Raw genomic sequence first — 72,089 nt, 5'->3', positions numbered from 1 at the left:
GTGGTTTCAGCACTTTGGTGAATCTTTCTGTGACATCAGTCATACTGCTCATTAAGCAGCATACAATCCAGTTAAAAAGATCAGGGAAGACCAATTTCCACTAACAAGAAAAAAAAAAATGCAACACAACTCCATCAATCATTTTAAGTCTTCATTTGGGCTATTTTAGTGAAATTACGCAAGTCTGCAGAATTGGACAATAGCAAATATTCATCATTTCCAATAACAGAAATAATTTTTCATTTGGGAGATTTGATTTTTTTTTTTAAGTCTCTATGCATATTTAACTGTTAGTAGTTTTTAAACTAATAAACATATGTATTGTACACAATGTTTTCTGTGTAGCTTTACCTTAGGCTTTGTTTTACAGGTGTCTTCGGATTAGATTGCACTGTTTCTATGGCCCTTCAGCAAATCCACCTTTCTAAATAAAAGTTTGAATAAAAGGCCTTTGCCATGGGACTTTTGAAGGTGAAGCAGACTAAGACGACCATCTTTTAGTCTCATGTTTCTCTGACCCCAGATCATGCAATGGTACACGGCAGTTCCCTCTAAGGAGAGGAATTGGAGAAAACAACTCTGGCCACTTGTCACAAGAGTCTCACTCAGTTACTGCTAGGATAGGTCCACTATAACAAAAAAATGGGGGACTGAGAGTTTAGTAGAAACATTTTCATTTTTTTAATCTCTCGGAAGGAATTCTCCACTCCATGTAGTTTTGTCTTTATACCGTGGGAACCATCTGGATCGCTGTGTTTTCATACCATCTGTATGTGATCATCGAAACAAGCACTGAAGTCCCACAGCCCAAACTCTGTGCACTTCTGGAGCCCTCCCGAAAGAATGAACTAATGCTTGAGCTAAAGAAATGGCTGAGACTTAAGATCGCTCCCCACGGTCCGGTCCTGAAGACAGCAAAAACACAACTACAAGAATTTGAGATATAAATAAATGCCAGTTATGTATAAAAAATATTCAGATATTGAGGCTCTTTTCTTAACGGTGTTTACAAAGACACCCAGCAGGATCTGCAATACCACTAAGTGCCACTGGATTTCAGTTGGAAAGGAACAGCCAAAGCAGTATCTTTGTTAACAAGTAACACATCCCCATAGCAATAGATTTACAGGCCAAAAACTTCGATGCTCAAGACCCGACATCCGCACTACGTGAATTTCAGGGCAAGTTTATAATGAGTTAACCCCAGTCTGGCCTTGTGTATTGAAAACCCATTGAAGCTCAACTTCTGGGTGAAGCTCATGGAAAAGTTCAGTCTGCATCCTCTGGGGCTGCTCCTTGATGCAAACCCAAGCACGGCAAGGTGGGCAGGTGATGGATTCACTTCGGAAAGAGTCAGGGCGAAGCAAGCAACTCCAAATGTGGACACACCTAATTTGCTCTGGCACTTCAGTAGCTCCTAGTTGATCACTCCTCTGTGACCACACGAAGACAAATGCCTTTGTGAATTCATCCCTGAATCTCAGTCTAACCTTCCTGAATTCAAAGGAAAAGTAAAATTTTAGGTATCCTCTCAGGTTACTTCCTAGGTAATGCCGGAGTGTGCACATGTTATATAGGTCAGGGCATGAAACATGAAGAAAACAAAGTTTTCATGAACTGCCATGGGGTCAGTCTTGAAAGAAACTGTATAAGCACTTGTTTTAAATCATTCATGTAAAAAAAAAACAAACCACCAAACAAACAAAAAAAAAAAAACCAGCAAAAAAAAACAAACAAAACCCCAAAAATGAAGGAATGTGCATTATTTCAAGAAATATTTTTTAACAAAAACTACCATTTTTCTCATCAGCTTCATGGCTAATTTTGACCATCCTACACATCACAGTCTCAAGCAAACAAAAGCAACAACATGGGGGCAAGCATGCAAAATGCTTTACCTGGAGAAGAGATGAGGATTTGGGTAATATTCAGAGAGAACATTTTTCCCTCATTTTCTCAACTATCTCTTTTTCCAGAAAAGAGAGAGGAGTTGTTTCTAACACACTCAGAAGCAATCTGGCTATCTTAGCAGTCAGGGCTACACTTAAAAATGAGAGTAAATACCTACGGATAGAAAAGAGTGCCTGGAATAAGTCATTTAACTCCTGTGCATGTGAGGAGCCCAACTCAGGAGGCACTTCTGGGGACTTTCCCAGAGTCTTAAACACTCATTTAAGTTATTGGTTAGTTGGATAACGAGTGCTGCCAGTCCGTCTGTTCTGGAGGAAGGGATCTCTGGAAAGAAAACACCTTTTTTGATTGATTTTCCCATTAATCACAGCACTTCAGAACGCACGGGGCCCATCACACACAACTAAAGAGGGACAAGGTCCTCCCCTGGGAGCACACCACCTACTCAGCCCCCCTTCAGTCCTCTGTTTTTACGGGATGTTGGCTCTTCCCAAGAGTTCCCTCTGGACTAAGGCTTCTCTTAAACCAATGCTTATTGAAACAGCCTTCACATTTGCTCTAGGAACTCAATGGGTTTGCCTACATACCTTCAGTGGAAGAAACTTGGCTTTAATATTTTTTTCCCTCTCTCCTTCATTTATCACTCAGAATCTCTGGCTTCTTATAAACAAAGGAGAATATATATAACTGCATTCAATTTATGAGTTGTGTTTGACTATTAATCATTTCGTATATGTCAAAACACATTTTGGAAGCTGGCCAAAACCATATATAAATTTCTGTAATTTTAAAGGGTAACAGCAGCAAACTACTAAACACAGTGCTACAGCAATGTGCTTCTCACATATTTGTTCCTCAAGGTCCTGATTTAAATTCAGGTTTATCAATAAAAAAGCACTACCAAAACAGCTTTGAAATTTTAATTTCCTTTTGAAATAAAGGTCTTTTCTAGATAGAGCTGGTGTTGCTTCCTTCTGAACGCTCCTACTTTCATTATACAGAGTTTTTTCTTACAGCTGCTAAATCCTATTTTCACAAGAGAAAAAATATAAAAAGGCAATTTTGCACCTCTAATCATCAAAGCAGCATAATTTAGGCCTTTATTGTGTCAGTCATGAATTGTCTTTCTTGTGAGCTCACAATGTCATAATATTCTTTTTGATTAATGAGGATCCTACAATTACAGGGTAGGAACCGTCATGCTGTACTGCAGAGCCTGTCTAAAGGCAAAAATTACAGTTAATGCTAATGCATTACCAAAGAGTTAGGGGTGGAATTATTACTGTCAGCGAATCGAAAGGGTCTGCACCCGCAAGACTGATAGCTTTTGTCGTTTCTGGAATGCAATTTTGGGCAGCCAACGAACTTTCACATGGGACTTCGCGAGTTCCCACTCCTGCTTTTTGCACATTTAATGCCATTGCACACTTTATCTGGAATACCTCTGCCCACCTAGCAGGCTGGCAGGTGGGGTCAGAAACATTTGAGCGCGAAACAAAAGGGGCCTAGCAAAAGCTAGCCTGACTAAATGGAAATCTACCACACCAATAATAATAATAATAATCAGTTTTAGGCTTCACAGTACAATCAGCCTCCATTGTGCAGGTTAGCAGCACTGAAGGGCAAGGAACGTGGAGGCAGGCAGAGGACTTCAGCTTACAAAAACAGTATTGAGAGGCAAAACCAAATCAAATCAATAACTACTCAAATCAGTCCTTGTATTGTTACAGGCTATTTGCTTCCTTGTTAGTTGCTAACAATGCATTTTCCCAACTGTAATCACCAAAAAAAGCAATTTAACAAACCAGTATACCTCGTGGTATAGCCAAGATACTTATTTTGTATCCATGTGTCCAGACACTGATCCCTGCTGTAGAACATCAGGATATTTTCTAGAAGTGCCTCTGTGACTTAGATAACTTAATCTCATGACTAAATGAGAGAGGGACCTGAACATTTTACATGCTGCTTAAGTACTTCTCAAGTTTTGCTCTCAGCAATTTTAGAGAGAGTACTCCAAGCTTTCTACTGTTTATTATTTTTCCACATCACTCAGTTGTACAAGTATATATTAAAGATCAAAACCATGGGACTCAAAATCTAAAAACCAATTTTTCCCTTTAGAAAATAAATACTCGGGATGGGAATGATTAAATAACGAGCGGCACAAGTGATGTCAAAACCAAAGTCTCTTTGATGTTGCACATTCAGAACACACTATCATCTTCCTTGAATCCTCCTCTTTTGTCACATCTCCTTATTTAATTTCACTCTGGTAGGATGTATCGTGTTTGAACAACTCAAGTGGGGAGGCTCATTCCAACTTCCAATATGTCAATGCCATTAACTGAACACATATTTTGCAGTGGAAAAGACTGGCTGATGTAGCAGCTCAGTCATTATTCAGCAGACAGACATCCAGCTGAAAGCCATTAACCCAGAGAAAACAAATGACTGCTCTCAGGCTTTGCCCCTCCAAGTTTATGCTGCCTGTAAAAAAAAAAAGTGTTTAGCCCTGCACCAAAGTTCCCCTCCACGTGAAGACCTTTCTTTACAAAAAGAACCCCCTTCAAATTAACAGATTATTTTAAATATTTCTCTTAACTTGGAAAGGCAATACAGATTTAGGGAAATGGTTCTAGAAAGTAGGAGAAACCAGAAGCAAATAGTAGGTTAGAGCACAGGCAAATATTACACTGTCTTCTACCACACAGGGGGCTTCAAGCAGTAGGGAGGGGGAGATGAAACAAAAACATTTTGGCCTATTGCAAGCTTTTGAGGTTCTGATTAAAAGTAACAGTCTGTGATAAGCAGGAGGTCAGGAGACCACGTGATTCAGTAGCATTTAAAAGTTTTATTTTCTATGACACTTTTAATATTAGCCACAATATTTTAAGTACATTTAGTGATCTAATGATAAACTTCATCAAATATCAAGCTTGTTATGTAAATAAAAAATTCAACTTTACAATATGCTGATGTTGCCAACATCAGTAAGTGTTCAGCACCCAACTGAACTGGTCCTAAGATTGTGGTGGACTACTCCATTTTACATGGCAAACTTATCAGAAGAAAAGTTCACACTGAAAACTCCCAACAACTCAATATATTCCATGCAAGAAATGAATCCTATATACAGCGAAATATTAATAGATTGGATTTCTTTTCTCAGGAAAAGTTTCATGCAAACGGCACTTAGATAGCTGAATAATCACCTATATTCCTCTATGTCATCTGGTAATACAGTCTACGGTTTCAAAAATGTAAATCGATATGTTGATTTTTCAAAATTCTTCAAATCTATTTCTTCAAGAACAGAGAAAGTCAGAGAGAAAAAGTTATTTGAAGAGCAGGAACGAACACAGGAGCTTCATAGTGAATGAGGCTTGTAGGCTATCTATGTCAGAGCCCCAGTTCTGATAACCGGTAATGGTGAATGTCTAGAGAAAAGCACAAGAAATGAACATGACTAGTAAGCACCTTTATGCCTGCCTGATCTCTAAATTTCTCTAAACAGCAGGTTAAAAGTTCCTGAGCCAAAAGCTGTATTCAGGGTGCTGGTCAGCAGCTGTGGGTGGATCGAGTCTCCATGAACTTGTCTGTCCTCTTTTTGAATCCATTTTGAGGAAGGATTCATGCAGCAAAACCAATAAGCAATGAGTATACATTTTGGTGCAGACCACCGGGAAATGTCAATCATCACAACTTCACTCAATTCAGTACAGTCCTCCAGTCTCTCACCAGCCAAGCACCCGACTTTTTTTTTTTTTCTTCTTTTTTTCTTTCTCATTCCAGACAGCTTTGAGACAGAAGAGGCAGATGAGGTGTCCCTGCCCTGTCAGTAACAATTCTATGCCAAGACTACCTTTGACAACTTTCACGTCTTTGAAGACACAAACCCACTGGTTTTGGGAAAAAGCGCTAGGTGCCATGACCTTGGGAAATACAGCCTTTCTTCCAGTGTTTAGCTAAAGTGACAACACATACTCCTATTTCCTCTGTTAATCTTAAGCCAGTTGTCATTTGCATCTAGGAGTTAACAGTACAACCGTTAGAAAGGACTCGCAAAATCATCTCTAAGGCACTCTGAGAAGCCACTTCTCAGCTAACAACGGCTTCATCTTTCCACTGATGTGAGCAGAAATTCCTTGTGATTTGCAGCAGAGCAGGTCTGTGGTGGGCAACAGCTCACCTCTGCTTAGTGAGGAGAAGTGGTCCATGTCCACCCCGTTCTTGGCCTCTACATTCATCATCCTCATTCCATAACACAGATGTTCATCCTTATGGTCTGACATCGCATTCCCTCCCATTGCACAAGGACTGAACGCAACAGCATGAACTTTTTTTAATTTCAGCCCCCTGTTGTTGCAGACAATCATCCTGAACAATCCCATGCAGAAGCTTATCAAGTTTCATCTTCAAAAAATTTCGATCATCTTATTCCATTATTCTTCTGAAGGCTGTTCCACAACCTTCTGCAGGCTGCTTGCTATTCCAGATGGTTAGAAACTGTCTTCTAATTATCAGCTTGAATTTATTCATGGGATCCATTTGTTCTTCTGCCAGTATTGTTCTGCAGCAACAGATTTTAGTCACTACTGAGTTGGGTTTGGATCAGCAAGTTGTAACCTTAAGATAAAAGGATCATTGTATTGCATTTCTTTATGAACTAATTCCCTCTATGGTTATTTTAATAGAAAATATGCAGTGAAGTGCTGAGAAATATAAATGAATGTCATTGGCAGTTAAAATGATAGCTTACAAAGTTACATGACAATTAACAGGCTTCCTAAATTATAGTTCATGCTTTAAATGATTAATATCTAATTATCTATATATGTATATCTCTATAAGCTAATTATCTGTAGCTTGTTAAATACGTAAATGTTCTACAAAAGCTTCGGCTATTAATAATAGAGTAATTAAAAATTTATCAATAAAGTGCTTTGAGTTAATTACATAGAAAATATATTTATCGCATATATTAACCCGATGGGCTGATTTGGCTTGTTAGAAGAAGCGTTTGTATTCTGCTGGTGCCTTTTTTAGTACCTGAGCCTTCTGCTGAACTTAACCTTGGTCCTTTCTGGGAGCCGCAGATGCCTGCTCCTACTCTGCACCCAGCACTCACCCGTTCTGATTTTCTGCTGCTGGCCACCTTCTCCTCTCAGGCAGTCCCCGTTCGCCTTCTTCACCTTCCTGTGCTGCTGATGGATGGATTCACGGAAAACAGCTGGACAGGGCCCTCTCCTAACGTACAAAAGGGAATGTCAGGCCATAGAGTAACCACAAATGCTGCCACCCTCCCAAAAGCATCCCCTCCCGCACCCACACGTGCAGTGGAAGTGGAGGTCTGTGCCGGAGGGTGGCAAGGAGAGGCTGCTCAGGAGGCTTAAACTCTGTTTTCTGGCACAAGTAAAGCAGGCAGCTTGCTACCTCCAGCACTGCTGCCGCTTCCAAGAGTCAGAGCTATTTGCTTCTGTTTGATTTTGTCGTGTGTTGCCTTTAAAACAAGTAGGCAAGGTCGAACAGTCATTGAGTAAGGCACAGGGAGCTGGAGCTGGTCAGGAGACGAAACCTGCAGTACTCATCCCAAATAATGACTGTCAGACAAAGATTCCTCCAGTCCTTGGGGCGCAGAAAAAAAAAAAACCAAAACCAATCAGTACCAAACAGATTAAACAGCATGTACTTTTGATCCTCCCACAGCTGCTTAGATACCTGAAGCACAAAAAGTAATGAGTAGTATTGTCCAGCACATGGCTGGAGCATCTGTCAGACCAAGTGTGGTATGAGGGTCCCTCCTGAGGAACTGCTGGCCAATTCCTCTGTTTGCTGATAAACCAAAACAGGAGTCCTGCCTTTCCAACCCAAATTATACTTTGGCTCTGCAAGGCTACTGCACTAGGGTCCTAGTTCTCACTGCAAGTTAATGGGCTACTTGATGTGTCATGAGTATACAGCCTATCCTTAATAATCCTTAATCCTGTTTTTTTTCCCTTACAAAACAGATTTCCATACAACTCTTGCCTCTTTGCTAAAACTATCTCTTTGTCCAAAACTGTCTTTAAAAGGCATGCCTGAATAGTCTACTGCTAATAAATGTATGTGGGCACATAGATACAAAAGCTGCTCCTTCAAATATAGCACCTATTTCTCCACACATGAGCAGAAGGGGAAAGGACAGGCTTGCTTGAAGCTTGAATCCATCATAGTTTAGCGGCTGGAACCATTCCTGTGAAAGAGAAATAAACTCCGCTGTCAGTAATCTTTGTATTTTTTTGCTTTACAGGTTATACAAGATTTTTGCTTCCCCACAAAAAGCTCAAAAAAAAAAAAAAAAAGCAAACAATTCTGCCACAGTTTCCCTGGGATCCTCTCCAATACCTGTTGGAGACAATAAGAATGATTTTGCTTTGCCTTAAATTAAATCAAAACCTCCAAAGACAACAGGGATGGTATTGAATAAAGAGGGTATATACAAGTAGTAGTTCCCTCAACTCTGAACTGCATCAGTAGTGGGCCATTATTTTCTTTCTTTCAAACATTCACACTTGAAATGGGATAATATTCTTAAAGATATATTTGTATATACATAGCTACCTATAATTTTGTCACAGACAAGTAATAAAATAAATAATACTAAGGTAAATAACAGCAGCTCACTGAAGTTAACAGTTTGGTAATTTTTTTGAATATTTTTTACATTTTATTTTGTAATATTTTTTGCCAAGAATATATCACTTAATTCCAACTTCAAGTCCAATGTTTGAGTAAGATTTGCACAGTATCTCACAAAAAATCACACCACCTCTCTATGTTTTAAATTTGCTCTTGCTGGGGACGTCAAGGAGAAAGCGGAGACTGCTGCATGCCCATGAGAAGAAAGGCTGATCCAGAGTTTTTGCATTTCCACTGGGATAAAAGAGAAGCGGCCTCAGTGGTATAGAATTTAGGAAAACAGATGAAATTGCCCTTTTTTTTTTTTTTTTGCTCCCCTCTAGTCAATAAAAAGATTCTGTGTGTGGTTTATTTTGCTCTTTTAAAAAAAAATCTGCTCCCAGTGACAGCCTTGATTGTAAATGCAGTATTTCAACTGGAAGATTAGTTAGCTTTCATGGGAATTAGCAGAAAGTCCCATCATTTACAGCTGACTTGGACAATAAAATCTGGTTTCTGTCATTAATCTGGCACCAACTGGCTGACTGGTCACCTACAGTGAGCTGTGAGAGATGGGAAGTGGGGAACGGTCATGTTTATTCACCAGATAGTACTGTGGAAAACAAACAAAAAATTATCTTGGGAAAACTGTGGGCCACAGAGAAGTTCTTGTCCGTTCAGTGCAGCGTGCAATTTTATTAATGTGATTCCTCAGAGCTCTTCTCTTACCCACAGTTCAGGGAAGGAAGCTATTTCCTTCTTACAGGAAGAAGGAACGAAAAATAAATATACAGAAGATTGATAAAAGTACGAAGACTGACAAGTCTTTGAGGAACTACTTATTCATTAATAATATTTACTTAGCAATAACAGATGTTCGAATGTCAGCTTTTCAGTGTTTTAATACAAAATCTACTTTAATGTCCTTACAGCAAGCCCTCGGCGTAGCTGTAGACCAGATTTCTGGATTTAGAAACATACCTCTACAGGAACTCGTTTTACTCCATGTTGCCTACTAGAGAAGATGCCTACTAATTGGGGAAAGGACTTCAAAACTGGTCTGAATTTAAGTATTGTTGCTCAAGCACAAGCAGTTTTGTCAGTCTGAAATTTCCAGTCCTGAATGCCTCAAGCAAGCTCAGACACAGCTAGCTCAGAAAACACGCTTGCTCTGCAGCACGGCAGTCGTTGTACAATACCCTGGGCAAATCTCAGAAGGCAGGGTTTGGGCGAGGTTGTTAAAGCTGGCTAAAAATGAGTAGAACTAACACCAAGTTTTTTGGGTGGCAAACTGGTGCCAGATTCCACTAGAGCCTGGTCAGCCGAGCTCCACTTGACACCAACTGGTATTCTGGTAGGAAAGTAGAAACATGTGCCAGTTGCTCCATTTACAGATTTCTGATTTTGGAGATGGAAAAAAGCTGCCAAACGAGAAGAAAAAAAAAACAAACCTCTGTACCTGTGGAGCTTGGTCGGTTCTCCAGCCACCTCCATGATTACACAGCTGTGGGTGCTTAGACTCAGCTAAACCTTTCCCAGGACTCCTCCAAATCCATATGGAAAGCAACTGACTGGACGTGCATCTAGACAAAAACAGAATATATGCAACAGAGAGCGTAGTTCTACATCTAATATTTCAGGGCATTCTGCTGTACTGCGTACTCCTCAGCAACATTACCATGGGCTGAAAAAAGGGTCAAGATGTGCTCCGAGCTCAGCAGTAGCCAAGATATTGTGTATTTGCCCTGCAGTACAAAGTGCCACGCAACTCTGGGCAGTTGTGCTTAGCAGGAGCTAAGAGCCTAGAGAAAATCTTCCCTCTGTGCGCATGAGGCACTGCCCACCTTTCTCTCTTTGAGTTGAATGAGTAATTTTTGCCAAAGGTGAGCGAGAAGACCTGCTCACGATGAGCGACGGTGTCTGCCAGCTGAGCCTTGGACATAAAAGAGGCTATGAGTCCCGGACCCTCGGCACTCCCAGACACCAAATACCCTCAGCTGCCTAACAGGAGCTATTTTTCTTCTCTAGCAGGTATCGTCTCCGCGGTTAGTCTATTCCAGGGTCCTCGCAGGAGCAACAGCTCGCACCCGAGCTCCTCAAGGTTTTCTACGGAGCTGGTTTCTCCCACAGAAAGCCCATGACTAACGACTGCTTTTCAAGTTACTGCTCAAGACCTTTGCCTGAATAAAAAAGACTTGAAGTGGTTTCCTGCTAACTAAGTTTAAATAGGAGATGGGTATTAAATGGTGGCATTTATGACTGATTTTGTTCACAGCACCTGTAAGTCATTGCAATAAAGATACTTGCTAACAGTGGGGGTTTTTTCTGTCCAGCTCTGAAAAGAGTTCATTATTAGCATGCACTTGATAGGTTAATTTTTCAGTTCTGCATGATTAATTGCAGAACTCTGAAGTAAACATCCTATACAACAGGAACTCACTCAATGTGTGTGGTGGTGTGTTCAGTCCATTTCTTTCTAAAATATACATACGCACAGGAACATTAGCCCACATTTTTTTGTAAAAACAAACCCATTTAGAAGTTAGAGTGCTCCATTCTAAGCAAATCAAAGTTGAAAACAGGATACAGTGAATATATCACCAAGGTACCAATTAACACAATTTTTTTCCTCTAGGAAATATATTTGTTCTCTTGGAGTCTGAACTTTCACTGAAACAAAATACATTAATGAGAAAACAACCTTGCACTGTGGTCTTTTTGGCACTTACAGACTATATTACAGTAAAGCAAAATTAAGAATTTGAAGCTGGAGAAAACCATTACCTCAGTTTAAAAAAAAAAAAAAGAAAGGAACGAAATGGTACAGAGTATGGAGTTGAAGTAAGCCCTATTCACTGGCTAGGCACAAGGATATATCAAAGGTAGGAAAAGCTCTGGTTTTTGAGACCTGCAATTAGGTACCAAGAATCAAAACAATACTTGGCTTCATAGCAACAGTGTATTATAATAATAATGCTACACTCTCATGCAGTGTTTTTTATCTTTAGATCTCAAGGCTGTTTATAGTAAATGCATGTAAGGGTTGTTCAGTAGCTACAAAATGCACAAAGCTTGCTTATAAAACACTTGAAAAAAGTGCTCCTCACCCTCTTAAACACACTGAGATAAAAAGATGACTCATAAGCCTAATTTGGCTCTTGATTGCTCTGGCACATGGAAGAATGGCCCAAATTAATCCCACTGAGATCCCAAGTGAACCTAAACAACTGAATGGTCCAATCCCATTTAAATATAACATTAAAAGGAAACAGAATTAAAAACCTGGTCCAAGTCCACTGAAATTAATAGAAAACTTTCCTTTTAATTCCCACCCTAGGTAGGAAGGTGAAATACTTACCAAAACTATTGGTATTGGGAATACACAATTGCCCTAAAATGAAAGACTTCTACTGTTGCAGACATTTAGAAGTTAGGAAGACAGATGTGAAAGTAAGGCAAGCAATCAGAACCCTGGCATTAATAAGGCTTCCATGGAAAAAAAAGACCTTGCAACTGCGGGACACGCAGCCAGTGCCAAGAGCTACTGAAATAAATGCACAAAGACATAGGCAAGATGGGAAAGAAACTGAGCACATCTGTGCCAATACAGAGGCAAAGCTGTAAATGCATTAACCAGAAGAAAACACTTCCAAGAGGTATCACAGCAATCTAAATACTGAGAACCAACAGTTCCACTACTAACCTCACATACCTTTGAAGGTCGGTCTATAGTAAGAAGCAGTTTCAGGCCACACATTAAGTTTCTACAAGGTCCTTCAATACATTTGTAAGAGGTGCAAAAAAAAGGAGGCAAAAGACTGCAACTAATCCTATTTTCTACCTCCTTCGGCTGCCACCCTTCAGACAAGGGCATGTGCACAGCGACTAGTGCCTTAGTATGCCACGTGTCTAGCTACGGCGGTGTGCTGTGGCCAGTAACACATTCAAGAAGATCGAGGTAGATTTGCATAATTTAGCTAAGACTAAATTTAGCTAACACTACCACTGGGGAGTTCCCATCTCGGGGATCAACCCTCTGGGGAGAGAAAGACTTTATAATATCTAACAGGGCATCCAAGCAGAAGGAAAGATGTTCCTATCTTTCAGACTGTTCTTTACTATTCTGATAGCATATTTGTGGGCACATTATAAATATTTTTTAGATTTTATTAGACAGAACTTACCATAAAGGCATAAAAAAATTATATGAATAATATCTTCTAGTCAAAACATCCTGATGCCAGCTGGAATCCCACATCTATCCTCTAACTGGTCGAGCCAAAGATGTCTTCTATTACTGATTTCCTGAGCCATTTGCTCCGAGTTTTGATGTCAAGTGGAAGGTAGGTCCACCCAACGTTTGCAGAAGTATTTGGGATTTAGATTAAAGCCTTCCAGCAATTACATAGAAGTTGTTGAGGTTCAAAAGCTTGGCCCATAAGCCAAACAAGTTCTTGGAATTTAATTCTACTGGAAAGCTTTTAATCAGGAAGACTGGAAGACTGATCATCTTTATGAAGGGTCCTGGTAAACTAACCCTACAAAACAAATGGATTTAATGTGAAGTATGTTTCATGCGTGATTAACTATGCAAGCAAATCTATCATTGACTTAATAGGAGAAGGGTGAGCCTATAAACTAGAAAACAAATGAAAAAAGGAATGATTCCTAATAAGTGGATCCTTCTGCTTTGGGAACAATCTCGCTGATTTTTTTTTTTTCTTTCGTTTTACAAAAAAAGCTTGGGGTTGCAACCTAGCAAATTCCTTAATCATACAAGTAACCACACTATCCATTATGTGTAGCGCACTGCATATTTGATCAATAGCACTGTTTTTGTTAATCCTATATCAACTAAATAAGTAGAAAAAAAAATCCTTCACATTTTGTGGGTATTTTCAGTTGCTGAGTCAGAAAACAAAATAAGGTCCAACATCTGCATTTATTTTTGTTCAGTAAAGCTTGCATCTCCCTTCAGGGCTGAGAGCAAGCAAACTGCTGCTAACCATGATAATTACACAGTACTCAGCATGGTGAGTAGAATAACATTGTAATTGTCCAAGGGTTTGAACAATTTGGACTGATTTTGTATAGTGTATAATTTACAGTAAAGATTCAGAATGTGTTTTCTTTGCTCCAAGAACACTTTCATCCTTTAGCTCTGGATCATTATGCAGGGAGACAAGCATCCACAATCAAATTCAATCCAGATGAAGAACATCTGCAAAAATAGAATAATTTATTTTATTGACATTTACATTTACATAATTTTATCTGGGTCTGATTCTGCTTGTGATGGTCAAGGTAATATAAAATAACCAAGACCCCACGGAGTCATTCAGACAAAATAAAAATATGCAAACTCTTGAAATATTACCGCAATCATAACAAATTAGTGACAGTGACTGAACCAGGGTGAAAGGACTCAAGAAAATATTAACGAGCTCTGTGCTTACATATGGTTTATTTTCCTTCATGGGGCCAGGGCAAGACTTGGTCATATGCAGTTACATATTAAGACCCTCATTCTGCGAAAATCTAAGTGCTTATTTTTACACACTGAAGAGTCACTGTGAAGCAACTGGGACTAATAACTATTGAGAAGAGTTATGGATCAGGGCCCATATGATTTCTGAGTATTAGCTGTGGTGGTGCATAGCAAGGGGAACAGTGAATACCAGAGCAATCTTCATTGCTGCTGTGTGTAAGGCAGCAGCATGATCTGAGTGTTTTTACTTTTCTCAGAAAAAAAATGAAGAGTTCAGCACTGTGAATGTACAGTGTCATCCTTTATGAGACACAGACAAAAATCTTTACAAAAATAATCAGAAGTCTTAACAGTGTTCTGGTTTCTATGGCTTTTAAAGACCTATTTTTTGTGAAATTGCTTTAACTGGGGGAGGAAAAGAAGAAATGGAGCAAGGGGGAGGAGGGGGGAGAAGAACAGGAGAGACAATACCTACAAATACGTTTTCATTTACCCAAATCCAAACTTCCAGCAAATTACAACCCATATATTTCCAATATTAATGACCATTTTAAAATTAGTGCAGATTCTATAAAAAATAACAATTAAGGCTTTCTTTTTTTTTTACCCCCAGTTAAGACGTTTCTCATTCAAAAACTATCTTGAACAGTTGTGTTCGTGACTTGAAACATGGGACTTTCCCTCTCAGAGATTCTGCTCCATTCTCATATCAGAGAAAAAAGAGACGCTAAGACCAGTAGGAATTTTTTTTTTTCTTTCTTTAATGTTTTATGGCTGCCATCTATAAAATGGGAATAAGAAATACCTACCTAGCAGGACTCTAATGGGAATTGTATAACCAGCACTTATGGAGCACTTTGAGGAAAGGATTAAAGTAAACATAAATATTCCCAATATTGCTGCAAAGTTATATTTTCTAGTAGAGCATTAGGACTGTTTTCAAATCATCGGATTCTTACCAAAAAGACCTAACTTTATTGAACTCATTGCTATTAAAGAACATAAAGGGGTGATGTCTCTTATCATGCCAGTTGCCAGCTTTTATAATGCCACCTCATTACAGCAGTAGGTTAAAAACTAGATGCAATATTTGCATTCCTGAAAATTAGGTAGCAGAATACATAATAGGTGGTTCAAAAATTTCTACATTAAATGCCTTCCAACATTTCTATGTTTCGGGTAATGTCTTAATTGTGCTACATAAAACTGAGCAAAATTTTTCACTTTTTTTAATTACAATTAATTCTAACAGCTAGAGTAATTGTAAAAGAATTTGCCTTTGTATACTGGATTTTATATATCTGACCTCCAGTTGGATCACACAAAGTCCTTCAATTGTACAATTCACAACATAATTTTTGACAAGCTTCCTATTAAACGGAACTTCATAGCAGTTACTGGACATAACGTATCAATGGCATATGACTGACATTTTATGCTTGGATAGCTTTATGCTGTATGATGAAAAGGGAGTAAAAAAAGGGGGGGGGGTGTATATAAAGCAGTATCTTTCTTCTCAATGTCAACAAACACTAATCAGATCTGGAAAGCAAGCCTGTGAGCTATTGAGGGTAGGTGACCTTAACATTCAGAAACAGATTCGTCAATTAATTCAATATTCATCCTTATGATGTATTTAACACTGTAATGTTGCAAGTCAAAACTTCAGACAAAGCTCAGTTTCCAACAGTTGGTCTAATACACTTAAAAGCAGATGCTGCCAAATTAAGGAACAAATAATAAAAAAAGTAAGAAGATGCAGGAAAATGAGGACTATTGGCTACATGAGGTTTTCTCTGCATTATTATAGTTCTGGGGAAACGGTTCACTTCTTCCACTACTGTCATCATTGCCCACAGCTCTAAAAGGAGGTGATGAAGGACTATAAACAGAAGACAACCATTTGGGTGGCTTTCCAAACTACCCTCAGCCGCTGTGGCGTTGATCTCAGCATTACCTCCTGGAGTGAAAACCCAAAGCACAGATGCAAAACTAAATGGCCCCAAAATTGGCTGCTGCACTCAGCAACATTATTTATCCAACACTCATTAGGTGTAAGACTTCCCGAATTACATCAGACCCGTAGCATTTACTCAGCAGGAGGTTAAAAACTCCTCCCTAAGAAAGGAGAGTGAGATGGAATGAAAGATGGCAATCTGACTGAGGCACAAAACATCTCAGGAGGCCCGCTTCCGATGGGGACATAAGCATTCCACCTTATCTTGTCATAAGCACTAATATTAAGAATGTTGCCATAGGCCACGTTCCCCTCTGCTATTGCTAAGCTATTAGATTTACCTATTTATAGGTATATATCATATATTTGCATATTCAGGCATAATCTGTGTACAATCAGTCTCTACTTTATTGCCCACAGGACTTCACGTTGCCTTGTTGCCTTTGCAATTCTTCGGAAGAACGAAGGCAGGAATGCAACAGGGACACCAAGGTAACCTGAACTTTCCGAGAAGCCTGCCAAAATCTTCGCATAGACTTTGGTACCACGGCTCAGCTCCGTGGGAGCAGCGATGCTGGTCCTGCAGTAGCTCCTGGCCCCGGGTGTATTTTTCGCAGAACTCTGCAGTGGTCCAGGCGGAAGAAGCAGACTGCTTTCAGCCAGAAACATTATCTCAAGAATGAACGTGTTCATAAACAAGTTACCAAACTGGACTCTTTACATCCACGCTTTCTTTGATAAAAGGAGTAATTTTAGTTTACTGAATACACTCTAGCCTGGTGCACCCAGGATGCAAGGCTCTCTCTCTACCCTGGGGGATGCAATGTATTGGGTCTCATAATGAAGGAACATACCACAAGTGTGGAGGGCAGAAACTGAGAGGGAACATCTCCTCCTGCTGAACGGAATTATTTAATCAAGGTGTTTCTGGGCGCAACAGGAAACCAAATTTTAAGTAGCCCAAGGCTTACCTTAATTCAAATCAAATAACTAATGTAAAATAGAGGCTCTTATAAATATCATTTGCCTCCATGGCTGCAGAGGCAACTGAGTAGAATTTAGGGAATTTCTATTCCAGATACCTGAAATCCTATGTTTGATCTTAAAAAAAATGTTTTTAGGTTCCAACTTCAAACATCTAATGATTCTCAGATTTATTCCAGTAAAGAGAATAAGAATCAGAAAACCTGAAAAGTAAATTTCCCAGAGCTCCTCAGGCTCTGTCCACCTCCCACAGGTTTTCTGGCAGGAGGATATGGCTCTATATTTGCCCGGCATTTCCATGCTCTTTAGCAATACTGAAGTTCCTTTTGCTTGAGAAAATTCTAATCACAAATTGAAGACAGTCCACAGGGTTAAAAAAAACCAAACCACTGAGCTCTTGCATCAAAACATACTGAAGTTCAAGAAGGTTGGGATCTGGCCCAGAAAACCTGATGGCAAAGTAAGATTGTATTTATGTCAGCTTTGCAGAAACCAACATCTCAAATTCTGATAGAAGACCTTCATATCTAGGTTGTACATTAAGCAGTCTGTTGTCTGAAAAACGATGCCAGTTAAAAGAAAACTGTTTTCTTAATTATCTCAACCCTTTCTAACCCACACAGTCATTTTTTTAATGAGGCTCAACTTTGAGGTTCAGTGTGAGTGTATTTTCTGAGAAAGGGAGGAGGAGAAAGATTAGGTTTGTTTAATATGTAATGAAAATGATGGATCTTCAAGGGTTTTTTTCAGAAGAGTTTTGGGATACATGCAACAAAGTAGCTCCCAAAGGACAGAAGGAAATTGGTCACAGAGAGAGTTTTCCTGTCAACTTTTTTTCCAGGATACAATTTTTCTGGTAGAGTTAAATAACCCTTTAATGTGGACAGTCAGTACTGGAAAGTTTAACACTTAGCTAGGTCACCACTAAAAGACTATATTGGGTCAGATACTCAGCTGCTGTAAGTCAGCATAACTCCACTGAAAACACTTATTCCAAAAGAACTTCACTGTTTTACTGTAGCTAAAAGCCTGGGTACAAATCTTGCAGAAACAAAACCACCACTTAAAATAACCCTCCTCTTCATTCCTACCAAAGCCTCAATTTATGGGTGCTTTGAATACACCGTAGGAAGTCAACATCTCTTCGCCTTCCGCATCCATGAAACCCCAATATTTTTCATGCAGTTTGCTTTCAGGGAACTGGCTTGAGGCAATTAGCTTTGAAACCAATTTCATAAACAACCTTCTCCTCCATCATCTTCCTGCCGCAGTTATCTTTTTCCTGTTTCATACAACATCGGTAGCAGATGCACTGTGCCAATCCCACCCGTCCACTTACCTAGACACAACCTTCTGAGATTCAGGTATGTGTCTCAGCAGGGAAATTGAAAGTAACACTGACATTAGCTTCTGCAATAGTAGTATAATTTAAAAAAAAAAAAAAAAAGTGTGAAGCAGGCAGAAACTAGTTTTGAAGTATTTTTTTCAAGAAGCTACAAACAGGCTGTTCAACAAGTGACCGGCTGAAGTCACAGAAGTGCTACACATTGATCCCTGGCAGAGGAAAACCTCACTTGCTGTGTTAAAACCCATTTCTTCTTACGTCTCTCCAGAAACCACAAGTGAGCTATTAGAAATAGCACAGCTCTCCATGGCAAGAGCAACGGGTACCACAGGCTGCTCCTCAGCATCTCATTTTCTCCTCTCAGAAGCACTTGCTGCAGAGCTGAAAGCTCCTACCTCAGTTTGGGATGGTCTTTGTTTCAAGAATCTGTCGTATGTTGTATTATTCACTGGTGTGTTTTGTAACGCCAGGCTACTATGCAACGAGGGTATTTCACATTCACATGAAAGCAACAGAAGCTAAACTTTGCCTTTTAAGCTTTTGTTCTATCCCTGCAAAGTCGTGTTTTGAAGTGAATACTCAAATATGAATCAAAGGGGAAACTATGCTGAGCACTGGAGGTAATGAACATGAATCCACAATGCGGTACAACAAAGTGAGAGTTCTGATTTACATACATTTCTTATTACTAGCTGCACTTCCAATGCCACATTCAAGTGCCTCGCATGCCTTAGAGCCATGACTCTTAAAGTATAAGTTAAAATAAATATTTAAAATAAATAAATAAATAAAATCTTTGTTACCTTTCAGCCAGGCACAACTGGTTGCACTCAGCACAGAGCAGGAGAGGCTCCAGCCAAGGTTCTACAGAAAGCTCTTGAGGACAAACAGCAGAAAGCACCAGATGAGTCAATTCTTTTGACAGAAGTAACACATATAAAAAGAGAGTAGCAAAGAGCTTCATCCACAGACCACCAAAAGCAATGGAGCCTTAACTAGCATATGGATTATGCTTTAGGGATTAACATGGATTATTACAAATATAAGGTTTGCATCGACGCACAAATAAACTTGGAAGGTGTTTGTGCCAAATTTTACTATATTGACTTCCTCTTTCAAGAGTGTTTTGGGGAAAAAGAAAAATATTAATTTACCTATTCATTCTCATTGTCAAACATTAAGGTTAAAGCCTTTCAGGGCAACATTTTTCAGTGTTGAACAATTTTATATATTCCAATGACTTTTTAGGAGTGTTGTAATTATCTTTCCATTATAGCTGTCCTCCTTCCTTAAGGTAATGTATATATGTACTTGACTGTAATTGGAAGGGAGACCCGTATGCAGCAGGTTGTGGGTAATCCAACATTTCAGCATTTTCATAATTTGCTGGACACATAGCTCAACTCAACTGCTTTTTCAGTAAGACTGATGTAGTTGAAACTAGGGAGATATTATGAGCCAAACTGCTATACAGCACAAGTGTCCCAATCTGTTTAAACCTTAAGTTTCACTAAGTGAGAAGCAAAGAGGCTAGATTATGCCTACAACATGGTTGCAATATGTACATTACCAGTAAGGAATTTCATCTGGGAGGCCCTTGTCACAAAGTGTATGAGATGCTTTTCACATCAGATAATCTAAGGAAAATATGTGGGGACACAGCAGGGAACATCCTCTTAACTAACAGTGGCAACAGAAGAAAAAGAGATAGTGTTACACCTAATGGTTAAAATATTTGATTTGCCTATAATGGTAGCCTTGCTTTTCCATTTCATTTTAATTTTTATTGATTTTATATGCACAACAACTGTTCTTAGAACCAACCAAGAGCATAAGTACTTAAAGTTAAAACTGTAACTTTAAAAAATTTAACGAATTGAAATTTGCAAATCATATTTTTAGTGCTTTGATCATTTTAAATAATCTTTACACCCATTCTCCAAGAACTCCAGTATATCAGTTTTCTCCTAGAAAAACTTCTGTCAATCTATAGTTAAAGAGTTAATCTATAGTTATGTGGGAGTTCTTATGGCAATTCACTAGGACTATTTCCAGTATTAAATTATTTTCTTTAACTTGACTTCAGTTCTTTTACGATCACAAATACCCAGCTTAGAAGGAAAAATCTGTTTTTATAGCTTCAGTATTTCTAATATCACCCAGGCAAATACTAAAGTTACAGAGTGGTAGACAGGACATCTCCCAGGGGTTCCATCCTGTTGTACTTAACCATGCAGTGGCCAGTGGTATTCTCAGTAAGCATTGGAAATGTGGATAAATACCACTGACGTTACCAATGCACTCTAGATTTATACATACAGCTGAGAATAGAATTAGACAACAAATTCTTTTCTGAGCTTGTTCAACCTTAATTTATCAAAGCCAACATTTTCATTCCCTCTAATCGTCTTGTCTCACTGATGTTTCTCAAGCAGGTAATTTATGCTATTATTCACATGCTTAAGACTTCCAGTGACTCAGTAAATACCTATTTCTTCAGCGATAAAATGTGCTAAGCATGGCAATATCAAAAACAATTCCCAATATCAAGATGTTTCATTAGAAAGAAATTGCTTCATTTATTCTTACAAAATAATCAAGAGAAAACAAAGACAGTAAACATCCTAAGGAATGCAAAATGTAGAACTGACACAGCCTCACATACTTTGGTTAAAAAGTTATGATGGAAATGCAAACTGGAAGAGACATATTCACCGCAAGAAATTCACAGCTGATCAGTGATTGCTCCCTAAAGACTTCAGACAGGTAGAAAGCAAAGGTAGAAGGAGACGTTTACAGAAGGATACATATGATGAAGAGGGAAAGAGAAATAAATTATACAGCAAATAAAGCAGATCTTCTTTGTCCCACATCTAAAGCATCACACTGTGTGAAATTACAGCTAACAGCCATGAAGTCCAGAAAATTAGTTCCATATATAAGAGAGAAGAAAAATATTTGTCAACCTTTACAGAAATTCACATCACAGAATTGGCCACATAAACTTATTAGAAGGAAACTTAATCCATTAAACAGAGTTGCAACAAACAGCATTTAGGAGGAAAAGTATAGTTCCACTCCATTGTTCTCCCGGGCCAGTCTTCAGCACTATAAAACATCATGCCAAGAAAGAAACAACCCATGCGGGGGATCCCACTATCCTCTATCAGGACATAAGGAACTCCCACTGCATGTGCACATTGCAGGGAGAATACTCTTGCTCACTTTTGGACACAGACTTAGGTGGAGTCAGTCCCCAGGTGGACTTCAGTAAATTTTATAGATAGCAGTTGAGCTGAAATCGTTTTGAGGTGGCAAAGGCATGCCCCACTTAGTTAAGATAAATACCCAAAACCTAAAGGTCAGGACCACATCAAACACAGATAGCAAGTATATTCTTGGTTGTTTCTGTCCCTTGGGCATCCAAAGACCCCAAAGCCCCCCAAAGGCTTCTGAGTAGCGGACAAGAAGTGCAGCACCTGTGGAATAGAACAAACTGGAGAGAAACTTCTGCACATCGAATCCCAGATCTGCAAGGTTTCAAAATATCAGCAGTGAAAACATCATCAAAATTAACATGCCAGATTAAATTTTCTGGAGATCAGGAAATGTTAAAATATGCTGTGCTAGAAGCGGTAAATACAAGTAAATAATACAAGCAGTAAATACCAGTAAACTAAAGCCGGTATTTCTCAACTTTCATTTGAAGGACCACCTAAGCTTTTGAAACCACAGACCATCTTAAGTAGTATTGTCATGTTGCTTCTCATTTCTAAGCAAAATTAGGCCCCACTTTGAATGTTCAATTATTACTTTCTCTATTTTTAACTTGTGGTTAAATATGAGCCTATAAATTTCCTGGGAGATTTTTTTCTTGACATCATAGTCAAGTTATAATGCCTTATGGACCACAGCACACAAAGAATACCGCCTTAGACAAAGAAAGGCTGTAAACTTTATAGCAAACTTTGTGTGAGATTGCTATGGATGACAACATCCAGCATTTTTTTTCTTAATAACAGCTTTTAAAAACATCTATATAGATAGAATAAGTTTGGCGTTTATGTAAGCAGTAATAGCAAGACCTAAGCACAACTAGAACAGGGGAAATGCATTATTTTTTACTTCCCACACAAAAGGAATGTCAGAATATCATATACATAAGATGTAGTATATGAATTATACTTTCATTATTTTCAACTGAACCATAAGGCTATGCATGTGTATCTTTTTCCTCCTCAAACCTTAGGACTTTGAGGTTGCCACTGCTGCTGTCATTTGAAATACAAATGCTATTTCAGATCTAGGATCTCAATCCCTTGTTGGAGGAAGTATTTTGGAAGTTTCCGACCCACTTACCTGGCAGGGACATTCTTAATCGAATGAGGCTGACAGATAACAAGCGTGTGGGGAATTGGAAATTCTTTCAGTGCCAAGAAAACTTTACATTTCCCACTTCTGGTTCTGTATTGCAGTTCTCCACGCTAGTGTTGCACCACATCTGAGGAAGGGAAACGATGCTATTTTTGCATAGAAATCTGCATCCATCTAACTTTCAGCTTCACATGTCTCTGAAGAAAGAATGGCTCACATGATTTGATTCTACAGGCAGCTGAGAGTAAAATCTTTTCTGTCATGCTTCATTGTGAATGACAATGCTTATAATATCTCTGTAAGATGTAATTTTTTCATGTCAATAGAAAGTTGATATTCATAATCTAAGCAATAATTATCCTTTGTAAATGCCCTTGGTTTTGGCTGCTACTCTCATTACGGCTGTTTCAATTCACCATCTCCAGTCTGTAGTGAAAAAAAGGCAGCTATTTACTCCAGTGGGGAGGGGAGAAAAGAGATTTTTGTTGTATGGAAAAAAATTTTAAAAGCTGGGGGAGTTAATACTATTAGCCTAGTGCTTGAGGTTTTTCCCCTCTTTGAATTTTTTCCTATTGTTCTGACAAAACCAAAAATGTATTTGCATCAAAGAGGGGGACATTCTAACTCCTCCGTACATAATTTAATTTCTTTGTTGCACTTTTTGCTGTTTAATAGTGGAGGGTGGGCTGTGTAACTTCCTCTTTGAGTAGATTCTGAAACTGAAAATAGTTTACCTGCTTGGAGAAAGGCACTTAACTTTGATTTATAAGCCCTAACTAAAAGGCATGGCAACACATTGTTCTGTATGTGTGTACAAACTCATCCATACAGAATGTGGGGCAGGGGGTGGGAAGGGATTTCCTTTTAACTTCTATCGAACAACTGACCTAAAGCCCGAGGACTCTAACTTGATATTTTTAGCATTATACATACGTGTAGCTTTGTCTTGTCTCCTTACATTGTTACGCTTATCGCTCCAGGGAAAGCATACTCTGCTTATTATCCAGCTGCTTAGATGTACCTGCAGCTACACATTATTTGCAAGCAGGCTTAACTCCTGCTTTTCTATCTATTTTATTTATTGCCATGAGTTATTAGGAAGTAGAATTCTATACCCACTTGGAATACCCGTGCAAACTAAAAGCCATTTCAAGCCAGCAAACGTGATGGGCAAGTGGACTCTGCTGCAAGGAATCGCCTTCTGCTGACCTACAGGAGAAGATCCCACAGTCAGATGTGTCTTCCATACCCCTATCTCTCCCCAGCAGGCAGCTTCCAAGGATGCTGTCACAACGGGTTTGGCAAACCTTCTAATCCTCTATTGTTTGTCCTTTGTTAGAAAAGCAAAAGCTCCAAAAGAATCACAAAATTTGCACAGTGTACACAGAGAGAAAAAAAAAAATCCGGTCTTTCATCTATCATATAGATTGCTGTGCAAAGGTTCACTCAGTATAAACAAAGCATACAAGGCAGGATATCCTGATCAGTCACCTCTCTAAGATGTACATCTCCTGCTGTGCCTCTGATACAAAACCACCATAAACCTTCCTCTTTTCCTGTTACTGTATCTCAAATGGCAGATGTGGGGAAAACTTACCAGAAATACGAGAAAAAGTAAACAGTGTGAATATCATAATTCTTTGATAGGCCATAGTGGTAGCTCCTTACCAAATGGCAGCTACCTCTTCTAGGAGTGCCTACCTGAGCTTAAATGGGTCCCGTTCCAGAGCAGAGTTAACCAGCTATAAAGATGGAGCAATTGTAATAATTAGCAAAACAGTACTTTAGTGAAGGGATAAGGTCAGAACCGAAGTTCATCTTCAATGTAGAAATGCATCATATTTAATTTCTTCATATAATGAATGTCAAAATGTAATATATTATAGGTAATCACAAATTGGATTCAGTATCTTTAGCTGAAAGCACAAGAACCGTGTTTCAAAAAGGTGGTGCTCCTGAGGTTTTCCTCACACCCCAACTTTGTAGGATGAAGGGGAGTGGAGATGTCAGAAATACTCAATTAAAAACACTGCAAACTAATTTCTTCACCAGGGAAGCACCAACACCATACCCAGATTCTGGATCAGCCTGCAAATTTTATTTATTTCTCCTGTGAGAAGCAATTTCCCCTGATCACAACATAGATTCCAGCATCTTTACCCAAACCCTTCCTTTCTTAGCTCTTTCTCTCAGCTGAGCCACCCTCCAGCAAGCAAATAGCTGGTCAGTAATCAGTCTTTTTGGTGGGCTTGCTAGTTGTGAGAAAGGCCATAATGTGGGAGATTTGCCCCGCAAAACATACACCGCAACACTTCCTCTGCCTCGGCTGATTCTGATTTGCACCCGATGCTCCTACTGCTGTTGATTAACTGATCTTTTTTTCTGTATGCAGTCACTTGTTGTTCATTACCATAACTATATGTTTCGGTCTCCTGAGGGAATATAGCTTGACAGCGTGGTGCTGTGTGTTATGGCTCGTCCACATGGCACACTCAGGAAAATTCATCTGAATTATCCTTTCAAGTGGATTAGCTGAACCACATTAAAAGCCTAGAATAAATGCAACCTGAATTTGGTTTAGTTAATTTGTTGCAGAAACAAATTAAGCAAAATTAAATTAGGCCACTTTTTTTTCTTACATATGTGGCTTCACAGGGCTGTAATGTGGTTTACCTAAGGTACTTTAAGTTTACACCTCTGTTAACCTGCACAGGCAAACCTTTACAATCCAAGAATGAGTGCCCAAGACAATTTTCCTATACATGCAAGTTCAGAACCAGGGTGGGTTCCTTGGTGAAACAAATCAGAGCAGCCAAAGTACCATTCTCAATTTTCCACCCACAAGCTGTTCCCTGGACCCTCTGTACAGCTGTACTGGGGACTGAATTCCCAAATTCTACATGACTGTCTTTGACCTCTACCTTCTGAGATGCTCTTCTCCCAGAAAAAAGATCAAAATTAAAACAAACGAGCTTCAGAAAAGAGGGGAGAAAGCTGGCACAAGCTAAAGGAGTGGAATGCAGCCAGAAAGTAGACACAGGTAAAAGAAACACACTGTTATTTCAATGGAAAGCAAAAACAGAGGGATACTCTGTGTGCTATTTTAGTTAGCACTGGACTAACTGGAGGGTAAAACGTGGTAGAGGAAGATGGGGGATAGAGGAGAAACTTTAGTTATCTTCATACGTATTTTTCAAGTTAACAAATATACTCCTCTATGAAAAATATGAGGTGGCCTGGGAAGAGCTCCAATAAGCAGCAGGCAGGGAGCCAGCTTTGGCTTGAGACACTTACCGAAATGAGGGAAAAAAAAAAGCCCTCAGCTGAGATCAGAATCCCTAATGCACTTGAGAGCAATGATGGCCATCCCCAAGTTCATTACAGACAAGAACAAGTCCCCACTGGTGAGAAGGGCTCAGATGCAAAATATCTTTTCTAATGACAAAGTCATCAAAAGCCAAAAAGGTCCTTTCTTGTGACCCCAATGCTTTTTGAAGAAAAGGTGCTGGGCTGCAGGGGGAGCTGTACGCCCATCATTTTGGTGCAGCAGTTGATGAGGGAAGATGTTCCTCCAAATTATAGTGACATCTCAGAGATGCATTCTCTATAGGGGCAGCAATACACTGACTCCATAGGGCTCAGTGGAACCTTCCATATTGCTGGCTGTATTTCTGTCTGCATTTATTCTGTAGGTTTTTCAGCAGCTCTCTGCTTGCTATGTTGAAACTGTGCTCCCTGACACTACAGTTTTGCCTCATGTGCAGGTACTGTTTAATGTGAACTGATGCAGTATTTCCATTCTCATTTAGCACAGAAAATCTGTCCTTCATCCAAGGTGAAGAGCTAAGCACTGAAACAGCAACATGGTTTAAAAAGTTTACTAACCAATGACTACACCTTCTTCCAAATTGCAACAAAATGCCTCTATCAGCACCAAGAATGCCTAGATGAGTATCTGCTTAATTTGTCATTAGTACCAAGGAGATAAGAAGTCCAAAGAATGCTTTATGGCCAATCACTTCAAAAGAAGTTTAATTTTATGGTATTCACATGACCAACATATGACTAGTAAGTAATGTTATGACAGCAGTGCACAAATATTATACATATTTGGAATCTCAAAAGGTTTCACAATGACCTGTAAGTCTGTAGAACATGCAGTGTGCCTGTTAATTTTGTTAATCTAAATTGATGCTTGATTTAAATAAAAATGGAGCACAGAAGCCAGCTTAAAAAAGGCAGCATGTATTCCATTTACTAGATAGTTAAGCAGACTGAATGTATTTGATTTGGTAAATTCTGGTGCAGATATGTTTTTCCTGCAATACACAAGGAACGTAAGGTAGGATGTAAGCTGTAGGAGGAATATAAACTATGAATAGGAAGAGGAAACCACCATTATGGACATTCCTACCTAAATTCATGGTGATTTATGTCTTGGATAAATTCATCCAAAGAAAAAGACTGGCTTGTTAGCAGTGGAGGATATTTCAGGTGGTCAGCACTACAGCCACAATTCTAACATGCAAGTGCTTGCATATGGCACTGATGACAACTAATACAAAAACCTGGTTGCAACGACATTCATGGAAGTGAGCAGTCTTGACAAGCTCTCTGAAATCCTGTGCTTCAGCTGAGAAAAAAAACCAACCTTGCTCTTTCCTGTGTTATGCCAAAGCAGAAAACCAGGAGTTTGACCATACATTTTCAGCCAAATGTTGCTAGACATGAAAGGTAATAGTTTAGCCATTTTCTGACAATCTGCTTTGAGCCAGGCCTAACAGGAGGCTGAAAGCGATTGTGGATTACATCAGGAAAAACACAAGTATATACTCTAGAAAAATTATTAATGGAGTAGAAGAGGCATTACAGCTGAACTGTCTGTGAAAGCTTATTTGTCAAGGTCTCTGCCTTGCCCAGGTGTTCTTTAAAGTCACTCAGCAAGACCCTGTTTTGACCAGAGATTGCAGAAGACTAATTTAGAGACCATTTTTTCCCCTTTCATCTCAAAAGCAATTTTCCAGGTTAGTTTAGTCCCGGTACTGTTAAAATCATTCATTTAGAGAACAGATGATGCAGAACATGTAAAGAAACTGACTATTAAACATAAATATGAATCAACACGAGCAGATCAAACAATTTTAAAAAAGGAATTAGCAGTCCAAACATATGACATACACATTAAGTATGAGAACATGAAGATAAGTTTTTAATATGGTTTACATGTATGTGGTGAAGGGAATGTACAGTGACAAAGAAATATAAATACCCCATCACCTCCATCAAATGGTACCTTCTAGAGGCTGGTGAGTAAAAATCTGTGAGGGCTTCTCAGTCTCAAATTTGGTTGCTTGGTGGAAGTATCACCTCCTCAGCTTGTACGTGCTTGGGCGTATCAGTAGTTGTGGTATGAGCCTGCAGAAACCACAGCTTACTTCTAGTTCAAAGAGAGATGGAGAAACTACTTTGGTTTCTTAACTATTAGCCTTGAAAACACCATCTTGGGGTTCCTTATTATGCCTTGGGTTTGGGGAAGAAGAATACACCACAGCCCCAAAATAAAATTCAGATTTTATATACTCCAATTAACTGAGAGCAAAAGCAACACCAGTTGGTGCTATACTGTGTTTCTTCAAGAGAAAACTAATTGTTTTGAATAAGTCTCCCAATAGTTTGCAGCAATAGAGCATTAAAGTAGCATATGTAGCATATGTGCCCTAGGAATTGATCAATGCTGCTCTGATGAGCAGCAAAGGGCCATATTCTTTACATGGCTCCACCAGAAACTCTCTGAGAAATGAGCAGAAAAAAAAAGTATTGCCTTACCATATGAGAAAGTTCAAAGGCCATTCCTACCTCCCAGGTATTTCGAGAGCCACAGAAAAATAAATCTGTAAGAGAAGAAAAATGTTTTAGTTAGCATGAGTAATGAGACTTTTTGTTGTTGTTTTATAGGTAGACCATGTATTTCTACCAAGAATCCTAAATATTTTCAGGACTAGTTTTTGGTGCAACAGCATAGAAGAAATACACGGGAAAATATTTTAAGGTTGTCCTGTTTGAGGTTGAGAGCGAAGTAATATACTAGTTTGCCTATCAACTTCAATCGGCTTCTGTGTAGGCACACATGTTGTGCTTATCACCAGGGTATCTTGGCAGTTATTTCAGCCATATGTCCATGACGTTCTCACAACTTTGCATACAAATGCTGTAATTTCACGCACACTTTATGAACTTGCATTTAACAGTGTGAGCCAGCAACGCTCTCTTTGATGAAGTGGGATGGAAACACCGCCACAGCTTTTACTTTGTGCATGCATGTGCATCTATCTTCCTTTCACCATTCTTTCGCACTGGGCTGTGAGGATAGCTGGGGACAAAGTGGTTGTCCCCAGCTATACCTCATTTTAGCCAGAAAAATCTCTGGTTACATGCTAGTCCTACTCTCTGTGAGAATTTGGACAGTGGGAGCAGGAGAGAAGGGGGACAAATAGCAATCGACCTAAATGAAGAGAGTTTCTTCCATTTCTCTTCTAAACGTGTTCCATACATTGCTTAATTGTTGGCAGATACATGCTGTCCGAGTAGCCTCCCATTACTTCTCCAAGCCCAGCTCTTTCTACACCAACCGTAGTCTTTAAAGCTGGAGAAACTCCTGTTCTCCCTCGGGCCACATCAACTCACCCTTTGTACAGTAGGAATTGGTTTCAGTTGCCTCAAAAAACACACACGCTGCTAACGAAAGCTTCTAGTCTTCTGCCAGGCCTCCTGACACCTGCAGCAGTGGCTCCTGATCTTCTTTGTCATTGTAAAGCTTCCCAAAGCTGGAGATTTTTCACCTCTCTGCCTGGAAGTGACAAAAACCCAACCAACCACGCACTTATATACGGCTGTGCCAGCCTGCTGAGCAGTCCCTCCTCACTGCAAAACCCAAATCGCGAGTCGACTATCGCGACTGTACCGAGGGGAATCGGGGAAGGTCGCAGACACGTCCTCCCTGTCCCTCTGGTGAGTGACAAACCAGGGAAGGAGGCTCAGAGCCTCGCGGCTAATTTACCACCGAGGAGGTTGAAGTGGCTCCCAGAGACTGCTCTTTTATTAGTATCCCAGCCCTTGCCACGCTGCCATTTAGTGTGGCTTGGCAGGTGCTCTGCAGCTGCTGCTGCTCCACATCAGGAAGCAAATATTCTGCCTTTCGTGCCCCAGATGAAGAAAAGGTAGCCTAGGAGACATAATCAGAGATTCCCTGTGGCCTCTGCAGAAACTAGGAATGCCGTAATGGTACACCGGTTAATACGTGGGGAAAGAAAAAGAGCAATAGAGCACTGAGAAAAAAGAGTCCATGCATCTAATATATTTCTGAAAAACGAGCGCTTTCCCACAAGACGTATGGAAACAACTGCCTTAACTGACTGCGTAATGCCCCTTCACACAGACAAGGCCAATCTGCCTGACGGATGACACTAAGCCCAGAAACGCACGAGCGTTCTCCTTGGGCCACGAAGCAATAACGTCTCCGCGCTAGAGTTACTGCCGCTATTAAGGCTAGGTGCAGGGTATTTATTATATCTGCAGCAGAAACAGAAGTAAAGGCTGTGGCATAGCGGCATAATAGTATTGAGACTGTCATTTCCCAGTCCAAACTCCTCTAATTAAGTCCCAGCTGAGGTCTCCTGTTCAGGTCTATAGTCTTGATTTCAAAGGAGGGGAGGAAATAAATAAATAAATAAAAGCAAACAATTTAATTCCTCTCCAAGTAAGGAAGGCCAGATGTTTGGAGGGATTTGTGGGTATTTTTATTTGAGGAGGTTGGTTGACTGTTTTTATCTAGTAATAGTCCACTGTACTATTTTGAAATTAATTGACAGCATTTGCACAGTAGAACCTAACTGACCCTGAAGTCCACCAGGACTTGGTACCTTTTAAGCTTACTTTGCACATTATAACTCAAGACTTGCTGAAGAATGAGAGCTCAGGAAAAATCCCACCGTGATCTTGCTCTACATCTCCATATACTGATGATATCTAATATTCAACAACTTATTATTATACCCCAGTCCTGACACTAGGACTTGGTATCATGGCACCTTATGTGGCCATTTACACTTCCAGTGCCCAGAGTGGCATACGTAAATTTCATGAACAATTCTGCACATCTTTTGTTGGTTTCCTTTCTTTTTTCTTTTTTAATGGTACAAGTGACCTACAAATTTCTGCTACTTGATAATTTTAATGAAACTTTATTCCCTCTATAAAAGAAAAAAAGAGGCTCCAAAGGCAAATTTGGGAAAACTTAAAATTTAAATTTTTTAAATCTACATACTCAATGAAATTTCAGACTAAAAGTTTTAAACCTGCTTCTGTTTACTTTGCTTCAAGGGCAAGACATTAGCAAATCCACTCTTCTTTATTCTTCCATTTGCCAATAGACTACTTGCAAACAAAAAAATGAAGATGAAATTATAAAGGTGAGCATAACTGAAAAAGAAGAAATCACAATGTTTGGGGGGAGGTGACACTCCTTTTTCTTTCTAATATTTTCATTTTACTTCTAATTTCCTGATTATACAGTCCATTCATGAGTCTACCTTGCTGTTTGCTTCCTTTTTTAATTTAAACTAGTTTTCTTATAGGTTTATATATTTAATTCTTTTGGGGTGGGGTTGCTGAAGAAATCATTCGTCAATGGTTTATACAATTGTAATTTCATTTTCCCAGGTTATTAAAAACTAATAGCATGCCATTTAATTAGACTAGACGATAAGAATCCACTTAAAAGTTAGAAATAGACTTACAAACTGCCTATCTTCTTTCTCACCACCAAGCAAGACTTTATAATAAATCATTATTCCTTATAACTGAATTTAGTAATTACAAAGGACCTCATACTTCATTATATTCACCATAGCTATACCTATTTCCATAAGTTATCTCATTTATTTGTATCAAGAGTACTATTAAATATAGCATTAATTTATCAGAGCAGGGTATGGAAAGAAGCCCTTGGAGGATATTATTGGTAATGGTCTGAAACAAAGCTTTTTGCTTATCCAGAGAATGAGCCTCTGCAAGAGCCCACAGTATTAAAAGTCTCGCACCACATCATGGCAACGCTCTAGAGCCCTGAGAAGGGGACAGGGTGTACGAGGCAAAAGGGCCGTTCAGTGGCCACGTCCTTTCCAAGCGCAGTTCCTGGGCTGAGTCTTGAACTTGGATGACAATTACTGTCAGCTGGAACATAGACCTCTTTCCCTAAGGAAATGAACTGAGACCTCCAATTTATTTCACATAGCCTATTTAAGAGCCATTGGATAATAACAGCCTTCAGTCACTGCCAACCCACGGTGAATTTAAAATAGTGACTTAGAGGGGAAAGGCTCTATGTCATAACCCCCCAGGCACACGATCCCCTCTATCATGCCATTTATTAGGCAGTTTGGCCTTGGCACCACATTTATTTATACCATAATATTTCATGCTACATAGTCCGAGGTTAATAAAGCCTCATTAACAGCTGCTGGTAGACCCTATAAAGCTCTCCAAGATTTCATTTTACAATAATGGTAAAGAACCTCACAATTTATTTTTCCCCATCCAATCTCAAAGGCCCTACAGCAAAGGCTAAAATAGGGGAGAGAAGGTGGGGGCAGGGGGCGAAGCACTATCTGTTAAGGAAAAGTCAAAAGTGGCACTGGTCTCCAGGCCACTGTTAGCTATGGAACCATTTGTCGTGCATAAAAAGTTGGCTAAATGTGTCTGTCTTCTCTTACTCACTCAGAGATAACAGTGTACGGAGAAGAAAGAGTATAACCCTTCCAAAACCATAACAGGAAAAAAGTTAGCTGTATAGCCTAACTCTTCATTTAAGAAATTTATATTTTTCCATAAAAGCATTGAGAAAACACTTTTCTGCAGAAATAGAGTAATGGATGGTACAATGAGGAGAGGGAAGAGTATGTCTATGTAATAGGCAAATATGTTTTCCCCATGCATCAGACCATACTTTCTGTTGGTATGTCTAACACATCTTCAAGGAAAAAATCTGGCTAAGGATGACAGTGATTTTTAATTGTTGCATCTTTGTTGCAAAATTCCCATCGACTTGACTTGAACCAGAATTTCACCTCAGACCCTAAGCAGGGTGCTGTTTTCTGGAGTCCTCTGAACTTCTGAAAACTGAGCAGCCTTTCTCTCAAGGTCGTCTTTGATACAATCACAAGGGCCTCTGTGCCTTGGTGCTTTTATATTTGAATTCTGAATATCACTAAAAATTGCTGAAATAAGTATATTTTCCAAAAGAATAAGATTCTCAAGGCATTGGGGGTTGGTTTGTTTTCTCTTGTAAAAAATATGAGCTTCTTACAGGACTCTTCTGTATTGGGAATTCAGTAGAAGCTTGTAATTCCTTTCTTAACCTGTTTAATGGCAGAACAGCTCTGGAACATTCAGAAAAGAAAATAAGCTAATATATCAGCTGAAGAGACTACTTAAAATGTGGGTGTTAAAGAAACACATTGGAGCTTTTAAAGGGAATAAAACAGACACAGCTGAAGGAGTATGCCAACAGGTCATGGCAGAAATAAGATGTATTTACTTTTTACATATATGAAGGAGAACAGTACACCCAGCAGTCACCTTTCATACAGGGAAAACTTTGCCTCTGTATGCATATACAATTCTGAAATAAATATGCAACATCTCTTCTCTTCAGCAAAGAATTCACAATCTATATGAAGGAAACAGAAGAGTGGAAGGCAAGAGAAGGGCTGAACAGCAAAACGATTTGTCCGAGATCACAACCCTGGCAGGCAGAGGAGGAACTTGAAACCTAACCAAACCTAGAGGAGAAAGGGTCAGGTCCAGTCTGATTTTTTTCCATATAGCCATTCCTCCCTGCTTCTCCCCCTGCCCCTAAAATTAGTGTTCACATGAAGATGGAATTTGAGGGTTTTGGAGCAAACACAGGTAAACATTACACTGTTCAAAAAACGGCAGCGTCTATCAGTCAGTGCTTTCTGTAATACTAGAGTGGGATTAAAGAATTATGAAATGCCTATCTCCCTCAGTTTTATACTTATATATGGCCAAGCACAATTTATGCTTTATATCCTAAAAATTGAAAAGTTTTCACTGAAAAGTGAGTTGCAACAAGTAGAAAGACTCCATATTACTACAGAAAGAAGGGGGAGGAACTTGACAAAGAAAACAGGGTCACAAGTGAGGAAGGACATATGGATGTCGAAGCCTGTGAATGCCATATATTCTGATATAAAGCCCGTATTCAAGATTTCTACTGTATTCAGGTATTTACAAAGCCAGAGCTTGCAAACGGTGCAGAGTACATAGGATTATAAATATTAAAAAGAAAGATAAAAACAATTGTTTCTCAAATAACATCAATATTACTCAATGAAATTCCAACACGTGCACAATTTTTCAAATGGTACATCAATGGGATCACACACTAGAATTTAAACATTTGCTTAAAAGCTTTCTCAAAAAGAGATGGGATTACGCATATATGAAGCTGAAAATTCACACTTTACTGCAGTCTCTCATCCAGATTGTCTCTGGAGATGGGAATTTCAACATTCCACTTGGAAGTTTTTGCCACAGGTCAAAAGATCTCCCCTTTGAGTTTTATGTTTGTAAATTTTATACTAATAAAATAGACCACTGTATATTGATGCTGATCTCTATCAAGAGATTTTTCAAGAGCAAAGAAATCAAGACAAGACCATCCTCCTTGCAAGCATAGCGTCTGGATGACTGTCTACTGAACTCCATCCCACATTCCTTCTACTGAGTATCTTATTTGCCAAATCCCAGTGATGGGATGACAGTTTATGCCAGCTGAGAGCTTCAGTCTTTATGTTTATTGGGTTTTGTTGTTTGGTTTTTTTTTTTTAAATCATATTCAAATTCATCCAGATGGAAAGTAACTTTATATTTTGTTCTGTGAATGAAAAGAATAGGTATGAACCAGGCACATTGAACTATCTCACTTTGAAGAAGAATACTTGCAAAAGTTTTAGTCATGATTGTGACCTTGTATTTTCCGCTTTTTTAAGATGATCTTCCCTCTCTTGCATATCTTCCACACTTTCAATAACTGCTTCAAAACAGAGTTTATATAGGAACTGTCCATCTCCTATGTGCAATAACATGTTGTATAACTCAGCTGTGGTCAGACAAATTTCATTTCTAGCTGACTGAAAGCGGAGGCTCAAATTATGAGGCATAAGACTGATGTAGGACCATTGCCCAGGCCAGGGGAAGAAAGACCTTTAAAACAGGTATGCTTAACAATACTGTTCAAAGAATAGAGAAGATAGGGCAACATGTTAGAACTGCATTTCCATAATGCAAGGACTTCTATGTTATATCCCTCATGAGCCTGTACTTGATTTAGCATTCAGCTCTGCCTGTAACTGCATCTAAGTATTGATCTTCACAGTTAAAATAAATCAGGTTAACAACATTAAGCTTTGACTTTCACTTAATAGTAACAAGCCCTTGCATTATGTTTGCAATCAGAGCTGAAGGGTCCAGAAGCAAACCCAAGATTTTTAAAAATTAATTATCTAATGGTCTAATGGTCTCTATCAACCTGTAGTACCTCACATCACAAGCAAATAAAATTTAATTTATCTTCACACACCTGTTCTGCATTATTCAGGACAAGCACATCCAAAAATCAAATGCTCACTAGGATCTTAAAGATGATTTTGTAGTAACAACTCTTTCATCTTGTTTTTATTATTCATTAGAGGCTTAGACTTCCTGAGCAGCTCAAACATACTCATATTGGTAGCACACAGGCTAACACAGTATGAGAAAGAGAGAAAAAGCCCTCCCACAAACAAACTCAACACACAAACAGGCAAACCTCAATTGCCAAGTCTATTGTGTTAACGTGTCTGTAAAAAAACAGAAAGAACTAGGAAGACAAGGAAGGTGGCTTTTGTATGCTCTAATTCCAATCACTGTTTGAGCAAAAAAGGCTGTGGGTAGGTAGAGGTAAAAAGACAAAGGAAAGGGTAAAAGAAAAAGGACTCTAAACCAAAGTGGTAAAGAGGAACATGAGAAACTGATAGGCAACAGAAGCCAAGACACCTTCAAGACAAGGACAAGGACTACATGTCAAAAACTGTAAAGAGTACAAACATGGTAGGAAAAGAAAACTGGCAGTGCCCTGTGGTCATCTTAGGATCTCAAGAATCACTTTCAGCAGTCTAAAGAGAGGAAAAGCAGAGACAAAGTGTGTCTACGAAGAAGTCGAAAGAGTGTTGCCATTTATTTCAACAAAAGCAAGATTTGTAAAATATTGAATTTATAACCATTTTAGAGTCAACAAAAATTACAAAAAACTAAAGACGTGTCCATAGCTCTGGCACATAAGTGTAGGTAGTGGGAAGTCCTGTAACTAGAAAATTAAACATATGAAATCACATATGCAGGTGAAAACCAAAAAACCTTAGTATCCATTTTCCAGCTGAATTCAAACTATACAAAAGGTACAAAAATTGAACTTACATTTGAAACCTGCTCCCCATTTGAATTTATGCAGCACAATTAACATTACACGTATTTTACACACTTCATTCTTGTTTATTCAGAATTTACTGGTATGTGAATTTTCAAGGGTATTAAGATAGGAAATCTGCTTCAAAGAGAAAAACTTCAGGAACTTTGATCAGATTATTATTAATCATAATTATTCATAACTTTCTCCCTTCTAAAGTAGTTCCAGACAGCTCCACCTGTAAATGATTAATTGAAAAGTCTTAACTGTGAGATGCAAGGAAAAAAAGGAAAGATTAAAAAATGCCCATCCATTAGATACAACAGCTTTAAAGAAGAAAAGAGGTAGCATGGACTTCACGCTGAAGCCAAGGGAGAGCTGTAGCAGCAAAGGCAGAAAGGTCTACTTGTATAACTGCGTTTCTAGCATTTCTACGCTGAAATCAAAAGGATCTGCAAATGTTAGTCACGATGAGGCGTCAGTACAGAATCGCATACAAGGGGTTGGACCTCCAGTAATGTCCACTTATTGTCACTCTTCCGTCAGATGAGATACACACCTAAAGAACAAGTGTGATGAGGGAGAAGTCACAAGTGCGCATGTAGACACATGAGATCCTGGGATACCCGAATGTGTCTGCAGGTCCCACATAAGAAATCCACTTTCAGGCGGTGACCCAGTGAAGACCTGAGTGTTCACAGAGCTGATAAGGACTCTAATTTTTATTATTTTTGTTTGTTTCAAAATTTTGTTTTGTGGAGAAGGGACACTTCCTTTGGAGAATTAAAAAAGGGGGGGGCAGGGGGAGAAGCAAACAGCAAATTAATTTTACAATGTTTGGCAACCCAAGGTGTAACATAAAAAAAAATATTGTTTTGAATTCTGAATTGACTTTTTTCAGACTCAAAACAGTGGGGAAAGCACATGTTCTTGGTACTAGTATATCACACTGCTCCACTCCTCCATTCACTTTGCTCTCTCAGCACAAAACTTTTCCACATTCCCAGCCTGAATAAACAAGAAAGTGGGTTTCCCATCCTCATTACTCAACGGTAAAGAAGAGCAGGAAAAGGGAGGAAGAATTAAAAGCTACGTGTGTGCAGTTAAGCGAAGACATACTTGAACACACTCTGCCCATGCTTTGAAATGCTTAGGAGCAAGGCAACTCAAATCAGAGCCGTGCTCATATGTACTGCCCTTCAATGCATTCACATTTCTCTTGCACTGCTTATTCTTACTCCAATCTTTGGAAAGGGATTATCCCAGGTAGTTACTTGCAATAACAGGGGTTTAGACTCAGTGACCCAGAGGGTCCTCTGAGGAGTCTAACTCCCTCCCCAGCTACAGTCCATAAGCTGCAGCTTTCCAAGTAATAGCACGCTTAACCTTTTCCTTACATACAACAACATCTTTTATTGAAAGCAGAAATATTTGTCTGTATCCTAGCACTAAGTTGTACCACAGTGGCTGGGCAAAATAGCGTTCTGTTTGCACACCATAGAAAAGAGGTAACACTGGCATCTGAAGAAAGAGTTTTATCTATAAAATCTTTTATTTTAGACTATTAGGCCTAGCTCTAAGTTACATTTTAACCATAAACATAGGAGAAGCTGTCCCAGATGGTGAATGTAAAACGTGCTGTAAATTTTAATGAAGCAAATAAGTCACTAATAACCATAATGCCAACACTGCTGTGTTTTTGGTAGATGTTAATAAAGCAAAATTAAAAAAGAGCATGCAGCATTCAAATAAGTGCCTAAGAAGCCTAATATAATTTGCTAATTCAGCTATTCACACTTTGATTGCACAGCCCCTGGTCATCTGCTCAAGTACAGCTGCTTCATGTAAAAACAAATAAAAAAAAAGTTTTATTGTCCACCAGATGTCCCAGCTTGTAATACTTGCTGCTATATTTCAGGTCACCCAAGGTTCAGACACATTTAGAAATCAATTGTTCCTGGATGGCCAACCTTGTGACAGTGGTCGAGGCACTTGGGCCCTGGGTTTCATCCTGCTGGGAGCTGGGGGAGCTCTTCTGTAGTGAAAGCAATGCGCTTTCACGTTAGGAATATCACAGGCACCCCAAACAGATAATTACTACTACAGCTCAGGGGAAGAGCTGGAAAGAGCCAGAGTGGGAAGAATTCAAGCAGCATACGCCCTGCCTCATCAGGCCACGGAAAACCCATTAACAGGGCCCTACCAGGTTTGGTTTCTTTCCCAAAACCGAATTTATTAGTATTAAAGAACAGGTATCAAAGCACAAAGCACAACAGCCACTGCTGTTCTGCACCAGCGCTCTCACTGCTCTTGATAGGGAGCTAGACCACATATGCAGTGCAGCCAGTGCTTCTCCCCAAATCACATGTTAAAATCAATGGAGCAGAATTATCAGCTGGAGCTAAAACATCTTGCATCAAGGGTGCCTGCTGGTGTGCTGTGTGTAGCAGGTTTGAACTCAGCAGGCAATGTTTTGTTTATGGATTTTACAGTGCTGACGACTAAGGAAAGGATGGACTGGAGGGAAGGAGAGCTTGTTTCTGCAAACACCTCCTCCTCCAGAGAAGGAAAAGGGCAACAGTGAATGGAAGGAATCTGAGCAGAGCCAGGGACCCCTGCCAGACCCACACTGAAGGCACAGCTGCAGCACACAGACCCTAGCACCAGATTCCCATTAGGATGAACTGAGAAAGGTGATGATTTTATGCAAGGGGGCACCACACCCAAAATACTATGTCTTTACTACAGAAGGTACAAAGCAACCTGAAACTTCCCAAACGTGTCAAGATGTTTCAGAGCAACTTTTTCTTAAGTGGGACCTGCGCAGCTTGTCTTAGCAACACAAGCATCTGTTTCTCACCTTCTCTGATGATTTACGAGGAGCAATATCTTGACAGGAATATTTTGCCAGGAATAATGTTGCGCTGCTATACATAATTTACACAGTGCGGCAGAAGACGAAAAGTTACACGTTTGTCAGGTGTCTACCTCTCAGTGTACGGTTCTTCTCAGAGCACTGAATTTTTGCAACTGTATGCAGCCAGCACTACCCCCGGCGCTTCAACTTGCATTGCAATTAATAGACCAGTGACTTGATTAAAGTCTTTTCCTCTTGAGCTTTACTACTACTAGCCCCAAAATAGAGAACAACAGAAGCAGCAGAGGATTAGTCAGCTACTTACTGATTCCACATAAAAATGAAAGTCCCTTCTGTCCTACCAAGGACCGAATTTTGGAAGGGTTGTTAATGTCCCTGCGGGGACTTTACATCTGAGCTTGGACAGCTTTAAACCATCAGTCTAGTTGTTCTCCAAAGCCTGCATTTCTCACGTTTGTTCCCACAGTCTGTCAAGCTCCTCCTCGCCCATTTTTCCCCTCTCAGCATTTACTTGCTCCTCATCCCCACAGTCGACTGGCCACGACACCCACGCAATCCAGTTTATCAGAGTCCCCTCTACTCAACTTCTCATTTTATCACCAAGTCTCAGCTGCTAACAACAACCATGTCCTTGAGTGCCCTGCAAAATCTCAGTCCTCCTTATATTTGTGCCTGCTTTCCAGCTGACACTGACAAAGAAATGCCACTATATCTTTTATCTTTCTCCATCTCTGTTCTGAAAGTTTATTCCCATCTACCTCAGTAGCCAAGCCGTGTTTCTGCACTCTGCTTCTTGGTGGGGCACTAAACAGCCAAAAAACAGTCTGAAGGAGATGGAGCAAGAGCTGGCTCGGTTGACTAGGCTCTACTAAAGCCAAGGACGCACAGGTAGAGGAGCTACCCGAGGAGCCCCGCATCTGCAGGACCCTCTGCAATCCCGTACAGCAGCAACAGGAGAAGAGCAATATGGCTAAGGACAAACCGGGTGCTAGCCTCAGGCTTGCCGTGACTTTGGGTCAGCCGTCGCAGTCCGTTTCTGACACATCAAAGCAGCAGAAATACTGTTCAGGAATGCAGTGAGCGTACGATCATCTAAAAGAGTGTGGAAAAGACTCAGGGAGAGCGAAATGCAACAGCTTCAAACAGTTAAAGGGATTAGGTCTGAAGAAGTTGGATCAAATTTTAATCGTGTCAGGAGAAATCCACCTATACGCCCAGGGAGCAAAAGACCTAGCCCAGGACTTGCAAACAGATTATCGTTGCAAATGAGCATCCCTGCGTTGTCCACAGAGCTCACGTGGGACGTGGTGTGTGCGTGCACACACGCTTCTCGGCCGCCGGCCCAGTGCTCACGCAACGGCTCCTGGTTAATTACCCGTAGCCTGTCCTGTGCCCCGTTTTGCTACAATTGGAAAGCTGTCTTTTCATTCCCCTTTATCACAAGTTGCCAAAAGCTGGGACAAGTGTTGGAAGGATTAAATCAAATTTAAAAGGAAACAATAAAAAAAAAAAAACAAACAAAGGTGGGAGGGAACAGAGAGGTGAGAGGAGATACCAGTCCTCAGCGGAGCCGGGGTACGAGAGGAGGGAGCGGGTGTGGGAAAAGACATCACACCTCCCACCCATTTATTCCGCCACCGCGTTCCGTGGAGGTCCCAGTACCAGGCTTTTCACCCGGGAATGACACCGGCAGCGTGCAGCCCCCCGTGAAGACAAAGACGAGCCCAATCTGGTCCATGCCAGATTGGAAACCCGCCCCGGCCGCGATCGCTCTGCCTTCGTCGGCAGGCACCGAGTGCCGCTCCTGGCTGTCGTACCGGCTCATACAGACTCGATCCTCTCGGAGGTTATCCTAATGAATTAGCAGCTAGATGGGAGACAGGCTGCAGCTGAAAGCTAACCAAAATTTCCCCTCCGTTTCTAAGCATCAATTTTAGTTTCCAGCTCTCAAAAGTTGTTTTTTTTTTCCCTTTTTAATCATCTGCTCTGTTGAAGTCCCATTGATTTGAATGACAGTTCTGTTTGGCAAACTATAAAATTTGATTCTATCTTTTTAAGATTCAGTGTCACTTTTAGGTTATTGCTAGCTCTCACGGTTTCATTGTCACGCAGACAATAAGAGGTATACTTCAAGCTGCAAGGGTCCCGCGATTATATGACTGAGAAAACAATATGTGACCCAAATCTACTGGCTCAGAAGGCAAATGTAAGGAAACCGTGATTATTTGTCAAGTCTCATTTTTAAGCCAATTTCAGGAGGTTTCGAACATTGAGGGTTGAACACTTTGTATCATTGCCAATTCCTTAAAACCAAATTTGTCCCCTCTGGTGTTTCAATTATGCAAACTGCACTGTATCCACAGACAGACAATGTTTACGCTTTCAATAACAGATCTTAATATCTAAGCAGACATGCAAGCAACTGTTATCTCACTGTGGTTTCTTTGAGCATTTATCATAAAAGGTTATTATTTTCTTGGGACTGTGCAATTAGAATTCACCCTTTATTGGCCTCTGTCATACTTTGAATTATCCATTATCTAGGTTGTTACTAAACAGCTACTTTTGGTTCTCATTTCATTTGCGGTTTTCAGAGAAGGGTTAATTCACCTGATTCAATGGAGTTAGGTCTTGCACCAGCAATAAATAAGAATTAGGACTTCCATTTTCCAGCCCTCTCAAGCAGGTAGAGGTCTGATCTTCTCTGAAGTCCACGGAAGTCAGTCATCCACAGGTACCTTCAGAAAAAGGTAACCTGAGCCAGGTTCTCAGCTGTCTGACATCTGGTGAAATCACTAAATCAAAACTGGTACTTTCAGTTAGGCAACATCTGAGCATCTCACCCAATGAGCAAGAGAAAGCAATAGGACAGGAGGAATACGAGAAAGCCTTAGGGAGCCAACAGAATACATGGCATTATACATGGAATACATGAATACTGCCAAGGGCTTTTTTTCTTCCTGTCCCCCTTTTGTTCCTAAATGATACTCCAACTGAGCTTTTTCGTCTAGATTTCACAGTTCTCAGTCACCTGTGTAACTGTAGCTGATGATACTTTTTCTTCAACTAACAATAATCCCCTAGCACATTATTGATTTAAGACTCTCAGCCCAAGGACAGACATAGGGCTTGGCGTTCAAAGTACTATGAATATATTAGCACGCGTTTTAAACTCTAGGGAGTTTTATTCGGGGGATGTTTTGCAATCTGAAGCCAAATTTGGATTTGAATTCTGGTAACACCATCACTGATTGCGATTGGACCTAAATGGTCCCAGATTTGGTGTATTTTGGAGATACAGGCCTATATTTTTCTTGTAAATACATATGTGAAAAGGAGGTAATAGATGAAATATTCCAGTCTAAAAAAAAAACATCCACAAATACTAAAGAGAAAGCCCACCTAGAAGAAACACAGGCAAATTACTATACAAGAGAGCTACTGACAGGTAAGTTCAAAGCGCTGCTTCAGATTTTCACTTAAAAACTTCAGCACAGGGAATCTCTGATGATAGCTAAGTACACTTACCTCTGTACAGCACAGTGTACTTTGTAATGCAATGTAATGCTTCTCTTTCTTCCCCTGATTCTCACTCTGTCCACATCCCTAGCAACATGCACGGTATAGCATAAATGCTTCAAATAAATTGAGGGCACAGGGTCTATGGAATAGCACAGAAAGAAACAAGTGCCTCCACAGGCAATGGTTTAGAAATCAGGGCAGCACAGGTGAATTTGCTTTTGCAGCTACTGCAGAGGTTTCTATATATGAACGTTACCAGCCAGAGGTCCATTGCCATGTCCCGTGATACCACATGTACCCAATGATGTGCTACCTCAGTACCCGTGTGGCTTCTGTGTTTTAGTCTAGATCACACATTCCAGTTAATTTATCTTCAGGGCGCACTAGGAAGATACAGATGTACCACCATCTTCTCAGGGATATGAAATGAAGCAAACAAAATCTAGGGCCTCCATCAGGCTATATTTAATAAATAATTAAAACGCAATAAATATTAAAAAAGCAAAAAGAAAAACCAAAAACATACCAGAGGTACAAAAGCAGGATTCGCCGAGATACAGACTGTTTAAATGAATTCAAGTTTGACTGAAGATCCAGGTTTATTTTCCTTGATGTCACTTTTATCAGCTCTACAATAATTGATTTTTACATTTTAATGCCAATAAGGCATACTACCCTTTACATTAGAGACTATCTGTTTCCCCCTCAAGAACACTTAATCATCTAAACCTAGAGGGATTCTGAAAACTTCACATTAAGTGTGAATCTGCAGTATAAAAACCAAAATGGCCCACTAGGAAAAACAAGCTTATGAATACTACATGTAACTTCAGTCTATCTGTAACTAGTGTGTTTAAAGGTTGGCTAACGAAACCCATTTCATTTAAGTAAGATGGTCTCCTTTCGCATTATATTTCTGCTTACTATTCATGGCCTGCCTGGGCAATACTCTGTTAAAATCCCATTTTAAAATCCCTGCTTGTGAGATGACATTTTAATGTGCCCATCTCCAGAGTTTTTCCTACGAAAGAACCGTGTCTGTTCTGCGGAGATAAAGCAAGAACACACACAGACTCAAAACCCCTCGCGAGGGGGCAGAAGTTCAATGCTAATGTTTTTGTTCTCTGCGCTTCTTCATTAAGTAGTTTGTTAATTAAAAGCCTTTTTTTGGTTTTTGTTTGACAGAAGCAAAACATTTGATCTGCTAAACCCTTTATACCTGGTCAGATGCTCATCCCTCTCATCCTCCATCACCACAGGACTACCTGCAATCCTCCTCAAACACTGGTTCTGCTTTGGAGCCCACAGGGATTTTGCACCGCCTGAATTTATATGAGCTCATACAGCACATTTACCCCCCCCCCGCATTGTCAAAAGATGTCTGTTGACTTGCATTGACGAGGTTACGAACAACCCTGGGGAAACTTTTTCCTGGGCCTGTCCGTGCAAGGTGGCACTTGCCATCTCCTGACGTGGTCAGTCCCACAGTCTAAGCACAGCTGGGCAAACCGCTGCCCAAACACGAATACTCATGATAGATGAGTTTATTTAAAGGCTGTATCAGGTACTGATGACTGGCTTAAAACACCTGCTTCACCAGCACCTCAAGAAAGCCACCAAAGCAGTGAAACACCAACCATCACCATGAGCAAGCGTTGATATTTGGCTAATAGTTAACTTTCTGACCTATTATTCTGCTCTTTCTGTTTATGTACCAAGCCATGAAAGATGAAGGTTCACACATATAAGTCACCTGATGGCAAACATATGCCAATATTTACTTGTACTTTTTGATGCTGTTTTCACTCCCTTTGAACTCAAACAGTTGCATGGAGAATAAAAGAAAACCAGAGCTAACTGGCAGGCTGCCTTTGCTACGTACTTCTGCAGACACAGCCTTCTTCGCAAGAATCAACCTACAAAACTTAATTCATTCAGCAGCTAAACACCTAGCGTTATACATTGGTGCTGACTGTGCATCAGGCTGGCATGTCAAAAGGCGATTCATTCCTCTTATTTTAGCATGGGTCTAGAAGTGCCTCTCTCTCTCTCTCTGTACTTAATATAGAAGCACCTGAGTCAGCAAACTTGTGGATGGCTAAAGATAGCAAGGCTGAATCCTTCCCTCAGCTCTGCAGCGTAGACCAGCCGGAGATAGAAACCACCTGTGTCAAAACCAATGTGGATCACCTGGAAATACGGGAGACCTTGGCTCTCGCAGTCAAAACCATCTTGCTCTCACCTTTTACTAAGGGAAAGCCAAGAGGAAAATTAAAGGAGCAATGGTGCGAGGCAGCAGCACGAGCGCAGCAACCAAAACACGAGCAACTCTAAGAGGAATGACACGTACGGCTTGGGGACAGGCTGAACGACCAACAAACCACCACCCGCACGGTCTGCATGGCAAACACTCTCGTGTACCTGTTCGTTACAGAGATGACGGATGCTTCTCACCTATGGAGCAGGATTCAACTCTGTCCCTTCAACGTTGCGTCCCAGATGCACAAAATGAATTAGAATTAGGTCATGTTGCAAGACATCAGCCATTCTCTAGCAGGGTTTTGTTTTTCATAATTTCCTGCTGCTATCTACTTGGTTCAATTTTCTAGAAACTTCAAGCAATCTCTGAAATGATTGCCTCCCACTTTTAGAGAAGAAAGATTTCCAGTGACTTCAAAGACATGAAAAAGAAAGAGTTTCTGTTGAGTTTTTCCTCTCAAAAAGAGGAAAATCTGGGTAAAAAGAAAGCAGTAGCAGTCATTTATTAAAATGAGTCCATGAAAGAAAAAAAACCAAAGCGCACAGCTTCATTAGCATGCAGTGTATACCGTAGGTAAGTTTAGAATGTAAATAAGTACATAGTTCTTATTTTTAACTCTGAGAAATATGCAAGACATTGCAATGCTGCAGAGGAAAGGCCCAAGTACGGATTTTGCCTCTAGACATATCTCTAAAATAGGTATGAAATTAAAGCATTGAAAATGGACAGCAGCTGTATTGTTAATTTATCAGCTAAAAGGAAGACCTATCCACAGTCACATAGCCAGATTCCAAACGCTGATACTGATACAGAAAAAACTTGCAGTTTCAGAGTCAAAGTCTGGGAAAAAGGATTGTGCCTTTATATGTACTCATTATAATGCACAAAATTAAAAGCGACAGTGAATTTGCCCATGGCATATAGAAATTGTGAATGCTTATGCCTTCTGAAAGAAATTTAAAATATGGAGTAATTCTAGAAAGCATTTTACATTTATGAAGTAATATTTTAAAAATTGTTCTAAAAATTATTTCACTATTATTCTGAGAAGAACCATGTCACGAAGAAGGATTTTTTTGTCTTTTTTTGGTCCATTATCTCCAGATACTTTCTAAAGGTGTTTGGGGGAGATCTGGACCTCTGTTCTCTACCTCACATTCCTTCTCTACTTTTCTCCACATTTAAAAAAAGATGCTTTAACACACATACTATTTATTGAGGAAATGAAAAGGGGTTTGATATATTAGAATGAAAAAAACCCTCAGTATTACCTGGAACAATTGTTTTTGTCCTGTCCACAAGGCATTTTAGCCTCCTCTCATACACCAAATTTTTCAATTTTTGATTGATGTCAACCGGGAATTTTTTCTCTGTTATTAGTTTGAAAACTGCAGAATTCATCATTTTACCAGTGTAAAAAGCCATCTCTCCTGATTTCATATTATAAATAGTTCATTCTTTCCCCTGAAATTCTTTTTTTACAGTCTAATTCATTCTTGAGACCCCAATTTTTTTCCATGATTTCTATTCTAAATATCAACTATGATTCAATACAGAAATTTCAATATCTGTGTGTATTTTTAAGCACCAAACCATTTTTTTTAGCCTACTAATTTCAAAATTAAAACTAGATGGCTCTCTCTTTTAGGTCTCTCCACCTCCTTTTAGGTCCCTCTAATAATCCCAGCCTCTCCTTATGAATCTTCATGACTGACAACAGGAATATCTAAACAGCATATCTATGATCTAGCTTAAGATTTATCAGATGAATTCTTAAAGGGCACAACTTGTACATTTATGCAAGAACAGCAGTAAAAACCAACAGGATAGAGTTAAAACCTTGAAAACAAACAAAATAGTTTCAGTAAGAAAACTTCAGAATTAGGCAATCCTGGTGACTGATGACTGTCTGCTTACATGTTATATGCATCACCACCAATATATTTCCGTTGTAGTTCCTAGCTCATGGTGTATTGCTCATATCAGCAAAGCTCCGGCAGATTAGGGAGCAGCACTGACAAGCTCTGAGAGGTGAGAGTTGCTATTTTTTTTTGCTCCCAGATTTTAAAATGCATACAAGTGAGTGTAATTCCAAGTTTTCAAAAGCAAAGTCTTTTACACACATTTCAGTCTTGGACACGTTTATTTGCAGTATTCTATGAAATGTCCAATTGTTAGTAACAGGTTTCTTTTTCCACGGAAAAATCTACACTGTGCATGACCAGTATCCATGTATAATAATTTAGCCAAGGAAAACCTGGGACCTACTTGTAATGAAGCCAAGAAGAGAAAGGTGACTGAATTCAACAGTGCAAGATTCAATCCACAAAACTCTAAATCATATAACCTAGATATAAACTTAACTTCTGCCCTGAATCAGGAATGTCAGTTCCTGGGGAGTATTGGCCTTACTCATTTAATAACTTATTTATGAAATACGATTTTTATTTCAATGGTAGTTATGCAACTGAATATATCAGTTATGCAATTTGAGAGTCAATGCCTTGAAAAGTTATTCTATTTATCTCAATCTGTGTATAGCTGGCCACCTTTATGCTAAGCAGCAAATAATGGTAGTTTAATTAAATTCAGGAAAAAAAATGTCTATAAAGTCTATGAAACTGAAAATGTTATGATCCAACAGTCCTAAGACACCATTCCATATGTCACAAACCTTATGTTTCCTTTAAAAATACACAATTTGGGCTAAATCCAAGCAAACCTTCCCTATTTTTCATTGTGGTTATTAAATGTAGTTTGTTTTATCACATACTCACCCTAAACATCAAAATTTTCAAAGAATGGATCAGCAGGTTGAAACTGCTTCATGAATGAGCTAAATAAACATATTCCATCTTGAATTATTCTTTATCAGTCACTGACTGTTCTCCTTCCTCTCCTCTGTTTATTCAATATTAATAATTTAATCAGAAAGACAAGCTATTTATAGGAAACGGAAGAGACATTCTGTGTTTCCACAGTGTCTAATTAAAAAAATTAAATACTTAATTTTCTGGAAATTTTCTGCAACATTTGCAATGAAATTGGCTCTTTTGCTAAACATTTCTGACATTTTTGATTATAAATCAGTTGCAAACACTTTCTCAAACTCAATTCATCTAAGACATGGAATGAATATTCATGAATACTGCTATTTCTAGTGCTGCTTTCATTCTCTTGATGAATGTGGCTAAACATCTAAGGAATTTCAGAACCGACCTCAAATCTCCAAATCTTGAGTTTGTGAAAGCAACTCTTGTGTAGAACTTGGATTCTTTGGGCCTAAAAGAATAGAAGGAGCACAAAATAAAATAAAAGGGAAAACCTATCAAATTTTACAGTTTCAAAAATATTTTGGAAGAAGGTATATTGCAGTGAGCCATAAAGACAAAACAGCTTCTATTTTGTGCAAACTGTTTTACTCATCGTTACTGGTACCTCTCAAAATACATATTTAAAGAAAGAGCTTCTAATATCTGTTTGCTTTGTACAACACCAAAGCTATAGAGAACTGCTAATAAAGGATATGAGACCTCAGAATTAACCTAGTCAAAGAAAGACTGGAAAATATCTTAGCGCATTACAAAAATCCCAAGTGACAATGTTGGAGGACATTTATTAAAATTATGCTCAATAGAAAAGCAAAAGCATATCATAAACAGTAGGAGACTTTTAAACTAATTCTCGTTTAAAGAACAGTGCATTTCTGTAGTATGTTTAACCAACTGGGACAGTCCTAATACTGCAATCAAAATAAATATAATTGATCAGAATGCAAACGACTAAGAATTCCTTCACTTCTTTAGAGAGAGGAAAGAGAAGGGGGGAAGTGAGAGGTCGTTCCCTGTAGCATCAAGAATAGATGAGTGTGATACATATGAGTAGGACTGTTTTATTAAGTACAGGAGAAATAATAAAGTCTAAAATCAACACTGGAGAAAATTTACATCTGTATCAGAATTAAGACTGCAAAGAGACTTCAAGTCTCCAATATGGTCAGAACCAAGACACTACTATTATTTCTAGCCACATTTTCATCTTCAGTATTTCTAGGTCTGAAAAGTCCTGGTCTGATTTGGGATTTTAATTTGTTCAGCTCCACTGCCAATTAAAAACTTCTGCAGCTTTCAAAAATTATTTAGAAGTGAGATGAGGAGACAACATGACTAGCATATATTTTACTTTTAGATCCACAGCCATCCACAGCTGTCAAAAAAAATCTCAGAAGACAAGAACATGGATAAACTGTGGTGTGGTGTCACACTAGTAGCTGGTAACAGTGCCAACTTGAGCATTAGTTTGTTCCCATGGATTGGCCAACCAACTCAAATTAAAAGTAATGCCCAGACACAGGTTAAGAGATGATTGATGCAGGGGCGGGAGTTAGAAAGGATTTAGATGTATTCAGGAAGGATCTGAGAGAGGGCCAGGAGCAGTCAAGTCAGAATTCAGTTAAATACCATATCCAAGGAGTGTGGGTGCTTTGAAGTTATCCTAGCAGGTCACTAAAGATTACTTTGTTCGCAGAAGACCCACCTGTGAATCAGCATCAGCTTTTCATTTGCAGATGCAGCTTTTTTTTTTTTTTTTTTCTCATTTTTTGTTTTCTTTGTCTGCCTGGTTAGACTGGGGAAATGAGAAGGACTTATTAAAGGCACCATCAGTGTTGACACGATGCAGCAGCATGTTCTGGGGTCCCTGCCCCCCCATTTTCCAGATGGGAGATCTGGTCAAAAAAATCCCTCACCTTTCTTCCAGGCTGTGCTCCCAAATTTCCTTGCACAGAAAGCACGAGTACATCACACCTGGAGGGTGGGGAACGTGTGCCCGGCAGCCTGGTGCAAGTTGAGATGTGGCCACAGAGCAGCACACGACCTGACAGCTCAGGAGTTCCTATGGGTCTGCTACCTGAGGTGCAGTCGAAGTGATCCGACCAAAAGTAGTCTAAGAGCAGAGCCTGACAAAGACAGGAGCCCAGCGTCTGGCAAGTTAGGAGCAGAGACCAAGTGCAATGGGAGTTTTCTCCTCCTCCAACCAGTGCAGACAAGTGAATGTCAGCAGCATGTGTGGCAGTCGCCTGCAGCTCTTGCATTCAACTCCATTGTACTAAAATGTCAAACAGGATCTTTGCCACTGGCATAAACATTTCAGAGAAGCTTCAGGGAATATACTTCACTGCTTACATCTCTGCTAGTTCTTGTCTTGCAACACAGGAAAGATCCCTCAGAAACAAACACCGGCTGTGACTTGTAGTGAAGACTAGGATTTCAGCTGTGAACAGATGAGGTTTTGGAAGGAGGGGAGGAAAGGAGTCAAGATTTGAGAAGTTACAGAAAGGTCAGACGCTTCCCTTACACACGCAGCTCTTTCAAAACAAACCAATGCCACATGGTGCTCTTAAAAATATAAATAACATTGTTCCTGCAGCATTTATCATCTCATACCCAAAGTTCTCAAGCAGCAGCAGAAGCCAGTTACACAGAGAAGAGCGTGACACCAAGGTCCAACTCAGTGTAAAAAAAAAAAAAAAAAAAAAGCTTCTCTTAGGCTCTCTCTGTGCCTACCAGGGTGGTGATCACATTAAATGGGAGAAGGCAACAAAGAGGCACTCCAAGCATGTCGCATATCGTAGCTGCGTGGCCTATGGGAGATACTGTTCTTCAGGAAGGCATTCTCTAAAGAATCAGTATTCCTCCTCCTAGTCAAGGCTAGTAACTTTTGAGACATTGCGTGATGCCTCTTGAAACATTTGCAGAAGATACGTGTTCCCACAAGTGCAAACAATTGATATTGGAAAGGATCAAAGGAATAAAAGATCATAAAATGTTCATAACCAACTAAGAACTCAGCAAAAGGAAAATACTGTGGTAATGATTCGTATCATTCCCCACAAGGTTAGGTAGTCTTTGATTTTAAAAGATTAAGATGCACAGCTTTATATAGAGACTCTATTCCCATTCCAGCTCTTTTCTTAGACAGGCATTACCAAGAGGACAACGAATTACAAACACGCACATGCACATATACTAGGGAGTGTGATATGCTGAAAAGATAGCCAGCCTTGTTATTTTTTCATCCACTGTGCAGAACGTACATGACTGCGGTAGGATTGCTGAGAGTTACGAGTTATAGGGGGCTATATATAAACCTAATACAAGTTGTGCTCTCACTTAGAATTTGAATTAAGTAGAGCAGAGTACACAATGTGGCTAATTACATATATTCTTCCCTTTATGCTCACATACAATTTCCTTTCATCTTAAGAGCTGTGTTGGAACAATGAAAAGGCTATGCTAGTTTGTATTTTGTTAGCATTTATTTTATGAACTGTGTTCTCATACTACACATTACTGCTGTCAAGAACCATAAAACTTTAGAGAGAAGCTCCGCTGACTTTTTTTCCTTATTTTATGCTATTGTGGCACTGTCACAAAAAATATTAAAGTGGACAAACATTGCTTCTCCATTTATGGCTTCATACAATTGTTGCAGAGTGAATGATACCCAAATAAATTCTTTTTTCCCCCCTTAATTCTGGCAGATATAACAGATTGAGACATTGCTAGACAACTACTAGACTGAAGTAATTAAACAGTGTAATGTGCAAACAGCATTTTAGAGTCAGCAATTAGATCACTCAAATTAGATGTTTTATTTGCCCAAACATGTCTGTAAATCTCATGGAACAAAAGGCTTCATTTACAAACAATACGGCATCAGACTTTTAAAGCCTGTAGTCAGTGCCCAATATACCCACTTGCCTGTTCCTCCTCCTACCTGCAGCCCTCTACAGCAGCAGGGATCCATCACACCGATGCACTGAGACATGCCTCAAACCATATGTACGGGCTGCACCTTTGACTGACTCCGGATTTCTGAACAGAGGAAAATATAATCCCTCAGCAGTACGGGATGATCTGATCCAGTGTGTTTATTCATCTTTTGAAACACATTTGAATTTTATATTACTCTAGTGTTTCTGAAACATTCCTGTTGACAGCCTTGAAAATTGAAGTCTTTGAGCCCAGTCAGATGCAACATGAATAAAAGCAATGACCACAATGTGTTTTCTTAATTTTGTTATTGTCATTGTGATATGTTTGAGAGAAGAGCATTGTAATAAAAATATAATATCCCACTGCCTGCTCAGCTTTAGACCTGCTTGCACTGTACTGCAAAGAGGAAACCTGATATTCTAGCGAGTTTTCTCTGTAGTCCAGGTCCATTTATTATCTAGAAAATGTGTAAGCCAATCCACTGCATAGACACAAACCTTAAAAAAACCTGCCACATGACAGACTGAGATTATCGTTCATTATTTAACACTGAAAAATTCACACAATTAATTTGTCTATATAGCAGCAAAGGAGACACCTCTTTTATATTTCACCTGTCTTAAAAGACCAATGACCACTGTTTCTCTTTCTCTCCCCTCACGTTACTGCTTAAGGGGTATATTTTCATCATTACGTTGTCTGTGGACAAGAGGCCACTTTCAAGAGAGAGTCAACAAAATTATCTGAGAGATCACGTGCGATCTCCCAATCCACTTTTTGACAATGCAATAGAAGCAATGCACACTCTGTATCTTAGGTAAGAAACCTCTCCCTTAATTAAGTGTGATTAAAATCCATCCAGAAACCTTGTAAGTAGTTTACACTAACATTGACATTAACGACCCAACATGTTGTCCACTTAAAACAAGCTGAACCTGTCTACAGGTTTAAACACATGTACCCAGCCAAACAAAAGAGCACAACCTGTTCAGGGACAGAATACTGCAGTCCATCACAAAAACAATAGGAAAAAGTAAATTCTATGTTGGCCACAAATTTCTTATGAAACATTATCAGAGCATTGTTAAGTCATGATTGTAATATCCTGCTATTTACAAATTAACTCCACTCTCTACTGAAGCCCCCAAACTGAATATGGTCCACACGTCCATAACTTTAGATAGCTGAGAAAGGCACTAAGTACCTAAATCACATGCATTCTCAGGTAAGTGTGGATTTAAGATGCAAATGTCCAGTCTGAGTCCCATTCAAATCACTAGCAACTTTTACACTGATTTCAGTGGGGTTGGAACCAGATGTTAAACTAATTCTCTTTAAATTTAAGGTTATTTTGAATGATCTATTCCTCCAGCTACCACAGCAATAAAAACAGCAGGAATAATCAATGGGACCATTTATAAATAACAGTGCTGGAACTGGAAAAGAAGTCTCTCTTTATTTCTTCTTTCCTGGGACAGGTGAATAGCTCTTGCCAAAGCAAAGCTACAAAGAACATCCTGGAGCATAGCAGGACTTCTATGTCTCACAGGGTTAGTGGGTTTTGGAGTAGGCATGTCACCTGGCATGAACACTTTTCAGTCCTCAATACCCTTTTATACCAACATGAAGTTTAAAGGGGGAGAAAAAGGATTTGCCCTTAGTTTCCACCTCTCAAAAGTGCCGTGTCACATTTTCAGCCAGCAATTGGGGTGCAAATGCAGAATATGATTATTGCCAGGGTTGGTTCACAGCTTTTCAGCAATATATGTAAAGCCAACAGTTTGTGACTGCAGAAATAAGGAGCTGAGGTCTACCTTCTCCTATCACAGAAAGGGCAGAAGAGCCGAGGCAGCTCTTGTTGCTCAGAGGAGCACTACTCCTAGTATCTCACCTGCTTGGAAGGGGCCATCCCTCTCTAAGGAATAATTCATTCACTCCATATCTCAATGCCTCTTTCTGTACCATCAGTCGGTGCTTTGCCACAGGAAAAAAAAGGTACAGTTGTGTCACACCCACAAACGAGATCAAGTGCTGTAACAACCTTGCCTATACCTAGTACAGTCCCAGATTATTGTGATATACAGGTTACTCCGTGTTCATAATTGTTCTTATATTTCCCAATGGCTTCACAACGGGAGCAATCTTTTCCATCACAAAGAAGTGGGAAAAGGCCAATTCCCTTCCCTCAAGGAAAAGCAACCCACCCACTGAAATCATCAGAGAATTCACAAAAGATGGGCAGAAAGGAGAAGTTAAGCTGAAGACAACTGAGCAAAACCAAAGGAGAAGTCAAGGACTCACCCAGGTCCCAGGGGTGGTCTGGAGCCCCCGAACCCCAGCAGGATCCGTATGCCCTCCGAGGTGCTCGCTGGCAAAGGGTACGTGCTGCCTTTTCTGCGACAGACAGATTTGCCAACGGCTCTGGCACCAAAACACAGCTGAGCTTAGCTGGGGTTTACGTCTCCTGCTGCAGAGCGTTTGCTCTGGTGGTGAGTACAGCTGGCCTCTCCAGGATGAGAATCAAGACAAGACAACTCTGAAAAACGTAACACGTGCTCCCAGTTACCACCTTCTCCGGGGTAGTGTAAGAATGTCAATATAATCTCAGCTATATGGGAGGTCAGACTGCAGAGTCCATGAGCATCGTCTTGCAGCCCTTAATCTCTAGACTCTTCTATCTCACTCCTTGAGCACGTACAGGGAGCCCAGCATTAATCTAGCATTTATCATTTCAGCAATAAGAAAGCTCAGCAAAATATAAAGATCTTTCCCTTTTTTGTATACATGTGCTCTTTGTTTACTTTTGCTCTCATGTGAATGTCATTAGAGTGGGGGGAGGAGGTGATTAAAAAGGGGAATGAAGGCATTATTACATATTATTATCACTTGCTCTATATTACCTTGCCACTGAAGCTTCCATTTCTGATTTAAATAAAGCAAGCCAAAAGGATCAGAAGCAGCTGATAAAAACAAACCAAAGCTACTGGAGTGTGATGAAAGCAAAGGAAGATTATTAATGTGTTGCAGGTACAGGAGAGAGATGCAATTATAAGATTCAAGGGAAATAAGGCAGAAAAAAAATCTGCAGAGAAAGTCTAATCCTTTGAAATGAATTAATTTACTAAATACTCCTATCATTTGACATTTAAGATTCACAGCAAATATCTTTGCTTGTCAGAAAAGCTTTGACAGAACACAATTTGAAACACTCATCATCCAACTCCAAGGATAAAGTAAGGATTAGAAATAATGTGTTTTCTTTTCCTTTTTTTTTTTTTTTTTTTTTCTTTTTTTTTTTTTTTTTAAGGTAGCTATATCCACTAAGACCACTATTACCCTTTCTGAGGGCACATTTCAAGGAAATTAAAAAGAAATGTGAGGTTACTTAATTTTGTTTCTTTTTTTTTCTTCCTGTTTAGAAAAATGTTCTATGATCCTGACTACTAAAGTGCACTGAGCTGTTCGCACTGCATAAGACTTGTGCGCTGGGTTTCCTTCTAATCATACACAGATCAAACAGCCCTGAAAGAGATTCAGAAAAATCAACAACGTCTGCAAGAAATATCTGACATGGAAAAATAAGCAGGTGTGCCAAAAGATGGGAAGGTAAAGAGTAAGGAGGGCAGATCATCCAGGACCTGCCTACAAACTCCTGTCTAACATGTGGAATCCCCATCACTGGAGAGCTTTATGAACTGGTTAGTGAGGGATGGGCTAGACGAGTGCCTGAAACACATCCAGTCCGGCTTGTCTGTGATAAATCTCTCTCATTTGCATTACAGTGGACTGAGCCATGGACCAGGAACCCCTGCTCCAGCCACTGCATACAAGGGCCTTTATTCCTACAAGTTTGGAAAGGCTGGAGACCACTCACGTCATTCACACAATCTATTTTAAATGCTAAGATTCCTTGAACCTCTGCAGCAAGGCTTAATCACCATTCAGCATGCTTCTAGGTCTTTCCTCCTCCATGGCTGATAAAGCAGGACCTGCGTAATTTAACCTAAGTGCCACGAAACAGGAGGGCAGCAAGCAGGAGATGGGTCAGCGTGGAGAGTCCCAGCTGCCACGGGACACGGGGAGCAGCAGCCCCTCAGCCTCACCTAATGCCTGGCAAGCTTCTGTAAGGTGCTACAACCTCCTGACCATGAATTTAAAAGCTGTTTTCTAGCATCAGCAGGTCCCTACGCAGTATGCTTCAGCAGGGCTAGTCCCTGCATGAAAAAAAGTTTGCCTATTTGCTATACAAGCCTCTGAACCGGGTATCACGCCTCAGCCTTCACACAGGGTTTTATCCGCTTTGTAGCAGCAGCAAGAATGAAGTCTGAACAGAAGTGTTTACCCTCGTCACCCCTCTAAAACAGACCCCAGAACTCCCTTGGACAGGGAGCCATTTGAGATAACGTCCCTTTTAAAATCACGGAGAACCTAAGAGAGAAAAGGCGATTTCCCCAGAGCAAGCTTCTGAAACTACACTCTGCATAGACATTGCAACATTGATATTTGCAGGTGACCCTACCGAGGTGACAAACCCAATGTGTTACCAAACCACAGTCCCAGCGTTTTGACTGGGATACAAGCTGCTATTCAAGGGGCGAAGGCACTGCACGCGCATCCCCCCACCGTACCAAATACAGTTCACCAAAACCCAGCTCCCGGTCGTGCACACCCCACCCCCCAGCCATCCTAAAACAGGCTAGATCAAATCAAAGGAGCCTGTCAGCAGGGAAGCAAGGAGCTGCAAAAACTTCTTGTCAGACGGGTAAGGAGGACAAGATGGTGACAAGCGTACCATCTGGCAATTTACTCTTCTCCCCAGGCTGCAGCACACAGCCCAGATTAAAACGCTTGCAAGAAACGTTTCCTAGCCCCCATTGCCTCTTGGCTTCTGTGTTACCCTCCTCCTCACGCGACTTCAACACGAATTGGGCAACGTGTTGCTCTGGCAATGTAGAGAGACCACTAAGTGGTCCGCAGTGGCTGGTACCACCGAAGCATCCACAAAATTCCCTGCCCCTGTCCCCTTTCAGGAGCATCCCAGGCTCCGGAGCTTGAGGAAGGCAGGTGGTGAACATGCAAGCTGCACAAAAAGTAACTCACCAAGGGTTTGATCCCACCGGTTTCACGCTTTCCAAAACTTGCTTTGTTCTGCATATAATCACCCTAGAAATCAGGGGAGCCACCGCTATAGGTAAGGCACACCTCAACATAAGTAAAAGGAGAGAGAACCAGGCTCCATTCATGAGCTGGAGACTAGGACGACGAACATTACATCTCAGTTTAAAGTTGAAGCAGTAACCTGTAAACAGTTTAAATCAACCTTTTCCAATTCAGCCTGGCACAATCCACACCTAGAGTCTTAATGAACTCGAGTTTCTAAGCTCCATCTACTTAAAAAATTTACTTACTAGAAAGCCAAGGGAATTGTTTCTATTTGTGAAAGGAATAGATAAATATACAAAGCATATAAAAATATACATTACAAGTCAAGTTAAAGGGGAAGTTCCTGGTACAGAACATGTTAGGTTTATTTAAGAAATGGTTAAAAATACAGTACCAGGTAAGGAAGCCAGCAATCCAGAACGAAACAGTTAATGAATAGTATATGATAACTCTCACTAGATCTTTATTCTGCAAAATTTTCCAAGCATTTTACATTTTAAAAAAAAAAATTCAGTGGCCACTAAGACTTGATACTAACTGGCTGCAGTATTCAGTCAGGAATATTATGCAAACATAGAGAGGGCTTACTGTTTCACAGCAGAACCCAAATATACTAAAAAATCATTTGCAGTGAAGCTTCCCCACTCCCCTGCTTTTGTCAAAAATAACTAACTATCCCTTTCATTAAGGCATCATTGCACTGATATCAGCTTCTCTTTTAAAATACTAGGAGAGAGAGGAGGTGCACCAACCCTGTGGGTTACCCAGCTACAGCTCTGGTAGATAAACCCAGTCCAGCAATGCAATCTTATGCTTGGATATGCAGATTGGAAACATTAAATCTATTATGGCTTCCCTCCCCTGTCCTGGTTCATCTAGCAGGACAAATTTTGATGTATTACACAATGGTGCAAGTTGTACAGGACTCCGATGATACACACATCAAGACATCAAGCCCAATTCTTTTCTCCTAGTTACATCAGATTAAATACAGAGACTTGTTAGATTTCAGTGAAGTTTCTGCTGGTGTAAACATTAAAAAAAAAAAAAAAAAAGAGGAGACATAGTCCTGGAATGAGAATATTTTTTAAAACCAGCTTCCTTTCAAGGAAAAGTAGTTGGTGATAATAGCACTCGGAAAACCTAGCTGATTGCTTAACAAACAATTTTATTTACAGGACAATAAATGCATTCAACCATCTATCAAATAATGGCACTTTTTGATGGGCTTTAAGCTGTCTTTATAAAAACCTTCATTAGACTACTAAGGTCCTTCCACATTATCTTCAACTAGAAGAGCAGCAGTAAATCAGTTCATTGTTCCTGACCCTGCTCTGACCCTTGACAACTGAAATTCCCATATATAGTCTAATTTTTTTTAAAAAATACATAAATACTGATTCAAATACAAGCTTTTTCAGCCATGGAATTATCTCACAGAGAATTAAGCTAATTTGGAATAAGGCCATTCTTTTAGCAAATTATTAAATAACATGGAATAAATTCAAACTACAGGTTATTCTGAACTCACCTCCCTGTATAGAAAATGCATAGCTCTATTTACATCCCAATCCAAATAAATCAACATAAGGGGGACACATTTACTTCAGTTTAACAATATCATATGCTAATCTTTTTGCAGTAGATTTTTGACAGACTTCACTAAGATGGATGTGTTTCACTGAAAAGAGACACAAACTTTCTGCACAAACTTCCATAGAGCTTCTCTTGTATTTTGCTTTTGGGATTATCTTCAATAAATACAGGTACATTCATCCATACAGCCTTTTGCACACTGTATATATATAAATATAGACTAGATTTATTCTGTGCCAGGTACACATTGGCTCCAATACAAAAGCCACATTTCTATGTTAGCGCAGTACTGTTCTCCCGCTATGTCCCTCCAGTTCTTCGCACCGTGTTAATCATATTTTGATTTGTTTTCTTTCCTTCTTTCTTTCACTGCCACTTTCTGCAGCCTCATGTGCCTCTTCTAGAGTCACTGAAATGGAAGGGCACTCTTCTGGCTTCCTACTTCACTACCGAATCACTTGAAGAACACTAAACCTACAGGCACCATGTTCACCATGTTGGACAGACCATACATTCTTTTCCTGTTTTGGGTTTTTTTGTTTTCTTCTAGAGCCCTTAGACCATCCTCAGTAGCACTAAGACTGAGTTGGTATCCTCCCTTACAGTATTAATGTCTTCAGTTTTTGAAGAGTCAGAGAATTTATCTTCCCCACACCATTATCAGTGGACCTTTCTGTCCTAGAGTTTACCTTGGTTTATTTATTCATAGAAGTATTTTCCCTATTCTTCTCTCTAGTTCTCACTGTACGCTGCCTTAGAAGTACAAAGGGTTTTTTTGTTACTCTTATTTAAAAGAACCTTTGAGTAATATCTTTTTTTTGTTCAGCATCCTTCTCTGCATGTAGTAACTAGTTTCCCTGGTTTTGCTTGATTGTTCTTAACAACTCCCCGACTCCTCTTTTCAGCTTGCTGTCATGTACTATTTGATTTTCAATCTTCAGATCCTCCTTTTCTGTGATACCATTCCCTATCCCAGATGGCCAAAAATATGTTCATCTACAATAACTTTGTTGCTTTCTTCTTTCTTACCTTCACAAACTTTTTAGCACTGCTCTCCTTGTCCAGGAAAACAAATGTTCAGAAATAATATTCTTACCTAATTTTCAAGGTCTTGTTAAGATTTCCTTCTACACAAAGATCACAAATCTTCTCAGACAAGCAAAATACAGTAATTTAACTTTTCTGAGGTCTTGTTTAAAGAATGTGTCATGATCAGATTTTCCTACCTTCCTCCCCCTCTACAGAGGTTTCATTTTTGCCTCTCCTCTTTGTCATTTATAAACCAAATATTAGTTTAAGGTACAGCTTGAGAGGCTCTGCAGGAGCCACCAGGAACTACTTGCAGTATGCAAGAGGGATTCTGGAGGACATCCGAGAAGGTGACTGTGTCCCAGCTTTTGCTGTAACGCAAGCAGCTAACCAGTCATTTTAAGTTTTAAAAGGGGTCATGGCACACATGGGTAATGGACATCTGATCTCCAGTCAGTCACAGCACATATGAACTGCAAACTGGGGATTTTGATATGATAAAGGGGAACAGATCTAAACAGAGGAAGCATTATCTTCATTTACTGGATGGAATCCCATGGTGGTATCTCAGTAATTAATTGCTGCACATGTTAAAAGGAAAACTTAAAACTGATAACATTTTAAAAGTAGAACCCTAAAAGGCAGGCCTAGATAAGAAAAACTAAACGCTACCATAATAAATGTGCATAAAACCTAGGGGGGCACATACAAATTAGTCTAAAAGAGGCCCCCAAGAAGTGGTCCTGTGGGACATGAAGGATCTGTACTAAATTAAGAGACAACACCTTACCTCACTTGCTTCAGGTCTTGCCATGAAGCGTTGTGCAAATACCAGACATAGTCGTTTGTAGCTTCCCTTAGTCCTGGTTGGTGGCAGAAGGAGAGTTCACCTGTACGGATAAGAAATGGACTTACTGTGCCCCTTTCAGGAAAAGAGGGCAAAGCCTAAACTGCCTTGTCTACTAGCATAGCGTAGCCTGTAATAACACTCTTGACAAGGAAGCGATTACTTCCTCAGCCTGTTCTAAAATCGTCAATGATTTTGGTCCCCCGCATTGCCTTACAATGGTAGATGATGCAAGAAAACTTGGGATCACTGACTGGAAACAATTACAAGACATTGGCTCCATGCACACAAGCTATTCTTTCTTCTTCTCTTCTGCTTGCTGGTCACATCAGAAAGCCTTATACCAAAACCACTCTCACTCTCGGTGTGGGCAATTTTTGAAACCCTTGCCCAACAGAAGAGATGAAGGGAGCAGGACAAATACTGGAAAATAAACATTTTCCTGAATCCAGACTTCCATTTTGATTCTGTTTTTTTGTTCCCTTTTCCACACCCATTCACATGTATGAGTTTGTATTTGCATAAATGCTGAGAATAAGGGCCTATACAAATACTCATTCGTATGCAAACAAGGGTATTCACTCTTGTTCCAGAAGTGTTTGCCCTCTGTTTACAAGCCTCCAGTAGCAAAATCACACAGCAGAAAAATATCATGAATTCCAGCTGGTCAATGATACCACTTCAATAATGCTCACCAGCCTAAAGAAAGTCAAAGCAAGCAGACAAACACACTGGTGTTCACCATGTCTTGATACAACTAGGTACTGCGAATAAATATACACAAATTAGACTCTGCACACATCATGCTTAAAAAATAATATTGCATTTGCTGATAAGCTAGCTGTTTGATAAAGAGAGTCACGTCTGCCACAGTGGACACACTAGCTCTACTTTTTGCTGCCACACGGGCAGGCAGATTTCTGCTTCAGTGTTTTGCCATTTGTTTCATTCTAATGCACAGAAACCCAGAAAGAAAGGAGAAACTCCCTAAGGGATGGTTGGGATGCTCACTTGGGAATGGAAGCAGCAGCATTCAAGTCGCTGGCACTGACTTCTATAAAACAAGTACTCAAACTCGCTTTTCTATATTCCTGATAAATTAGACCATTGATCTCTTCTATGGCTGATAACTCTCTGTCACACTCAGCTACTGGAACCATTAAACTTCACACTTCCCTTCCCCTTCTCCATTTGGCCAGCAAGCGTCTGATGAGTTGGGAGCATTTACCCTGTGTACACAAGGTTCAGACTCAAGCTCCTTTTCCAAACTGGAGCTTTTCTCAGCTTTCCGATGCATGGCGAGCATTGCTCTTCGTTTCTGAAGCAAGCACTTACAAACACGAGGCTATGCGGTACATGGGAACCTCAGTCCTTCTTCCTCTCTCGCCCAGAACCCCCACCCTGCGGTGTATTGCTTTGGGGATGTATCAGCATTTTTCTGACAGCAGTTTTGGTTGAAAAAATTCCCAGCTGTATCTTACCACCCTCATTTTTCAAGAGCAAGAAAGACCAAATGTGAAGTATGAGATATTCACCTCCCCACAACAAAATGGGAAGCTTTGCATACAAAATACATTAGTTGTTACGGATTTTACTCAAAGACTGTGAAGGCAAAGTGTTGTTCTGGGACTTTTTCCCAGTTAATCCTTTGCTAGGAATAACTCTGTCACTGATTTTGGATATGCCCTTCCTGCCTTCACTTTCATCCTCAAGGAATGTTCTAGGAAGAGAAAAGTCATTTTATTAGATAACAGGTAGTTTTTGATCCATCTTAAATAAACTCCTTTTCAAAGGAACTAAGAAATGCTGGATCACATCTTGGTGTCAGTTATGACAGTGCAAACATATTGACACAGATTTTACAACCAAAATTTATCTTTTGCATCTGTTGTCTACCAAAAAAAAAAAAAAAAAGAAAGAAAATCACAATATGATCAATATTCATTCCATGAAACTTCCCCAGCTCTAAATTACAGTTAAGTTTTTGAAAACCTCTTCGCAAGAAAGACTCCATTTTGTAGGAACCCAGAGTCTGTACCTCGGACCAGAGGGACACCTGGCCGGCGGCACAGCAGCAAGCGTGCTGCAGAAGCCCGAATGACCCGTTTATGGTGCTTCACCTCCCAGGAGCTCAGCCCTAAAACGATGTAGCTGCCTGGCAGAGTCAAGATCCTGCTCCTCCACCGGCGTCAGGGTGCCAGGAGCAGTTTGTAAGACATCTGAAAATAGCCCAGGCAACGATGGCAGTTTACAACAAAAATAATACCACACGCATTCTCACACATGCAAGCAACCAGTCAATCAAACCGAGAAGGGGGAATTAAAGTAACGAGCATTCAGAACACGGTTGCAAAGGAAAACCATTTTGGTAACACGTCTCAAAATGAACTGTGGGTTTCCTTCGTAAAGTTGAGTTCCTTTGATTAAATCAGTAGTTTTCAATTTCCTAAAATTTACTATTTTTTTTTCTTCCACCCCCCACAAGACTTTCTGTTTACTGGTTGAGGCACACCATTTTCTCCCATGTTGTTTTCTCATTTTCAACAGATTTGCGTGGGACTAGGCTGCAGCAATGGGCAGGAGACATACAAGTCTTGTATTCTGATATGTATTTTGATAGAGATTTATTTTGCATTGCCTTAACTTATAGTTTGTATTTGTATTGAGCATAAGCTGTGCGAGGAAAGCAATTGATTTACAAAACAGACTACATGCAGTACATACAAACTGATTCCTCTTACCAAGTAGGAAAGACTTTCTCAATGCAACAGCTTGGTGCAGAAGAGCATGCTGAGCTGAAAAGCAAATACAGCTATCTGATTAATTGATTCTGACCTCATAAATATTATACTTTGGGGGCTCTAATGGAACTTCCTGAGGGTAAATTGCATGGTTCACCTCATTCATTTATATCTCTGGCTGACAGATGTACATTATGAAATGTCACTGAATATGCTGGCAATAAATGAGGTATAACATTAGCATCTTGGTTCTGTTTTCCTGAAGGAACACTTTTGTTAAATGAATCCCACACCAGTAAAAATATTATTCTCTACCATGTATACTTCTTTCTATTTTAATCAGTCTCCCAGAAATACATACTGGCCTTCCAAAAACACAAAGCCCTAGTAAATTAATAAAACAAGCTGCTCTTTTGTTGTGCGTGTTTCCATTGTGAAGCTATATTGTTGGAGAATATTAGGCTGTGACAAGTATTTGATAGTGTAGTAGTTGCACTAATGTTATGGTTATTATCTTTACTACCATGCAGTGAAACACAGTTAATTAAAATACAGTGAAGAAATTGCTCCCTTCCCCTACCCGCACATAAATGAGACGATAAATTTGTTGTTGTAGTCAGCATATAGGGTCCCTTGACCCCTCTGCATGTATTTAGATATTATTCCATTTTATTTTATTTTTTATTTCATTGCCATTTGAGACTGATAAAACTGCATATAGAGGTCTGGGGAATAACAGCAAATAACCATGACATGTGCAGTTTAATGAAATTATATACTGTGGTGCATTGCAGTAAAATTCATAAGAATATATGCCACACTCCTGTAAGGTGTGCAAATTCCAATAAACCATTAATCCTTGCCATGAGCAGGCCGTGACTGCAAAGGTAACTTTGCCGAGGGATGGGGTGAGGGGAAAGAGAGGAGCGGAGGGAGGGAGGCTGAGGGAAGAACAGAGCTACTGGCAAGCGCGGTCGTTAGAGGAAACGAACCATCCCTTTGGGATTAAAACCTACTTTTAACTATCCCCTTTCCTCCCACTGTTAAGACATAATTGTTATAAAGGACAGCACTGGAAAAACATGTAATTTATCTCTCACTAGTCACCGACAGCTATTGCAGGCTTAGGAGTCCAAGTGAGGCTAAAAGATATTTCATCATATACTGTTACGTCTAGGACAGCTTCTGGAGAGCTGCACAGTGGCTGGCTGAGCACCTCGGCACGAAGAGCAGCGTGAGGAGTAGCCTACACTTGTAGCTGCTTCCCAGACACCGGCCACAGCCACGTTCCCCTCTAACAAACCTTTCTCAGCAAGCCCCAAGCCCCTCTTTTCCTTTTTCACAAGGGGAGCGAAGGAGGGAGGCCAATAGAGTTGGGAAAATCAGCCATTACGGGATTTTGCCAAGGCTGCAAACAGCGGTTGAAAGGAAGTCACAGGATTTGTGCCTGCTACTACATCTGTGCATTTATTGATTTACTCTCAGGCACCGACTACAGCTGTGCTGTAAAGGGACTGCACAGCCCTCTCTGCCTTTGCACAGAAGCGCACAGGTCAGCTGTCACTTCAGTCCTCATACTTTGACTGAGTTTACGCTTCCAAAAAGGCTAGAAAAGCATGTGCTAGATGCAGAGAGCACCATCTAGCAATGACAGCAGCAACACAAGGCATTGCTGTTGTAGCATCACCTCTGCTGCACGCTGCGAATGCTTTTGGGAGCTGCCAGGATCTGGAATTGGGCTCAAGGTTGCTGCAAGGGGAGAGCAGTGTCCTTGGCAGACAAGGCTACCTGGACTCCAGGGACGGGGATGCTACGAGAAAAGCTCCTCCCTGCTCCGGTGTCATTTACTTTGCTTGGTCAAAGTCATGAGTCAGGCCCTATAAAAATCATCAGGTTTTTTCGATTTTATTTGGTTTGGGGTCTTGGGGTTGGGTTATTTTTAAAAAGCAGTGGAGCTTAGGGGAAGCAAGCTGTAAATTCCATGACATTGCCTTCCTGTTCAGGCTTTCTATTTCTTGTCTTTATTCTGCTAACAATGATGTGACTCCTAGTTGCAATGTCTGCATGTTAGGACGTTTGCTAGCATAACTGTCTGTTAAAACAGGAGCGGAGGTATGTTCAAGATCAGTACATAGTGTTTCTATCCTGGAAAACCTTTAGAAGGTATGTATGCTTAGATGTAGACAATTAAGCATACATATGTAAAAAGCAGAGAGACAAGTGAGCAGTAGAGGTATGGTGATATTGAGTAAGTTTCTTGCTTACTTTTTTCTACCTTTAAGATTACGTGCCTCTTCTGCTTAGATGTTGCACAGACCTGAGAAAAACAAAACACAGAGAGAACAGGCGTAAATAAAACAAATGCAAGTGCTTTACCAGTCTCTGCCTAAAACACCATCACACCCATACCTTGGCCGATAATTAATTTGGCTAAAACAACGGAGCTACGCCACACTGCCTCGTAACAGGAGACATCATCACATGCATGACCCTGGCTAATAAAGCAGGGTCACAATTATACAGTACCCAGTGCCATAAACCCGAACCCGCCGAGACGTTACACCAGTCAGCGTGCTCTGAGGCTGCTCAGTACTTCCCACTCACGCTGGGCACAGACCCAGTTTTGCCCTGCTCCGAAGCCCTGTACACCGTCAATCAAAGGTGGATCCATTAGTCACGGGCTGTAAATATGATGTCAAGTTCGGCAATTCTAATCCTATCCAGCAGGGAGCAGTCAGGGGAACGAGGATGTGCCAGTTACCCCGTCTAGATCATGGGGTGGAGAGAAAGTCTAACAACAGAGGAGTCTGCTTCAAAAATGTTAATCATATCACACTTGTACTTAATGTACAATGTCTAGACAGTATTGACTGTATGTACAGACCATCCTTTCAGGGTAAGGCATTAGCTATCTCGGAGACCTGAAGCTATGTTGCTATAATCAAAGTCTACAGTCTTTTTTTTCTTTTTTTTTTTGGAGGTCACTTGCTTTTGCGCTTAAAGTTTCCCTGTGTGTCCTTGCAAGTGATGCAGCTGTATACGCCTCCCTAACACAATAGGTGGAAGGGGAGAAGAAGGGAAGGGGTCTTTAACAAACTGTGAGCAAATTTACCTGCTTTATAAGGTATTGCTGCTGATTGATAGGAATGATGATCTATTTATCTATAGAGAGCACAATTTATTTTTCTTTTAAAAATGTCCGGTATACTAGCTTTTAATTTTGATCAGTAAATATCAACAGCAACCTGTAAGACAAGAATGTATCAGTATCTTTTTTTTTCCTCCTCACAGACTAGGAGACTACACAGACAACAGCAGATGTCTAACTCCACAGTTTTACATTTCTTACAGCTATTTCGGTGTTTTAGTTTCACCACAAACCACACTTCTACAAATGGCCCAGCCAAAACATCATTAATTTTCCCTCCAGTGGCCCGCCACTCTCTAAGGGCACAACAGTAAAGGACACATTAAGCTGCCTTAATGCCCGAGATTTGTCAGCTTCCCTTTGCTTTCCTCAGAAATCAGCTGCCCGGTCTCTCAGAAGGCAAGACAAGCCCTGCAATAGCCAGTGCCTACGGGGGCACAGGAGCACCCTCACACGTGGATTTATTTGGCCAGCAGTGCTTAAGGAGCTGAGGGCCACCAGCAGTGTCACCCAGCTCCCTGCCGTGGTCTTAAGCAGCACAACAGACACATCATTCAAAGGCTTCTCTGTTTGCAAGTGACATTTCTATCCAAAAATAAACAATCCTGGGCTGTTCTTTACTTTTCAAAGGCCTGGAATGCATTGCAGTCTCCATCCTTTTAAAGCTGGTACCCGTACCATTACGTTACTAGTTTCTTTTTTCACCCTAATGATCAAGTAAGAGGCACAGTGTTGAGGGTATTTGCAGCAGGCTCGCTCTCTCTGGTATTTGTGATTCAATAGCTGCCCAGATAAGGTCAGGAGGAGAATAACTTCTGGCCAGTTCCCCATGCGTTATCTTTGGAGAGAAGGCAAAGGAGAGCCGAACAGAAATGAGACTGAATACACGTCAGAGGGTGAAGGAAGAAAATAAAAGGAGCTTGAGAAACTAAGTTGACAGTCTTGAATGCTCAGCAATAACGCTAGCAATGCTCTCCACACCAGACGGAATAGCATAACCTGGAAACCAGCAATATGTGCAGAGCTTTCTGAAAATTAAGGTAGGTATCCATAATGAAGAAACAGAGCATTTCTGAGATGATGAAGGAGGGAATGCTTGGCAGACACCTATCAGTTGTGTACACTTGTGGTATCAGAGATCAGTTAGGGAAAGCTAACTTACAGGAACACAGAAAAATTAATAAAATCAAATTTAAATGTTGCAAGGAAGCACAACTTATGTCCCCCTCTCTGACTTTCCAATTCCCCTTGAAGAACTAAACAGTGTCATTCCTCCAAACCAATAACCTTTCCCAAATGAAACCACATTGTCTAACACCAAATATTTTCAAGCATAGGAAGGCCACAGTGAGGGGTAGGGGGGAGACAAAACAAGAAAATAGCAAAACAACAAGCCTTAAAACAGTCTAAGAGCTTTTTTCTGTAATAGTGAAACAGACCATGGGCTCCAGCTCTCCAAAAAGAAGCAAGAGAGTTTTGCTCAAGCATCTGTGAACGAGTTAGCTTGGCTCTAAGCTACAGAAGATCACATATTCTGAAATACTTATCCCTAATTAGCCACAGCCATTTCCACCTCATGCCATGGCCAGCAGAGCTGATCTGACAGAACGTTGCCTTTTTTCCCCTGCTGAGCTAGACCAAATTACATCTTCCCAACTACAGGAAGATGCAAAGAAAATAATAAATAATAATAAAAACATAATAATATCTCCAAAGCGTGAGACTTTGCTAACTCCTTCTGAGGCTACTTATTTTCTCATTGTCTAGGTCAGTGTACATGGTCTGTTGTTTTCTGTTATACATCTGTATCTATATATCTAGATATATACACACGCACACATCCCCTTATCAAATCAGTTCAAATCATTAACTGACAATGGTAGGTTATATATATTTCTTTCCATAAATCTTCAGTGGAATATGACACCGTAGAATTTATGACAACCTATTTTGCCGATCCTTTGTTAAGCTTACTAGCTTGAGCTGTCTCCTATTTTGTACGCTGTCTTCCAACACGCAACCTGATGGGGACCTTACAGAAAAGCTAGACACAGCTGCGCAGCAGCAGTTGGGTCAGCCTTGGAAGGGAAACCAGGAGCTGACCACGGAGGAACTGTTGCCATAGACCACCTCCTGTGGACCCTAGGTCAGGGGTTTAAGTCCTCTTAGGTAATAGCCTGCAATATATCCAAGGGGATGCTGGAAGCAGGACATGTTGGAGGTGTTTGCTCCCAAAGGGCAGCGAGAAAGAAGAGGGCCGTGGTGTCCTCTGTACGTGCCAAGAGCGGGAGAGAAGGTGTCGCATCATTCACAAGGTAAACCCAATAGCTGATGCAAATGAACTAAGTTGCTTGTGTTAAAGTTCATGCATGTAAGCGCCTGGGCAAACCACAAGGCAAGCAAGTCAACTTCCTTTCTGAAGCATAAGCCAAAACAGCCAAAAAAGTATTGGCTATAACGGTAAAGAAAGAGAATGGAGAAAACCCATGAACACTGCTCATCATCTCAGAGACAGGAGCCAGCTTCCAATTTTAGAATAGATCCCCTAATTAGAAAAGTGCTGAAAAAAATAAAGTCAGCCCCTGCCTTTGATTTCCTCATTTCAATTTACGTATCCTATCTGCAAGGGAATTAAAAGAGAGGCGAATACTGCAAAGGAGATTTGCATAAGTTACACTGAAGCAAAGATGCATGCTGGTCTTCAAAGTGGCAACCTCCAACATGGTTTCTTCTGCCTTCCCTGCTCACTTTTTTTTTTAAACCGTTTTTTCCCTTAATGATCATCTCCCCTGCCTCTCTGCAGAATTGCATGGGAAAATGCTGCCATCCAGTGGCATTCCCAGTGCCAGTGTGACTGGGAGCTGGGGGGGTCCAGAGAGCAGAGAGGGGCAAGCCAAGGGGATTCAGGAGCTGGAGTTTAAAGACCTGCTGGCACCCAGCCTTTCACTGCCAGACACGGTTTTCTCAAATCAAGGATACAGTGGCTCCAAGCATCGTGCAAAGCACACTGATTATTCATTAGCTGAATCCAGTTTAATCACAGGCAAACAGACCCTCTGTAACTTATACATTTGAAAAGTCCTGATTTTTTTTTTCCCACCAAGTACTATCTAAACAGAACTATATAAAAATTGACTAAAACCCCAAACAGCTAATTTTTAAAAAAAGTAATCAGAAAGATGAAAGTATGAAAACATCTGTAATTTTGAATGAAAAATACATCAAGTTTTTCCTTAATTAGAGTTCTTTCCCCAGTGCCCAAAAAATCCCAGTTTCTCAGACTGAAAGAAATGTAGTCTCCTTCCATGTTATAGCAGAGCCAGTTTTTTTTCCTAAGAGCATTTACCATTATTCAGTAACTTATTAAAGGAGAAACATCCACAATCTTTAAGTTACAGTTTGAAGTCATTCATCTGAATTTTCAGAATCCATTAAGGCTTTGGGGACCTTTCCATCACTTTGGTGAAAGCTTGAAAATATTTGTTCCATGTCGAGAAACTGTGCATGTAAACAAGTAGTAACACAGCTAATGCTGCCGTCTCTGAAAAGAAAAGACAGGAAGGACTAGAGCAAAAACAGTCCCCTTAAACAAGCACATACACTCACAGGGAAGTTCAGCAATGGCCAAAATTAAGAAAATTTGAAAAAGAAAATCCACCTGATGGTAAAGGGATCTTGCATAACACCATCACTTAAAAATGCAGATGTGCAAAACTAATCCACGGGTTGTTTCAGAAAAATCAGCATGAGTTTGTGGACCTTTGCTTTGACTGTGCCTTTAGCAGTACATGCCAATACACCGCATTCAGGTTGTGCCTTCAGCTTGAGTTTACGCTGCCTTCTTGCTCCATGAATCTCCTTGACAAGAACTGCCAAGCTTGGCACAGACTTGGCTCTGTTATTCAGTCATGAGAGTTTTAAACTTCATCATCTGCTCCCAGAGATAGGCACAGAGCTCCCTCCATGCCCTCTGCACCCAGGGGGTGAATTTTGAACCCTTTCCACAGTGCTCGCTCACGGGTGCCAGCCGCAGAGGCCAGCACTCACCAATGCCCAGAACCCACCGTCCTGCCCTGGGTCCTCTTCTGTGGAAGAGAGGACCCTCTCTTCTCTCTCTCCTTCAGGACACAGCAACCTGGCAGGAATAAACCAGTCCCTCATCTTGGATACAATCAATTATTTATACCCATTTTCCCCAATTTACAAAATCTACCCACACTTTCAACTTCTCAGTCACTTTACAGACAGAGCACGTAATTGCCTATTGCACAGCCTCAGTCCTACACTAACGAACAACCGCCTCACCAAAGGAGGCAAAAGGGCTGCCTGGATCATCCACACAATTCACCAGTGTGAGTGGATGGAGTCAGACTGGGAGCTGGCTGGGTGTCTCTCGGACTGTCACTTGGGGGGAAAAACACCAAGTCTGTAGATTTCCAGGCCACGGCTAGATTCCACCTTCCATACATTACCAAAGTCCAAATGCAGCAAGTACGACGTAAGAAAGACATCTACCTCCATGTGCACCCATGAAAAAAGTTAATGGATCAGAAAACTCCTTGTCTCAGTATAAATATGCAACTTGGTCGCAGTGTCATGTTCTTCATTCCCAGTATAAACCATTTTCAGTAATCCCACTAATTTATGGCAATCTTTTCATATGTATTGAAGTAATAGCTCTTTGAAGCCATAAACTGCAGGTCTGCATGTAAATTCAAGAAAGCCTATTTATATTTCTGAAGGTTAAGTGTTCGATCCATGCAAAGCCTATATAAATAGCTCAATTTCAAATCAACCAAATCATCAATCAAAAGGCTCACCCTTGTAGGCAAGGTCAATACATCCAGGTACAGGACCTACAGAGACATGCCCACAATATGTGGTAAAGGAATGTATACTCCACGCAGTGAGGGCTACAGCCCTCATTAGCCTTGGTTAAATCTACTGCTGCCCATTCACTATACCTGTTTATTCAATAGTCTCTCTGCTATTTTCCCCTCACAATATGTTTTCTCTCCTTGTCAACAATTGGCTCCACTGGCTAGATATTTTGCAGAATCCTTTATCACTCCTGTTAACTGTGTGTCTACTCTATGACTAGACATGACTTTACACTTCCCAGGGGTGGTGTTGTGGTATGTTTTAAAAGGATGAAGAATGATCAAAATATGAGAAGACTCTTCTTCGGGCCTTTCCAAAGCCATTAAAATCCAGCAAAGTTCAACAAAAGACAGATTCACATTCCACAAGAAACCTTTTTTCCCCTCTATTTTCTACATGTCCCTTTACTCATGCTAGCTGCATGAGTCGGTTTCTGCTAATTTTGCAAGAGTCAAAAGACCCAGACTATTAGAGTAAGCAGAATAGTTTATCTGGCCTGCAAAGGGTCATCTCTTCGGATGGTTGTCATTAAGCTCATTACTGCGCAATTTAATCATAGATGCTTAGACAAAACACTCGAAGCAAAATCTCACAATCAACATGTCTTAGTGTATTACATAATAGATTAGTATAATGGAAGCTTCCAATTTCCCGTCAATAAGACTGAGTAAATTATTTTCTTGAGTAGCCTGATTATTATGAAATATCTCAACCAAAAGCTCTTCTAAACTCCATCTATCAGTCTTTTACTACATGCATCCTTGCCAGAAGAAATATCCATTTATCTGCTCCATTTAGAATAATGAGACTAATGAGTTTATTATTGTTATTTACCAAAATCCTTTATAAAAAGTAATGAAGGAAAAGCAACTGTTGCATCAAGTCAGTAGAAAAAGCCACTGCCATGTTGATGCATTTCAACAGCTGCAATATTGCTTTCAAACTTTTGATGTGGACATTAAAAACTAATAAAGAGGTAAGAAGTCACTGTTTCTCTCATTCAA

The sequence above is a fragment of the Haliaeetus leucocephalus genome, unplaced genomic scaffold (genome assembly GCF_000737465.1).
Source record: "Haliaeetus leucocephalus isolate CR32 unplaced genomic scaffold, Haliaeetus_leucocephalus-4.0 Scaffold179, whole genome shotgun sequence".
Lineage (NCBI taxonomy): Eukaryota > Metazoa > Chordata > Aves > Accipitriformes > Accipitridae > Haliaeetus > Haliaeetus leucocephalus.
The sequence above is the reverse complement of the archived record's forward strand: the minus strand, read 5'-3'. Positions refer to the sequence as shown.